The sequence below is a fragment of the Pleurodeles waltl genome, chromosome 8, assembly GCF_031143425.1.
Source record: "Pleurodeles waltl isolate 20211129_DDA chromosome 8, aPleWal1.hap1.20221129, whole genome shotgun sequence".
Classification (NCBI taxonomy): Eukaryota; Metazoa; Chordata; class Amphibia; order Caudata; family Salamandridae; genus Pleurodeles; species Pleurodeles waltl.
Window position 1 is genome coordinate 1,467,906,764 of NC_090447.1, and position 72,089 is coordinate 1,467,978,852.

Sequence of the window (72,089 nt, forward strand, 5' to 3'; positions counted from 1 at the left end):
ACAAGCAGATGAACTGGTCTTGTTTAAAAGATGGTTAGATGTGTGCACCCACATGCAGCAAACACTCACACAGGTAAAGGTCAAAGGGATAGCTTGTACACATTGTCAAGTTTGTTACCTACGAATAGGTAGGGTATTTATGAACGGTGGCGCGGTGACGATTGTATGTATCTGAACCAAAACATGAATTCCTGACAAGGGCCTGAAAAAAAAAAACAACAACAAAAAAACACCCGATCAGATAATGTACATATCTGGCACCGGCTATTTTAAATGAGGACGCGTGCAACGAAGATCTCTTTAAATGATGAAATTCTGCTTTGGTGAATAGGGGTGTGTGTGGTGGGGGGAAGTGGGGGCTCTTGTGCCTCACTTTGCACCGGAGGATGCAGTGTATCGTTCCTACCGTGCCCCCCCCCCCACACTAGGAAGGCACTTGTTATTCCACATAACATTTGCATTGTTTGGTAGCCTCTGAAAATGAAGCACAGTGCTTGCCTGAACCCCTGTTTATACATTCATACACCCCCGCCCCAAACCCCTCCTCCCCACTGAACGCCAGGCAGGCAGCCGCCAGCCAGCATGTGCCCGCTGCACATCAGAAGCAGCAACAGCATAAGGAGGTAATTTGCACAATCTATGCAAATGAAATTCATAAAATCTGTTGCTTTATCACAAGCCATTTATTTGTCCAAAATATGTCAGAGCTCGTTGGCAGGCGTCCCAGGCTATGGAAGTGAGAGCCTGCCCCGCCAGACACGACTGCGAGGCAGTAGGTGCGCCCCACTTCTGTGTTCATAGGTCTGGAGAGCAGCAGATACAGCCTATTCCCAGCTCCAAATGCAGACACCCTGTGTGGATTAATGGCAAGGAAATTCCATATTGACCAATGGGGTGATACTGCCCGGTGGTAAGGACTTGCACTTATTTTAATTGGCAAGTCGAGTAGCAGCACTTCTCAGTATAGGCGAAGCATTGTTAGGGCAGTCTACCTCCAATACTGTTATGAAAAGCGCCTCGAAAATATATGCGACCACTGCCCTTCTCAATGGTGTTTCCTTTATCAGTTTCAGAAATATGAAATTATGAATCGAGCTCCACGACAATTGAAACATTTAACCAGTTGGTACCAAAAATACGTCTGCAGCACAGTCATTAACCCACTGAGCTACCATAACATACTTTTTGGGAATATTACGCTTCCTGGGAGGGCGCCATGGGTCGTGTTGAGTTGTAAGGTACCTGCTTGCTCATTTCTTAGTGTGGCTTCCACATGGCGCACTTTAATGGGAATGGTAATAGTCCATCTGCCGTAGTTCTGGAAGTTACTTTGTGTTAATATTATTAATCATACTGTTACTCATTCTTTGCTGTGTTACTCACACTTTATTGTCCTTTGAGGTGCAAAAGCTGATAAAGTTATGTTTCCATTGGATGAAAGCAACAGTTAAACTGTTTCACCAGCGAGAAATGAGGGACATTTAAAATATGAAGGCCCGTATTTATACTCCGTTTGCGCCGAATTAGCGTCGTTTTTTTCGACGCAAATTCGGCGCAAAACTAACGCCATATTTATACTTTGGCGTTAGACGCGTCTAGCGCCAAAGTATGAAGAAAGAGCGTCATTTTTTAGCGTGAACGCCTTCCTTGCGTTAATGAGATGCAAGGAAGGTGTTCCCGTCTAAAAAAATGACGGCGACGCAAATGCGTCGTATTTATACTCCCGGGCAAAAATCACGCCCGGGAGGTGGCGGGTCAAAAAAACCCGCATTTGCGCCTGAATTTAACGCCTGGGTCAGGGTAGGCGTTAAGGGACCTGTGGGCTCAGAATGAGCCCACAGGTGCCCTCCCCTGCCCCCAGGGACCCCCCCTGCCACCCCTGCCCACCCCAGGAGGACACCCAAGGATGGAGGGACCCATCCCAGTGAAGTACAGGTAAGTTCAGGTAAGTATAATTTTTTTTATATTTTTTTTTTTTTTGTGGCATAGGGGGGCCTTATTTGTGCCCCCCTACATGCCACTATGCCCAATGACCATGCCCAGGGGACACAAGTCCCCTGGGCATGGCCATTGGGCAAGGGGGCATGACTCCTGTCTTTACTAAGACAGGAGTCATTTAAATGGCGTCTGGGCGTCGAAAAAATTGCGCAAATCGGGTTAAGACGATTTTTTAGCGTCAACCTGACTTGCGCCATTTTAAGACGCCCTAACGTCATTTTTTCCCAACGCCGGAGCTGCCTGGTCTACGTGTTTTTTTTCCACGCACACCAGGCAGCGCCGGTCTGATTGCGCCGTCTAACGCCATTCCATAAATACGGCGCCCGCATGGCGCTTGAGAATGGCGTTAGACGGCGCAAAATTTTTTGACGCTAAACTGCGTTAGCGCAGTTTAGCGTCAAAAAGTATAAATATGGGCCGAAATGTATCTGCTGATAAGAAAGAGACTTGCAGCACTGCACAAATCAGAATACTAGGCTGGTGTGTGAAGCGTAGCAGTTGTGGTACAGGCCTTGGCCCAATTTGTGGAACTGTTGTTAACCAGAGGGGTCCTTTCCCTACACAAATGTTCACCTCATCCAAAGTAGGTCTTCTATTACCTCCTATTGTACTGGTGAAGAAAATGATGGAACAACCACAGGCTCGCCATGGAGGTTTTTATTACTAGATGGCTCAGTTATGGCTCCATCCCTTCAGATTGGATGGTGATAGCCCTGGGGCTGCATGGGCCTGGCCAAGGCTGGCTATCTCTTGCTCCTTCTGTTTTTTAGACCTGTCTGCTGCCTTTGACACCATAAATCAGCACATTCTGCTGGCACACCTTAGGTCACACTCACTTAAGACACCTTGGATTCTAGGATGCAAATTTGTGAAGTTTCACTTGTTAAGTAGTCAGGAGCACATAGTAAAGAAAGGTGTGTTTACATCATTTCCTGTCAGTGTATACAATGTGCTTCCTATTGCCTTCCCACTGTTTAATATCTGACACCACATGGTGCTTAATTTGTAAATAAACATAAGTGCCAAGGCCCGTGTCAGGAGGCCACTGCAGCTTGCACCTCCCATTGTCCCTGCCAGCGCTGCCAGTCACAGCTCCAACACAATTACTAACCATCACACTTCCACAAGTATGACAATTCTGACTTACACAGGCCCTTAAGGCTATACGAATGGCTTGGGTGGTAGCAGTAGTCATTTAGGGCCTGATTCTAAGCTTGGCGGGCGGCGGGAGCCGCCCGCCAAGCGGGAACCGCCAGAAGACCGTACCGCGGTCAAAAGACCGCGGCGGTCATTCTGCGTTTCCCACTGGGCTGGCGGGCAACCGCCAAAAGTCCGCCAGCCAGCCCAGTGGGAAACACCCTTCCCACGAGGAAGCCGGCTCCGAATGGAGCCGGCGGAGTGGGAAGTTGCGACGGGTGCAGTTGCCTTAGCAACTACCTGGGTCTAGCTGGCATTTCCTCCACCTGTACTACATTTTAATCCTGAGAATAGTGTGGTATGCAAACATCACTCTGAATGGTTAAAGGGCATCACTGGAACAATGAGCTTATATTCAACAGAAAGAGTGGCATGTCCAGTTCACTCGGGTGGTGGTGGCACCCTTCATCGTCTCAAAGACATATGAAGCAAGCTTATTCCACATTAGCCTTCCAGATCTTCTGTCCACCTCATCTTTAAATAAAAGCATCATGTCTTCCTTATGAAAAAAAACTCTGCCTGGACTACTTGTTGAGCAGACTTTTCACAGTAACTGTTTGATATTCGTCTCCTTAAATGCAATGGTCCCCAATAATATGGCCGTTAAATGTAGCCCTCGCGTGTCCCTTCTCATCCCCTGCATACCAGATGTTGACTGGTTTGATCATCTTCTTCCAGGTGCAAATACCATGGAAGCCAGAGGTTAGTAATCCAAGCATCCAAGTTGTGGAAAGCCCTTTCACCACAAACTGATCATCGTGAAATTATGGCGGCCTTTTGTGAGACTTTAGAGTATTTTAAAGTATTTCCTTTTCACTTTTTTAGGGTTGAGCCTGCGTTGCATGTGCTCGCGCATGCGTATCGCACAAGACGCTTTAGGTATAAGAAAAGGGCTCGGAGCCCTGTTGACGTGTTGTCAGTGTTTTTCATTGGTTGGTGGGCTTGCCTATTAAAATCTGCTTGCTTTCATTAGTCGAAGGCATGCATACGTCATGCCTTTTCCGGTGGCTAGCCCTCCTCGAGCGCATCGACCAAGTACAGAAAACATGTGAGGCTCGCTGTTTTCTGTCGGCTCGTTGACTACTTTTCTTTATTTTACTAGCGAAATTTCACTTGGCAGAAGCCAAGCGCTTTACACAGTTAATTGCACTTTTTCGGGTTACGTACATAAATGCACTTTTGCCGAAAGGTGAAAACTCGGGTTAGGAGTTTACAACGCTGTCAGCTCTAACATGAGCAAACGCGAGACCCGTTGCATTGCAAATGCTTGTTCTTTCAAGCGTTTGCACTCTTAGGTCGCTTATTCATGATATCATTTGCATCCCGATTTACACACCCACGGAATATAGAATCTGAGATGGTATTATTGAGGCATTACTTGCTCTAGTGTGAGTAGATGTTTTACATTAAGGGACAAAATGTACTGTGACATGACATTGTCTTTTATATGCCACGACATTATGGTTTTCTATCAATGTTTACTTTTTCAAACACATATATATATTATTTTTTTCTGTCTCAAAGGAATGATGCATGCTTAATGTCTTTGAAGCTTTCCTGATGATGACTCCGTACAAATAACTGATATTGGGGTTGAAACATCAACATTACCAATACTATGAACTGTCTTTTTATTATATATTGACTTTGACAGCCATTGTTCTTTTTTTGTGCTGTGCTTTTGTTCTCTACCACGCTCTGCATGTTTGGGCTTCGCCTTCTCACTCTTCATGCATGTAGCAACTTCTGTAATTTGATTGTTGTCTTCACTGAAGTTGCATTGTAAGTGTGTATCTCTATTTAAATATTGTCTTTTCTTGTGGATCCATTGTGTGGTTTTTATACTATACAATTCAGTTCCTTTTTATTCTACAGAAAAGAGAATAGAACCTGTGTGGGACCCTCGGACGAAATGTACTTACTTGAAATGTTAAATTGATAAGAAACTGTACCCAAAGGAACCATTGTCTCACATGATACTTTTCTATTGTGGCAACCTGGACACTGGCACTGGGACAGTGTGGACACTGGCATTAGGGCAGAATGGAAACTGGCACCATGAAAGTGCAGGTGACTGAAGAGTTGCTTCCTATTATGAATGTAACAAACACACTCCAGGGCAAAAAAGCTCCAGACACTGCGGTTCGTAGAGTAGAGTAGAAATTGGGTGAGACCGGTGCCCCGGGACTGAGCTGGCATACATCACTGTATGACTGTGTGAGAACTCCTGCCTGCACACTCATTCACAACCATTCTGTTTGTTCAGCAGCAGTGTGCTAGGGAACACAATAGCTCCAATATGGGCCCTGGGGGGAGCTGGACGCAGTCCAGTCTTTCTGCGGGAGCTCTCAGGCCGGATGCAGACAGCCAAGGTAACGATAGGTTGCGGGCTGGGCGTGGGAGGGTCTTAGGGTGGGATATAAAAGGGGGTGAGGGTGGGGGATCGTCCTCTTCGGCGCTAGGAGGTCACGCTGCCCTGAAGTCAGGCCGATCCGGTAGGCAGGTAGGAGGGTGATTTTCATCCTTTCAAACTTCTAATCATGGCCACGCGCCATGATTTCGAAGCTATTCGGGCCGCACTTCACCCGCTCAGCGAGGCTGGCTGAAACAACCTGCTCAGGCCTGGTTTCTTAGACCAAGCCTGGGTAGGCATGACGTGTGCGCCTCGCGTGGCGTTGCTAGGGGTTGCTGCGGCGCCGGACGCTTGCATTTCCCCAAAGAAAGGAAACATTAAGAAGCCCAAGAAGGGGAGGGGATGCAGCGTGTCCACCCCCCCTCCATTTATTTCAGAGACTGGGCCCAAGGGGGGTCTGAAGGGCAGGCAGTGCAGGAAGGTGAGGATCTTGGGGAAGGGGGGTCATTTGATGCTGGTGCAGGCCCACTGGCATGGGGCCTCGATCAAGATGAGCCTGCATTGCAGGCAGATCAGGAGGAGACTGACTTTTTGGGGCTGGAGCAGCCCCTAGACCTCACACTGGCTGGGGCCCCAGCCAAGGAAAGTATAGCAGGAAAGGGGAGGGGGCTGGTGGGCAATAAAGGTAAGGGAAAAAAGGTTAGTGCTGGGGTGAAGGGCCCCGGGGGGGCGTTGACTGAGAAGGGTACAGCAGCTGCCCAAAAGGAAGGGGTGCAATTGGAGAATAGCAGCAGGCCCAAGGTGGTGACGGAGGCTCGACACCCCATCACTACTGATTGGGCATCAGTCGACATAGAGGCAAGGATTCAGGAGCAGAAGAGGTTGGTGGCGGACACAGAAATCAGGTGGGCCAAGCTATGCAGGGAGCGGCGGGGGAGGCGGAGGGGAAGTCCAGGAGGGCAAAGAGGAAATCAGCAAGGATTAGTGGGGATCAGGATGAGGTCTACCGCTCTGGGCGGACGATGTCTCTCGCAAAGGATGGAGACAGGCGCAGACCACGGCTGGACACGGCTATGACGGCTCAAGGGGTCCAAGGTAAAGGAGAATGGTGGGCACCATGGGGTGAACGGAGGGGCAACGCCAGTGCGGCACAGTATAAATCTATTGGTGTGGGTGAGGACTCGATATACTTGCAGCCTGATACCGGTGCGGTAGATGCAGGTGCTGAGGAAAAACGGGGAGCCAAGGCACTGTTGGGACAAAGTGAGGATGGAGGTGTAGTGGTAAGCGAAGAGAAGGTAGATGAGGAAAAAGGGGGGGCAGGTGATAAGAAGAGGCTCTCATTCATGGGTCTCGCTATGCTGTTGGGTGTCGCACGTTGCAGACAAGACGAAAGTGAGGATATGGAAACAAGAGTATGTGGATGTTTTCAAGCTCCTGCATAGGGATATTCAGGCAAAAGAAGCGTCTAAGGAGGAGGAGTGGGAACTAATGCAGAGGACCTGTGTTCCGATAACCATGAGCAAGGGGACATCTGCCTTTTTGATTTACACTAGTATCTACAATGGGAAATATCTCGACAGGGCCATTGCCATGTTTAAATACATGGATATTATTCGGAAAGCACAGCTGCACTTTGGAGGGTTCGCGTGGCTAAACTATAATGAGGAGTTCAGGGCCAGAGTTAGCATAAACCCGGAGAAGCCCTGGGGAGACGTGGACTCAGAATTATGGATGCAATGGATGGCATCCTCTCATTCGGCAGCTTCAACACACACAGCTAGTGGGCTGCCAGTAGTCTATAAGCCGTTTCAGCAGCGTCCTGCTCAGGGAGGAGCAGGTATGCCCCAAAGGGCACAGGTATCTGCCTCAGGAGCCCGTTGGAATTTCAACAAGGGGTTTTGCTTGAGGCACTCCTGTAAATTCAGGCATGAATGGGGGTAAACACTCAGTCATGCAATGCTTTTCCCTCACCAGCCCGGCAGAGCAGTGGCCATCTACCAGGGGCAAGAGGGGACAAGGAGCGCCTGGGCCAAAGGGCATCTACTCCAATTAGGTTACACACAGTACGAGCAAACTGAGTAAGGAGTGCTGGTCCGGGGGGGTGTCATAGACATAGGCAGGAGGGGGGGTGGTTTTCATTATGACTCTTGTTTCCTTTCCATGTTGTGTGAGTGGTACTGAGAATCATAAGGCAATAACCTTGTTGGTTGGGCACTCTTTTGTTCATTGGGCGGCAACATTTGCAGAGCGGCACGTCTATTGGCGATCTTTGGGACCCCGAGTAGCAGGCATGAGGTGCTGTGGTGGGGAAAGAGCGGCATGACCTGGGGCAATATGATTCCTTTTATTTCATCAATGATGCTGATGTGGGGATGTCTTGATGTCTTGGTGTTACACCTGGGAGAGAAAGAACTGGTCCGTCTTTCTGCGCTCACCCTACTGCAACACATGCAGTGTGACTTGGTTCTGATGAAACGCAACATGCATGGGACTTGCCTGGTCTGGACAGAACTTGTGCCATGGAGGAAATGGTGTGGAGCACAAAAACATGGGACTATCGAGAGGGCTCGGAGGAAGCTCAATAGAGCCATGCAAGTTTTCTGCTGGGCTCAGGGTATTAAAGTACTGACACACGAGGGGATAAAGGAAGAGGAGCAGGTGCTCTTCATGGATGACGGTGTGCATCTCTCGGAAATGGGGAACGCACATTATATGATGGAGTTGCGCTTCCTGCTGACCAGCTTATGGGGAGAAACTTTTTGGCGTGGTAACATGGATGGCATGGTATGATGTGTTGCAGCGGGTTCGCTGGTGGGGCAGCAAAACGCCAATTGGGTTTGTGCTGGGTGGCAGTAGATGGGGGAGGGTGGAGAGTCAGATGCGGGCTTGTCCACCCTTCCAGGGGGAAAAAGAAGCAGGTGAAGAATGACAGACTGGGGGAGGCCCAAGTCAGGCAGGGGATACTAAGGAAAAGGGATATGTGGGAATGGAAGTGGCAATTGGGTGAGCAAAGGGGAAGAGGTGGATTGAAGTGTGGATGTAAGAAGGGGAGTTACAAGGTTAAAGCTAAAGTGTATGTTCAAGTTATAGTTTTTCTGATGTGTTATTAATGAGCAAGCCTGTTCTAGTAAATGGCCTTTTACACTAAAAAAGGGTGTCGGAGTCTGTGTCCCGATGACAGAAAGTTTGCAATTTTCGTCGCCTCCTGGGCACAGATTGTTTAACAGATGAACAGCAAGTGAGAGGAGTCCAGTACATCGTGCACAGTCTGCCACCATTCGGATTTACACACAACGGACTGGGCAATAATTTGCGAATATCACATCATTAACAACGTCCTCGGCTTGTGCACAGGTTCTCATAACATGTCTCGTGAGAACAGCAGTTTTCACATGACTCGGGATTTGCGAATTAGTCGTGATTGGACCAATATATTTTGCGCATGTTTATGACGCCAAAAGAAGACCAAACTCTGTACAGCAGGGGCTCGCGCTTTGAAACAAAAGAGTTCAGAAAAATGAGTTCTTGAAATCCGGTATGAAAATACCGATAGCTACGACGACCTGAGCTCAGCGCAGGCCTTTAGACAGGGACACAAAAGCGTACACGGTACTTCAAAATATATAGATATCCCATCACCAAGGCCATGCAGCTAATTATACAAGAAAGCGTGTTGACAATCCCTCTCATCCCTTCGGTTCTCTGGGCTTCGTAGGGCGATTTGCTCTCCCAGCCTCATTGTAAGAAGAAATCATTTCAGGACAGCCTCAGGGCACAGCAGAACAAAATGCCTTTTTTCCCATTTTCTCCAAGCTCCTAACCTCGCCTGTGTTATTTTCCAGAAGAAATCGAATAAGATCAGTGGAGGGAGGGTTTTTGCAGGTGAGTGTGGGGGCTCAAATTGCGAATGCAAAAATCTACTTTGAGCTGCCTATTGCAAGCAACAGGCGGGTAAAGGAGGACACTTAAAGGTGCAGGTCTACGTGTCGCGAGGAGGACTCTGCACGTTTCTGCACGAGTAACAAATACACTGAATACGACTGACGTCAGACAGTTGCTTCTTATGGCCTACTCGATCCTTGATGGCAACAAGCTACTGTGTGCTAAGATAGTGCCCTGGGCATTGGCGGGGAGAAATTTGGTGCCCTTGCTGGTGGTAGTGAATTAGATGAAGCAGCAGGAGGTCCCTTTTGTGTCCACTGGTCGGTACCTGGATGATTAGAGACTGGCCCCTGAACACAAACATCCCTGGACCTCCCCCAGCTCACCTATATTACCAATAGCTTAGCTGTCTCACTCAGATGATGGTTTTGTTGCTGCGTCAGAGGGTGAAGGGAGGGCAAGGAAGGTGTTTAAAGGGGTGTTAAAAACATTAACTCCATGGTCTGATAATGAAGAACTAAAACCATTGCAAACTGGCAAATCAGACAGACACGAACAGGCAGGGACAAGGACAAGGCTGGAGCAAGATGAGAAGGGTGCTGCTGTTGGCATAACCTCAAGGAGCACAGCTGTATGCGCCCCTCAAAATATTAGCACCCTGGGCCCAGGTTGCCCATGCTATAAGCCAACCCTAGGTGGCACAGTATTGTCACAGAGGTATTGTAATGTAATTGCATTTATAAAACGCTTACTACCCGTGGAAAAGCATTGAAGCACCCTGCAGCGCGCTGCTCTGGGACCCAAGGTTCTTGATTATTTTTGGCTACTGACATTAGTCTTGTGCACTCAAGCAACCCAATTCCATACATTCACTCCAGTATTAATTTTAGCCGGGGTTGTGGGCTCAGACAAAAGGTTGGAGAATAGGAGAGATGTGGTATTGCTAGTTTGCAGGTGCAGGACTTTCAGTGAAGGAGAGGTTGTGATCTTTGAAGTTAGTTGCAGTAATTTGCAGATATGCAATAATAAAGATGTAATAGAAATACAAAAGAAATGAAGGCAAACATGCGTGTGACTTAGAGTAAGTTATGCTCCAAGGATATAAGCATGCAGAGGACAGCCATTTGGAAGAAAAAGAAAACAGCAATCAAAAGTTTAAGTAAAAGTTGCTCATATAGAACTATAGGAATACAGATTACTTTTTTGGGATAGCCTGCAATTTGAGGATGCAAGACTTTAGAACGACAGCATTATTGGCATGTAAGACAGTGCTACAGTAGATATTGTTTGTAGGCACTAGAATATGGTAAAAAGTCTGTCTGCTGCTAAGTTACTGCTTGACCACCCTCCAATCAGGTCAGGGGTTGGAATGGAAAAGTAAAGGCCGATAGCATATATGGAGGGATACCAAGAGCTGTGGGCTGCGCTCAGAGGAATCTGTAACCTGAAGATCATAGCATTGTGGGAAAAGATACGGGCAGATATAGAAAAGGAAATTCTGGGGCAGTTGTTTTCTGATGTTCATCCTCAAGTGCAGCTCACAGAATTAGTTAAAAAGCAAAGTTTGATCCATTTTGGATTTTTGAGACTGGAGGGTGGAGATCCTGTGGTTTCAAGGATAGCGACAGGGTTCTCTGTAGAATTTAAATGAAGACTTTGTTAGCAAGGGGCTGCTGATTAAACGTCCTGAAGCATAGTGATTTGGTAGAGAGTATGAGTGGGAGGTAAAACTGTATATTCTGTTGTGCAAGGTAAAGGGGCCCTTTCAGTGAAGCCCGTCTTTTTGTTTTCCTTGATCAAACCTTCAGTTGGGCTGATGACAGTCAAGAACAGAAAGTTCACATTTCTTTGTGCCTCTGTTGTGGTATCCACCCTACAAATCAGGGTGCTTCGAGCTAAAGTCTGCCAACCAGATCAACATTCAGTGTGGCATCTTGATTAGCGTCTAGTGTCCACCTCCAGACTTGCCAATGCTCCATTCTGACACTACCATTGGGCTGCATGCTCTTTTTGGATGTGGATATGCTATAGTAATCCAGCACTTAAAGTAGGCATTGCCTCATTCTAGCAATAGACTAGTACCAAAAACACCATTGCACCAGTCAAGTGAACATGAGGAAGCAAGTGGGTGTACCACACAAGCCTGACCTCTAGAGGGTAATTTTCTTACCAAAACAACTTTATTAAAAATGAATCTAAATTGCGCATACTACAGCATATTTCTTTCAACTATAATGGTTACAAAATAAGAAGATATGCAGGCAATTCTTAGAAGAAGCTGCCAAAATATAGTCATACCCTCCGTTCCTCCAACAGTAGCACTATTTACCCAAAGTAGACAATTAGGTAAGTGTGCATAAACAAATAGTATGTCAGACACACCCCTGCTGAATGCAGTGGGTGCCTTTGTGTAATGGGCATGAGGTCTGGCATCAGTTCCCTGGGGCCAAGTGAATATTTCAAATTGGGATCTTCATGGGCAGCAGCATTGTTGTCAGAAAGGAAAGATTTGAGCTGCTGACAATTCAACTCTGTTCTCCTGTCCCCATTACAGTATTAATGCTACTAAAGCCTGAGTCTTAGAGATTCCATGTGTATGATCTGAAAGAAAGAAAGAAAAGCTGTGCCTTTTCTGCAGGGGGCTGACCCAAATCTTGTGAAACAGATTTTCCTCAACCTTCTGTTCTATTAAAATCCACCAAAGGTCCTTTCAGTTCTTTTAAATGTGTCTCTTTTCAAACTAACCAAAGAGTGGGAGAAGGCAAAGATGCCTCAGCAAAAAATAGTCATTCTTTCAGGATCATGTTTGAGGATTCACACACTCTAAGGCCCTCATTTACAAGGGCATTGTGCCACCGGAACGTCACTTTTACTGATGTTCTGGTGGCGAAATGCCCTGCCCCATACTTACATACATCACTCTGCCAGAAACGGGAGTGAAGTGGGTGGTTCTGTGGGCATTCCACCGCAACAGCCATTAAATGTTGACGCTGCTGCAGAGTTACAAGGATTCGTTAACCTGAACAGCGCCGAAAACCAACGCCACCCCAGGTGCAGCACTCATAAGAAGATCAAAACACCATTAAGTATTATGTACAGGAAGGTGTCCCTTCCTGTACATAAACAATCATTAAATAATTACGATTTGCTACTCCTATGTTTGTTGCTTTGTGCAAAATCAGATCTATGCATGGAAGGCAGGACAAAGGCACTGAAGCAAAAAAGAAGTTTAGAAGGGGGACATACATCTAGCATCAAAACCACTTCACATACTTGCGAGGTTAAGTCTTGAAGTGGAAACTTAGATGTTCTATCATAAACTGCAGAATGAATAAAGAAACAGAAGAATGGTATGAAAGATGGCATTTGGCTGGTGGGAGGGACATAGCACACTAACACTACAACAATAAACATAACACCACACAGTTACACAACTTCACAACCAGGTGCACAGCTTAGTCAGTAAGATTCGCCGGTGGGGGTGATTAGGTGCGAATCTCAAAGTTTCTAACTGAAAAGCAATGGCCACCTGGTGGAGGAGTAGGATGATCAAAGTTCGGGATGGGATGTCTCCATGAGGAACAAGGTCACTACTGAGTTGCATTAGGTGGGCCGTCATCTGGAGTGCCACAGTGGGCAAAAATGATGGTTTAGAATGTTACCCTGAGTGATTGCCACTTGTTAGACTATTTGCAAGCATTCATCCCATCACCTCTCTTTTCCCTGTTTTACTTCAAAGGCAATTGTTTTCTTTTTTATTCTTGACAGAGGTCAAGAAAAAAACAACAGAAACATGGAAACCCCATCTCACAGCCCCCACACCCAACTGTCAAGCTAAGAATGCATTTATTTAGGGGGTGCTATACACCAAATTTACCCCCTGAAGCTGCACCCTTAATAAAAGCATGAGTAACCATCACAATACTTCACACTGTCATGACAATTTAGCACATCACAGCTCAAATTCACAACTTAACAGAGCAGCACAACTCCACAAAACAAATGACCACACAAATACAACATCAATCTTTAACAACATAACATATTTGAATAATACAACAAAACTCAACTACACAAAATAAAATCGACTCACGCATCAGCACATTACAGCACAATAAAACACACTAGGATAACAAAACACACAACAACCCCCAAACCAATGGAATAAGTCAACAACACCACTTCAAAAACAGCATGCAATTTACTCAAAATCCCACCAGCCACGCAATATGGAGCCGCAGTATCATGACAAATGCACAATTATACAACACAAAGTATCAAACTACAAACTCAGTAAAAAAGTGCAACCCCCACACCACAAAACAATTAAACACTTAACTCAAAACTGCGCCAGTGCTGTGCACAACTACAAACTAAATCCATTACCCACCCACTTTAACCCCCCCTGAGCTACATAAATTGAACACTTACTATCATATAACCCATTAAAATATATGCAGTGCAAATAATTTGCCAAGAAAAAATGTACATCGCGGGCTTTCATATATGAAGTATGCACTGCACTTTGAAGATACAAAGTGCACATAAAAGATTTTCTTGGGAGATCACAGTCTTAATAAACATTTGGACCTCCTTTAAGATTGATAAACATTCACTATGTGCCTCAAATGCAGTCCATATGCCATAGTTATATAACACAGGAGTGCAAGACATCTGGAATCTAAATTTGTCAATGGTTATTTCAGCCCTGGTTACCAATTTGTTGAACCTTTTCCACCACAATGGTACAAATGTAATGCTACACTCCATGTTGCATAGTAGTGAATGTGTTGCTTAGTCTGCCAGGGGCACATGCAGTCTAAACTTTATATTATAAATTTGTAAATAGCTGGATTAACATGTGCTTCAGTGTTGCATCCCATACCCTGTACTCTAGGTGGCCACACAGGGTACCTGCACCCAGTTAACTGAATTTAAAGAGTGGCAGGTAAGTCAACAGAAAACAGGCACTTTTATGCAGAACACATGCAGCTATGCTTAATGAGTAAGCTGTAATCACAGCAGAGGTCAAAATGCCAGGAGCTGTACCAATTCGTTTACACCTATGGAGCTGTTTATTATTTTAAAAGGGGGCTCCCTTTTATACCACAGATACTGCCTGTGCACATTTGGTGCTGCTGGGATCACTCAGGGGCATTCACTCATGTTCACGGGAGTGTGGCCCTATGCAAATAAGGAAACATTCTCTGTTCTTCTGCCTCTGCACTTGTGCCATATTATAGATTCGGGGCAGGGGCAAAGGGAACTGTTGGAAGTTCACTGGCTCAGTGCTACACAAAGGTAGTACATAGGGCACCGACAGAGCACCCCCACGGGAAAGGGAATTCCAGTACCAATTGTTGGAGGCTGGCCCTCTGTGTAGTGTACAAAATTGAGTACACTATGCAGAGGATCCGGGCAATCACACATTGGTTTCCAGAGGTAAAAATTAGACCACCTAATGCTCCAATTTTTAAGGTGGCTGGTAGAGCAGTTAGGCTAATCCAGGATATGTGCTAAGCATTTGCTGTACCCACAAATCCAATCATGCACCACTCACACTCAATGATTAACTCAAGACCAGAAATTGTACAAATACTTCAGACTTTTATATAGTTTTTTGGACCAAAATCTTTAGAATATGTTAAGTACTTTTCAAGTTATGACTGTTTGACATTTTAGCAAAGTTAGTCTTTCTGTGAGTAATTACACACTATTGTAATCGATACACAGTCACCTTTAAAAATGCATTAAAAATCACACAGTTGAGTTACCAGTCTCTTCTCTTGCAGGGTGGCCGGAGTAGTCGGTGGGCACACTGTGCCAGCTGGAGAGTTTCGGGTGGCTTCCGGTTCCGGCGGGAGCAGCGTTGGAGAGGTTCTTGGCACAGACACAGAGCCACCTGGAAGGGCCACTTGGAAAAGGAGATGGTTTGCAGGTTTAAAGATGGTGCCTTGGGGTTCCCTTAGGCTGTTGAGGTCGCAAGGGGCTGGGGACCCAGGGCACACAGCAGATCCCGCGATGCAAAGCCCAGGGCGGCCATGAGCAGGGCGAGTTGGAGGTCCAGGAGCTATATGCAATGGAGTCCTTTGGAGCTGGAGGTGAGTCTCTGTGAGGGCTGCTTACAGGACAATGGGTGCACTCTGGTTGGACGTCTGGGGTATTCCTGAAGTCGGTTGACTGGGGCTTCCTCCTGATCTTTTTTAAGCTCTGAGGGAGCTGGATTTCTGGTTGTCTGACGTCAGCTGACCAGTACCCAGGGTATTGGTGTAACTCGTCCACTAGAGGGCGCAGTGGCACCAAACTTGGCACACTTGTACGTCACGGGCGATTGTCGATGTATCATTGGGTCCAGCTGTGACTTCCGGTTTCAAGAGATAATGGCCGTTTGGTGAAGTGACCCTCACCAGTTTGTTGGTTCTTGCTTTGTTTTTGAGTGGTGTCTACACTCAGAAGGGAGATCTGGAGTGATTCTTGAAGCCTGGAGGTCTTGGGGTCTGTCCAGTGTCCAGCTCCTCCTCAGCTGTGATTTTCGGGTCCTGGGTGCAGCAGGCAGCATTTGGCGCCTTTTCTTGTGCAGCAGGTCCACAGTTCTCTTGCCTAGGATCTTCTTTGGTGCTGGTCTTCTTTGTCTTTTCAAATCCTTTTCAAATCTGATTTCTTGGTCTAGGGGAGCCCACTAAATACTGAATTTAGTGGGCGTTTTAGGGGGAACCTGGTAGTGTCCAATGGGACACTTACCCTTGGGTGGCTACACCCACTACAATGACCACTTCCTGTGGGAAGGGTCACTTCCCTAAACCTGATTGGCTATTTTTCTCCATTCCAAGATGGAGAAAAATGAAATGAAGGATCCACTTTGCCAGCAAACCCCTAGGGGTGGTGCATGCTCAGTGAGGCCACTCCTCCTACCCTTTGTGTGGTTTCCCGCCTTTGCTCCCTCCAAGAGTGAGGGTTTGAAAAGGGGGAGGCCATCTGCTGCTAGCAGGAGGCCTGAGGATCAAGTTTCAAGGGCGGTAGCCCTTTGAAGCTCACTGCCAGAGCAGTGCACATTCCTGAGGGAGGGGGGGGTCACCTCCTCCATCCAGGAAGGACATTGTTTCACAGACCAGAGAGACAGGTTTGTGTATTGGCTGTCTGGATGTGGCAGGCTTGCTGGAACCAGTCAGCAGCCACGCCAGGATAGTTAGCTTTTTCAGGGGGCACCTCTAAGGTGACCCACTGGTACTTTTTATGGGTTTATAATAGGTTTCGCAAGGACACAATGGGGGCATATTGCTCAAGCAATTATGCCCTCACATGTAGTATGGTGCACCCTGCCTTAGGGCTGGAAGGCCTGCTAGAGGGGTGACTTACCCATACCATATGCAGTGTATGGTGGACAGGGCACACAGGGAGTGTGCCATGTCGAGCTTTTATTTTAGGTTTACACCAGGACACTTAGCCTGCTTTGTTAGTGCTGGGTGCATCTGGATGCATAGCCCTTGAGGGTGGCACAATCAATGCTGCTGCCCTCAGGAGCTTAACCATAGTACTCCATGCCCTAAGTACCTAAGTACCTTTTACTAGGGACTTATAGGGGCAGCTAAAGGTGTATCCAATTACTTTTACCATGTTTTAGGGAACGAACACTGGCATTGGGAACCTGGTCAACCGGATCCCAGTGCACTCCAGTCCAAGTTGCATTCAGAAACCAGGCAAAAAGTGGGGGGTTACTGCAACAAGGAACCAGTCTCTCACACTCCTCAGATAGCCTTCTTTCAGTGGGTGCAGTCACTGACTACACCTGCCTATACTGGTCTCTCTGCACACCTTTGAAATGCAGGACGGGTTGCCACCTGCACAGTGAGAGGCAGGCTGATGGCTTCCGGGAGCTGGCCCACCTTCAACTAACGATCTGCCCCCCAGGCAGGCACAAATTCACTACTGCTGTGGGGACAATACAATTACTGTAATGCGGCACTTTGTCCCACTGTGAGTCAGCAGACCCTTTTAAAGGGGTTCTGAGCCCAGACTGGGACAGTGCACCCTGTATGTAATGCAGGGACAGATGTCCAAGGCAAAAAAACAGGGGATACACAGTACAAAAAAGCATTTTCTCCCATGTTTGTTTTATTGATTATTTCTATTACATTTCCTCCCACCATAGAATCACCTCAAGGGACTAAAGTGGGTTAAGAGAGAGATGGAGACCACAGACCAGTAGTGAAGGAATTCATGGATAAGACAGGTAGAATGAAAACATGGATTTGTGGATGGAAAGGTGTCCCACATAATGCTACTCTCTGTAGGATAGAGTAATAGATTGCTTTGGGTGGCCTGTCAAAATATCCATTGCAATCATGTTCCACCTAGATCTCCTATAAGAGAGACCAAATGCATATGCCATAACTCTGCTGCAATCGAGCTTCACCCAGAGGCATAGTGTATGGGATCATGCAGACATGCTGTAATTTCACTGCAACCATGCTCCACATTAGCTGTGCATGTAAACACATACTTGTGACCCAGCACCGTGTTTAACACGGGTCCGCTGCACATAAATCCAGGAACGTCTGCCATACCCCCATTGCAACTCTTCTTCATACAGACTCAGGCAAGACCCATTGCACAGAATGTCATAAACCCACTTCAACCCTATCCCCCACAGTAACCCATTGCACAGAAATCTGTGCCATCTTAATTCTACTGCAACCCTTCTTTCTCCCCAAGGACCATTTCCATGAAGGTTTGCCATAATTCTGCTGTAACCCATTTTCTTCACTGCACAGACATCCACACCATCAGCACAAACCAGCACCACAGCCACCTACTGTACAGAAATCAATGCAGGCATGCCAGACTGCCACTCGAACCTGGCTCCACATCTTCGTACAACAGCAGCCTATGCACATCTACCATACCATGTGGACGGGATCTGTGCCTCGGTGTAAGTTAATCTGATGTGTCCCCTTCTGAAAGGTCACCGCGGAGGCCTAGAGCTGGGTCTATTAAATGGGACAAATTACAGGGGTAATTTACTAAGATTTTGCATTGCTCAATACATCACAAAGCATTGTGTCAATTTAGTTACCATTATAAAGGCCGTCGTGTACAGGGTAAAATTGTGCAACATCAGGGGAGTGCCCACACTGCCTTTAGTCAACAACCCCAATGTGAAGTGTGTTGTATGGTGCAAATGCTGCAGTGATAAATCCATTAAGATTATATGACACACTTTTTGGCCATTTGCACTAACATAATGGAGTGATTTGACGAAGGTAACTGCACAAAGTGAAAGTCAACATTTGTTGGACTTTAAGCTTCTGTTTAATACAGCACATCAAAATTATAGCTGTTTATGACCCACAACACTTTAATTTCAAGCTGATTGTATTTTAACATTCAACACTATACCTATGCGGTTACATTTTTCAGCATACAAAGTGCTATCTTTAGAAAAGTCATCGCCACTTGAAGGTGCCCCACATGACAACGGGTCACTTGACAGTCAGGTGTTAATGTTATTCATGACCTTTGACCTGCACGCTAATGATAGTTGGTGTGCTGCTAAACGCTGGTAAAGCATAAGAAATATGGCAACCAGGATCACGCAGAGAACTGATTGCATGTTCTCCATCAAAAATATGACACTCTTGAACAGGGATACAAGAACATTGTACATGCACTGATAATGCATCAGCTAAGGAAAATGCTGATCACGTGACATTGACACTAGGAACCGAATGTGGTTTCTGTGTTAAAAAATGGAATACAAGTGTTTACGTACAAACAAAGGCTTGTTAAATAACATATCGTGAAAGAACTTGATACAGAGACACTTCTGCCCACATGCTGTTTTCTCAGGTCTCGTAAGCATCATTAAATATTGCACAGAAACAGTAAATGGTCCATGACTCGTGTTAATAAATAAAACTCTCTCGCAGATCATAAATATTGACCAAAGGTGTAACAATGGTCTAAATTTGAGAATATAATTAGTTTACTATTCATATTTACTAAACAACACTAAAAAGGCACCACAATAACAGGCAACAGGAATAGACACAAGAAAGCCCCCCCCATCCATTAGAGTTAATTCAGTGAGACAAAGTCAGAATAAAATACAGGGCAAACAACCAAGGCTCAAATATGAAAAACACACAGACTATGTACCAGCAGCCATTTTCGAGTTTCCTAATGTAAGTTAGATGTTGCTCATAATATTGCCAGGATCCGGAGGCGAGAGATGTATGGCGCATATAAATGGAGTCTCTTCTCCAGGCTGCTCCTGGGTGAGGGATGGGAAGCCGGCTGCTGGATGAGAACAGATATCGCTTGGGGAGCTCAGCAGCTGAAGGAGCTGTATTTTTTCGCGTTACCTCTTTGGCTCGAAGGGAGAGAAAGTATTGCTTTCTCAATAACATCTGGGCTCTTCTCTCAACATGCAACAAATATACTAGAAGGAGAGGGTGCATTTTTAAATTAGTCTTCAGGAGAAAAAAAAGCCCGTCAAGCAGAGTGGCTCGGGCAAGGGTTGTTGAGAACATGCAATTCTCTTTGTATTGATCACGTCTAGGGAGGAATCTCGTTTTTTTGTTGGGCTCTGCTGCAAAGAGCTGTCAAGTCTCTCCTTTACGCCACCAGTGTCCTCGCCCTTCAGAGAGCTGAGTTCTGCATGGAAAGTTTACCAAAGACGCATGTTGAGCGTAGAGAATGCAACATTGCCGCCATAGTAAATATGGTGGTTCTACAAGCTCCACTTGAGACCCAGACCTCAATTGGAGGTATGTAGTGTTGTCCCTGGCTTCCTGTGTTATCCCTCACACCACCCTCACCACCCATAGTCTCATGGATCAAAAAGGCAAGAACGAGATAGTTTCTAATTCCTGCCCTGCATGTAGCCCCCTGGTACCACCTCAAAGATTGTTGAAGGGCTCTTGGTTAGCAGGGAGTAAATCTTGAGATGTTGTCAGTAGTTGACTTCCACTGCCCCTGGCATTTCTGTGAATTGGCACCAGATAGCCACAATTCTCGAGGCAGTGTCTGGAACTATAGTGTGACAGGAAAACTCCTAGATGTCTCGTGGCCACCTGATCATCACAGCCTATCTGGCGGATAAGTAAACTGGCGAGTTGGCGCTACAAACACCGACGCGCAAACACACACACACGCATTTATATATTTTTCCCCACGTGTGTAAGGTGCACATGTGCTCATAGAGCTTGGGCACTATGGACACGTTGACAAACATTCAGACAGGTAAGTTGTGCACTGTTATTTCAAAGCATCTGATCAGAGGATGCATGCCATTGCGAGATTGGTGTTTTTCAATTATGCAGTCAATTAAAGTTATTCTGTTCCAAATGTGAATTTTTCTTTACCAAGTAAATACATTAGACCTCCCACTTCAAAAAAATCATTTCATTCAAGTAATAAACAGCATGATGTATGGTAAATTTTACACATTTATTTGATATTTTTCACTCTGAGTTCTCCAGCATTAACATCATTCTGCTCTTCATATCTCCTCGTTAGCATCTTTCACCATGTATTATTTATGCATTTATTTATTTATATTTTTTTGGAAAGCATCGTTTAGTCTTATAGCGCTAAGGGAATGGATAGAAGGAGGAAGCAAAAAAAAAACAACAACAACACACTACGTTGAGGATGCTAATGACAAGATCGTTCTTCCTTGTAGGTGGGTAAATGTTGTCAAAGACTTTAAGTGCAGAGACGCAGAGTTCAAGCAGTTGCTTTCTGATGCTGCATTGGCCGGCCTAGACATCTGACTAGTTAGGTGCTTGAGTGCAGTGTTGGAAAGGATGCCAAGAAACGTCACGCCACAAATGCCGCTGGGTGTGATGGCGAGGGTTATCCTAAATAGTGAATAAAGAGGCGAGATATCAAATATTTTGAATAACATAATTTGCAAGACTCAGGTGTGGTGGGAAAGCATTCCACAAGGAGTACAGCATAGACTGTGATTTCTCGCAGAATGCGCAGCTGAAATTGTCAAAGTGGATCATTTTCACCATAGTTCCAAGGGAGTTTCTTTCCAAGGATGCTGTACTAGACAGGGAACCTGATGGGAAGAGCTTGGGTAGTTCCAGTGTTATCCTAGAGCAGAGCTGTCAGACGCTGCCCACAAACTACTTCTCCAGTGATTCAAGATTTTAAAAAAGTCCAGGTGTAAATAATTACTATCCACAATAGTTTATTATTTTATTTGAATGTCCAAAAAACCTGGCATGGTCCTGGCCTTCCAGGACCAATGTTGAAGACCCTTGTCCAATAGAAAATGCAAACACTCACTGCCTGGATTCTGGAGATTGGAAGCAGTTAGACTCTAGAGTCCGAAGTCCTGAGCAGAGCAACAGGTAGTTGTCTTGAGTGCTATTGTGGACATAAGGTCACCAGGTATGGTATGGCCAGGTAAAGATTTCACCAAAAGGAAGCACATTGTTGCAGCAGTAAGGGTACTATATGGCATCGCTCTCAGTGGCAAGACATCTATATGGGGTGCTCTTTGAACATGGGCTCTCAAGTGCCTTCATCACTAGATGACCTCCATTGCTAGATTGGTTACAGCAGCAGAAGAAGATATGTTACAGGCTACAACAGAGGACAAAGCTACATTCTGGGTTACCATGCAAGATGAAACTACATTGTGGGCTACCATGGCGAACAGAGCTACATTGTGGGCAACAATGGATGACGAAGCTACATTGTGGGCTGCTGTGGAGAAATAAAATGCAGTGTGGGCTACCACAGAGGAAGAAGCTATGTTGTGGACCACCAATGACAAAGGAGCTACATCATGGGTTATCACAGAGAAAGACACTACATCACACGCTGGCATGGAAAAAGAAGTTACATTGTGAGCTAACACTGAGGAGAAAGCTACATCATGGGCTACCACAGAGGAAGAAGCTACTTCATGAACTACTGAAGAAAAAAGCTACATGGTGAGCTACCATGAAGCAAGATTCAGTCTTTATTTCCACCTCTGGAGGACAAGGACAAGTTACTGACAAGGGAAGTTACAACCAAGAAATCAAGCAAATCAGGTTTGTCACACTAAGTGCGTTTTGCTGCTCTGAACAGGAGCGAAGCAAAACCTTGTAGTGAAGTTATCTGATTATGTGAGCCATGTCCGGCTAAAGCTTCCAGTTTTTTCCCACTGGAGTAGTTTCAAAACCAAAAATGTATCACTGTAATGGAGTGACCTGGGCTACTACAAAATCTAAGTTTGTCTCAGTCATAACTTTTGTCACCAAAACCAACAGCAAACAAACACAAATGATGGACGGAATGCAGAACCAATCAAACATTTACCCCAGTCACAGATCTGGGTTTAATCCATCAATTATTTTGCTCACCATGCCACCCCATTTTGGACCTAGCCATATGCAAATCAGTCTTGACCCTGTTCCCCAGGGGAACAGTCCAGCCAGAACTGCCAGGCCAGGTCCTCCCTGGAACAGAAACAAGCATCCTGGGACCGGTTTCAGGGTATCACCCTTCATCAGCATGGCTAGCTTGAATACAGTGGCACAGAGAGCCCGGGACCCACGTCTTTGCATACCTGGCACACTTATGGCGACAAAAGCAAACAAACCAAAACCAACAATTTCAATGGGAGCTTACAACAAGCTAATCTGACTGTAAGGGACCCTTGCTGGACTCAGTCTTGGACCTTGCCCCACTGAAGAGTTTTACTTCCATTTCAAAACAAATTCCGACAATAAAAACTTTGATGGGGATAATCCTCTTCGTGTATCCCGACTCCAGTCCATCCTAGTTGACCTGAAATCATATCTAGGTCCAGGTCAACTGGGAACTGTTTTTTTCAATGGGTTTTTATTTTTCCAGACTCTTTTTGCTTTATAATGTTACACATTTTCATGTTCCCCTCATGCACTTTGAGTGATTTTAATGTCTTTTTGCTTGTAATATTTTTTCTCTAGTTTTCTAAATTGGTTTGGGAATTTTCGCGTCTGTTTTTTTCTTAACTTTAATATTGTTGATTCTGCTTGGAGTTAACAAGCATTACTCAGGGGATTGGCTACTGCTTGTACCATAACTACTGAAGTGTGAGCAGAATTTCTGTCACTTTTGTCAAGAACAGGATGTGTTCATTAGGTTAATAAGACCTCTCATCCTCGTTTTCCTAAATAATTATTGTACATTCTGACAGTGTGTCGCAGAAAGATTTTACCAAACACCCAAGAATCCACTTCTGTTTGGACAAAGGCATGAGGATGACTTGAAATGAGGATGCATTATCTGGTGTTTGGAGGATCTGGCTTTTATGCGCCCATGCATTTGTGTGCCACCTAACCTGTTATAAATTGAGCTGGACCCAAGCCAGGTGTTGAATGTATGCTGAATGCACCTTTGGAACTCAGGAAGCCAAGGTCTTCTTGGCCATTCTAGGCTGAGGAGAGTGCATTGCCCATGTTTATGATGGGAGCAGAGTCATCCTGCATGATGAAAAAGGTTCTCTCAGTGAACCAGCCTTATGACTGTTTTTATGACTTTATCTAAAGTGACTCAGAAAAGCTCTTCGACATACAATGAGCATTGTTTGGAAATTAGAGTCCAGTGGATGTTTCCTACCTGCCTACTGCTCAATTTAGTTGCCTCTTCATCCTTCAAGAGCCTCGTACATCCCAAATCTTTTGTATTGCCTGTGCCTCATGAGCAATATTTGGGGCTGAGACCATTTACGACTAGCTGAAGCATTATATCTGGATTGCATAAAAACTAATAAGGAAGAATTTGAACACCTACAGTGATGTGGCCCTTAACCAGTTGGAGAAAAGCCCTAAACCCTTTAATGACCATCCACTGTTTGCCCTATTGTGTTGTCAACTCTTCCCAGAACCCAGCCACTTCCAGGAGTGTCTAGAACCCTTCAGACAGCACAACAGATTTCACAGTCAATCAACTGTGCCCTAAGCACCTAGGCGGGATCCTGTGCAAACAAGCAAACACATCCGTAGTGAATCTACAGTGAGGCACCTCAGTGCCAGGCCTTTGGGTTCCTGCTTCACCTGTAGGCCCATTAGAGCCTCCAGCAAACTAGGAAATACTCTGTGTGAACTTGTATCCATGTATGCTGTGTGTAAGAAATTAGGTTATTGGTTGGGAATGTGGAAACTCCACTCAGGCAAAAACCACAATCCTGTCAGAGTGAACCTCAAAAATTACTTTGTAATCCCCTTGTAGCTTGGCACAAAGCAGTCAGGCTTAACTTAATGGAAATGTGCAAAGCATTTATACTGCTCATGAACAGCATAACAGTGAAAACACAACACAAGAAAAATCCCAAACCAATTTAGAAAAATAGAGTAACTTTTAATAAATAAAATGGTATCAGAATACCAAAAATCCAGTCAGTAGAACCAGAGATATCAATTTCGAACTTTTTAAGTGAAAATACCAGAAGGAGAAAGTGTCAACTGAGGTGATCTGCTCCCACTGGAGAGGGACAAATTTACTAGTTCAGGTCGACCATGATGTAGTGTGGGCTGGGTACAAGACTGAGTTCAGCTCTCTGGGAGTTGTACCTTTGTGTTCTTAATGGTGAGATGCGAGGTCCTGCATCACTGCGTTGGGTCCGGCAAAGCCGCCGGTCTGAATTGTGACGTGCTGCGATGCGAGGTCCTGGATAAGGATGCGGTGCTCTGTGTCGTTACCAATGAAGCCTACAACTGAGTCGTGAGGAGTATACTCGAACTGCAGCCAAGGGTCCAGAATTTGGAGAGGCACCTCTTGGCAATCAGGACTCACTCCAGCAGAGGCCAGGAGCAAGGCTCATGAAGGTTTAGGCATATCCATTTGATGCCTGTCAGTTGGGTAGTTGGGGAATGTTTAGGTAGATCTGTTTGGTGCAGGTCAGTTGGGCAGTTGCAAGGTGACCTCTAGAAACTTGTGTCCCTTAAGCTCAAACAGGAGGTCAGTCAACTGACCCATGGAGTCACTTCTGGGGAGATTGGGATCAAGGCATGCTGATTCAATCTTCCTTCTTCAAACAGCAAGTAAGTCTTCAAGCAGGAAGACAGTCCTTCTGGCAGCAGGACAATCCTCTTCTGAATCTTCCACAGGTTCAGGAGTGTTCTGATGAGTAGGTCTGAAGGTCCCCCTTTTTACCTGGTGCTAGCCTTTAGGTGGTGGAACTCATTGCCCTACCCACAAAACCTGTTCTGGTCAGTTCTTCTTCCTCCGCTGGGTTTGGTTCCCAGCTTTCTAGGGTGATAAAAGGCAAGGCATTTTCAAAATTGTAACTTAAAATCCACTTCACCATTAAAGAGGATTTTATATTACAATTCATTTGAGTGTAAGCAGCATATCTCTATCTGCTCCCAATCTGAAGTTTGCATTTACTAGCTGAAATAGGGAAACTCTTTGTTAGTCTATGGGAGTAAAAGGACGTGCAACAGTGAAAAATGACTTCAGCAGTTTTTCACTGTCAGGACATGTAAAACTTAAACACATAAGTTATACTTTTTAAATACCAAGCACTCTGTCCTATGAGCCTGTAGAGGCTACCTTAGTGATCACTTCTATGTACCTAAGAGGAAAGTTTTGGTCTGGCAAAAGGTTTATGTTGCCAGGTTGTAATAGTAGTTTATAACTACACTACAGGCTACTGCGGCAGGTCTAAGACATGTTTAAAGAGGCTATTTTAGTGGGCGACAAAATGAGTGCTGCAGCTTACTAGCAGCATATAATTTACAGGCTCTGGGTACATATAGTACAATTTTCAAGGGATTTGTATGTAAATTAAATGTACCAATCAGGTATATGCCAATTTTACTATGTTTTATGGCGAGATAAAAAAGCACTTTACCACTGGTTAGAAGCGAAAAAGTGCAGAGTCATACAGAGTGCACAAAAAAGTGGTTCAGCAACAGAAGCAAAACTCTGGGGGTGACCCTGCAAAAAGCACCAGGTCCAACACTTTAGAACACTTAAGTTTTCCATAACAGTATCCAAATGGTGTGGACTAAGGCCACCACTGAAATATGCCGATACCATCCAACCCATTGGTCAGCAGAACTGAGGGCCTCATTTATAAGGCCCTACCGGCACACTGCACCACCGGAGCATCATTTCTTTAATGTTCCAGTGGCGCAATGTGCCAGCCAATATTTACAAGGGCAAGCAAAGTCAGCTTGCGTGACTTTTCATGGCCTTTATAAATATGGCCCTCCTTCACGCATAACTCTGAGTGAAAGGAACATTCCATGGGTGCTGCTGTGGGTGTTCCCAAGCAACACCCATGGAATCTGACGCATTCCCAGATTTACAAGGCTGAGAATGCGTCAGACTCCTACTTCACATCAGGGATGGAGTTAAAATATTGCAGTGGGGAGAAATAACATTAATTCTCCCCATTTTTTTCTTTTTCCTTGTGTGCTGAATTCTGTACTACACATAGAAAGAGGAAAACGCCATTAATGATTGTTCATTTGCAGGAAGGTGCACCATGGCGCAAGGGTACCTGCGTTAGCGCTAGGCAGCAGTTTGTGCACCAGCTCAGAGCAAAAGTACAGGGATGCATAGTATTTCTGTAAATACGACGCATCCCTGCACTTTCAAAATGATGCGACGCAGCAAGCTGGCTTGCAGCACCATTCTGCATCATATCCTTGTAAATGAGGCCCTGAATATATTAGACCCAGAAAGGGCTATGGCACAGAATCCGCAGCTTGAACTCTACTGCATAGCAAAACTATGAGCGCTTTCTTTCTAGTGGTTGTGATAAGTGAATAATTTTGGTACAGCCTAGTGATTGGCTTGGTATTGACAGACCCCTATCAAATGAAAGCATAGGAGTCACCTTTGCCTCATTAACAACAAAGCTGCACCAACTTGCTTAAGTGTAGGCTTAGATGGATGCACCTTGGTGGTCTCCATAAGATCTATAGACTAGTGAATCCCAATGAAATCTGGAAAAGAGTATACTGAGTATGCATGGGTGCTTCTGTTTAAGTGACAGTTGTGGTTGCACTGTTTTAAGTTGTTGATTGTGATCAAGTAGTGAGTAAGTGCTTTTCTGCACATAGAACAAAGCATGCAGTTGCACATTTATCCAATACTAGAAAGTTGAATGGGTGGGCGGACGTGCCTCAGCCAGCTGGATCTCCCATCACATAGCAGAATGGAGGCACTTTGTGTAAGATATCAGTTTTGAATGGTTGTGTCCTTTACATTATGTTGTAGAGTTTCTGACCAGGATTCAATGTGACACACAGCATTTGTATACATTTGTTTTGTTGGCTGCCAGCAGAGACTGGTCCCTTATCTGTGTACCTATTGTATGATAATCAGACGGCCTGAAAATGAGATTCTCATCATCTACATATGTATTGAATTGCAGGCCAACTTGTGATTGCTTATCACAAAGTGGTTTAACATATATATAGAAAATCAGGACGATAACAGTGCTTGACGCTAGTGTCAGTCTTTGGCTGCCTTTGCAACAGCTGTCGGGGTGGCCTGTCAAAGTCATGCCATTGAGTACATGCATAAACCATGCTAAGAAAACATCAGTGGCTTAGAGGTGGGGGTTGGAATCCTTCAGATACTTCATTATTTCAGACTTTTACTGTAATTCTGTTCTACTCTTTATTGACTGGCCTGTTTGTCCAGACCATAATTCCCTACAGTAGCTGTTCTAATTTTTTCTCAGTAATTGCTTTTCTTCCTACATGTGCCCAGGGCCTGTAAATTAAATGTTACTAGTGGGTCTGTAGCAGTGATTGTGCTACCCACTCAAGTACCCTTTTAAATATTTCTCAGGTCTGCCCCTTTAGCCTGTATGTGCAGTTTTAAACTGCCTTTCAATCTGCCCGATAAAACCTTTTGCCACAACAAAACCATCCTTTTTAATTCATATAAGTCACCCCTAGGGCAGGCCCTGGACAGCCCGAAGGCCAGGATGCAGTGTATTGAAATGTTGGACATGTACTTTTAAGTTTTACATATCCTGTTAGTGAAAAACTCTTAAATTAGTTTTTCACTACTGAAAGGCCTACCTCTCCCATAAGAAAACATGGGAAATACTTTATTACATCTAATAAGATGTAACTGCCAAATGGGAACTGATAGCCAGCTCATGTTTGGTGCCTTTAGAATCATAATGAAAAATCCACTCTTATGGTAAAGTTGGATTTTAAATTACAATTTTGAAAATGCCACTTTCAGAGAGTTGGCATTTTCCTGCCTTACCCATTTGGACCCTAGAGCCTATCTGTGGGTATTCCTCCTAGACAAACACAATAGAGCGCTTACGCATACATGGAAGGGCCATCACTGGCAGGATGGGAGGGCAGAGCTGGGCACAGTCCTACTTACACTTGAATGGACTGTGCCCAGCCTCCACACAGAGGCTGCATAACCCCTGTAGTTAGTCTGGAGCCAGTAGAAGCAGGAGACCTGTGCACCTCAAAGGGAAACCTCTACAAGCTTCTCCCACTTCAAGGAAGGCACCAAGTATAAATATTGGACCTCAGACACCAACTCTTCAGTACACTTCTGGACCTGTGGACTCTGCCAGGAGGAAGGACTGCTGTACGTCTGAAAGGACTGCCACTCTGCTGGAATGCTGCTCTGAAGGACTGCTGTCCTGCTGTCCTGACCTGCCTTGCTGCCCTCTTGCCTATGTAAGAAGGACTGAACTTGCATGTTTAAATTGAGGACCACAGAGTGATTCCAAAGGCTTGTAGGCTGGCCTCCCAATCAGAAGTATCAAGGACATAACAGGCTTCCAACAATCTTGAACCCAGCTCCTGAACTCTGCCATCTATGAGTCTTGCCCTCCCAAGTGGTGCCATCCCAGTCCTGAACCCTTGGAAGTTGGCATGAAGGTGATCTGCCAGTCCACCTGTGGATCGAGCAGAACAGATGCATCTCCTCCATGGAGCAGGGCATCTCACTGAGAACTGGTGCATTGTCTTTGCTGCTCGATGCATCACCCTTGGAACAAACGCATCACCTCTGCTGTGTGGACTGCCCCAGCACAAGGACTTTGCATTGCCTTCACAACCCTTCAGAGCCAATGCATCTCCATGCAAGGACATCGCCTTGCCCACCGCAACCATCAGAACTGCCGCTGCATGAAGCATCTCTACACCAGGACATCATATCGCTCTTTGCAGTTCCCCAGAATCGCAGCTGTGTGATGCATTGCCTCACCCTTACCTCACAATGCCTCTGCTGAGCAACACATCTTCGACTCGCCTCTCTTTGCAACCAGGATTAAGGTACTGTGTTCAGCGGGTCTAAGTGGGTCCCTGTAGCTGGCCTGCACTTCATCATGGTCTGTCTGAACTTTTGACTTTGCCCCAGTCCAGTTTGACAAGATAACCACAGTTGTTGCTTTGTGCTTTTTGGTGCTATTTTCACCTAATGTTTAAAATTGTATATCTCCTTTTCTAATGATTGGATTTTTTGCTTTTTTGGCCTTGTGTTATTTATTAAAAGGCACTCTATTTTTCTAATTAGGTGTGGGATTTTTCTTGTGTTATGTTCTCACCTTATTGCCGTTTGAAGTGTTGCACAAATACTTTACAGATTGCCTCTAAGTTAAGCCTGACTGCTATTTGTCAAACTACCAGAGGGTTGAGCACAGATTAATTTGGGGTCTGCTTGTGACTTCATCCTGACATAGAGTGTGGTTGATGCTTGAGTATGGTTTCACCTGCAAATCAGTAATCCAATTTCTTACAAGTAGTTCAAGTGCCTTTCCATTTTCTTCTCTGTTCAAATTCTATAGCAGCCCTTCACAGTTGTGCTATGCCTGTCGCTGTAAAACAGAATTAACTTCCTTTATCTAGCAGGAGTTTTTCTCACTTAAAACAGATAATTCCATTGCAACACAGCCACATAGAAAGGGAGGGTGGGAGCATCAGGCAATACAAATGATTGTAAGTGGCATCTTATGGCCATGTTTCCCTGGCCCCAACCAAACAATGGACACTTGCGATGGCATTCTCATAGTGCTTGAGAGACAGTGTATCTCATTCATACAATTCACAGACTGACTCCTATACTCAGTTCAGTACGTGTCCTCCAAGCTACTGTATCTAATAACCGTGTTGTGTGTGTGGGCGAACAATGCAGGACAATAGGATGGCACCCACTTCACAATAGCATTTTTCACCTAATGAATGAGCTTGTACAATCCAAGGGGGCTGCCATGGAGGCCTTCTAGTTACAGTGCCCTCTATTTGTGGCTAGGTCCGGGTGGAATTTATATTACACCACCTTAATCTGTGCATTTCTGAGACTGTTGAATAAAGATTGTTGTACACAATCTTGCCATTATGCCATGCCACGTTATTGCCCTGCTGTCCTCTGCAACATTATAGCAAGTACAATCAGAACATGAACAGCTGTTATTTGCAGTAAATGTGTTTTTTGAACTATTGTTTAGCATAAAATTCGAACTGGCTTCAAAAATTGATGCAAGGGCACCATTCAAGCAAACATATAGTGAAAAATGACAGATTTACAATTTTCAAAATGTCACAGTAGTCGACATCATTTTTCACAAATTTCAATTGTGACCCAACATCAGCACTTCATTCCTGGAGTGGCAATAGATCACATTGTGAGCAATATGTGCACCATCACACCCAAGCCTGTTCTCCTCTGTACTCGCTCACTTATGCCCTCTAAAACAAGACTAGTATCTTCACTTAATTAAGTGAGTGGATACGTTTATATTCAGTTACAGCAGTCTTTCCAATAAAAACAATTTAATATTTCCTTTTCACTGCCACACATCACTTAATCTATCACCGCCACTAAAGCTCCCAGAGTGCCCCTCGGTTTGGTTAGATTATAAAGCTCTTGTGACGTCATTGACTGATACAGCCTTAAAAACAGATGTATAGGGTGTAATGTTTATTTCAATCTGTAAAAAACTATTCTGTAATTTTGTCATCAAATGCATAATTGGATGTGAACAGGTGCTAAAATCCATAAATAGGACAAGACCTAAGCATGCTTATTGTTCCTATATTTTTGTATTCGAGACTAACAATAATAGTTTCTTTAACAATGTATTTTGTAAATGTGACCACCCTACTAGCCCGATACAAGGCTTAGAAGAAATTTAACATTAGCATTATATGTTGATACATGGCCCGATGAAACGCAGAACTCAATGTGGTCCATAAATGTGGTCATCAAGGGACCTGAAGCAAACTGTGGGTCTCATTTACAAGCCCCTTGCGTTGCCACTGCGTCATTTTTTTTTTATGCAGTTGCGGCGCCAACAGTGCACTACACTGCTCCATTTTTACAAACTGGTGCATTGGGCCCAATACGTCGGTTTGTAAAGCCCTGCGTCACATTATATCTGCATCTGGTATAATGTACGTAGGGTAGACTCTCCCGCGGAAAAAGCCATGTAGAACTGATGCAGTGATATGTACAACTTTTCAATGCGTCACTCTATGACTTAACTGCTTCAATTTCACCTCCTGCGTAGACCAGGTGTAAGATTGAGGCCTTTTTCATATGGGACTCTCCTTGCATTGCTGGAGTTGCGCTAGTTGAACTACGCAACTCCAGCAATGCATCACTTTAGCGCCAATAGATGCATCACAATTTCAAATGCATCTGAGAAAACTTGCTCCATGGATCTCTGCATTGTAAATTCAGCACATAGATGGCATCATTAGAGGATGTACGGCAGGGGTAAGAAATCTGACGTATCAATGACGATGCGTCAGTTTCTCATAAATGAGGCCCTGTGTTTGTACAAGGGCAAAATAATTATGTAAACATATTTCACATCATTTTACCAGTGGAATAAGACATGGAGAAAACATAATTCCTCAAGTATTCAAATATGAAATATGCAACTAAATGTGAAACAAAAGTAGTATGTATAATTGTGAATGAAAATGTAGCAAAATAGTGCAAAGTCAGATTGCACAATTTTTACAAAGGTAATTTATCGACTAGAAGTTCTTCTTCCTCTAAATCTCGGTCACACACACATGATTTATAGGCAAAACATATGTTACTTACATTGAAGAATAATTTTTCTAAAACACATTTTCTCCATTTTGCACTGCATCAACAAGTTTAATTTGCTTTGCTTTTTTTGCACCAGTACAAGGTTTGTGTAAAACGTCCCATAAACAGAGCACAAATGACAATATCCGGGTGGGGCGGGGGCTGTGGGCGTGTTACTAATTGTTCACGTAACACGGTGCATGCGCTGTGTTGTGCGGGAGGGGAAACACAGCACGGAGCTATAGCTGCTAAGATTGTGCAAAGCCTTTGTAAATCAGGGCAGTAGAGCTCATGTTCCGAAAGTGCCTAATTAAATCATGACATTTCGCAGCTCTAACTGTGCCGTGCTGCTCTCCCATTGATGGCTCCGGGCTGTATGGGATGGGTGGTCCATGGTCACCCACGAACTATGCTATTTACTCGCGAGATGATGAAAACACAATACTGATGCCCTACCAATTTTCTTAGGAACACGGACAAAATCCCTCAGGGCATCGGCAGAAAAATATGTGTTTTCGAAATAAGTGTGAGCCTCGGGGATAAAGTGCAGAGGGCAGGAAGGTCAGACGACAGCTTAGCTTTCCACCATCAGCAGCCTGTGCTAGGCCAGGGTCGCGCGCTGCAAATTATTTTCTGCAGCTATTGTGTTGCTGTCCAAGGGGGGCAAAGGGTAATAAATCCGGACCACTTGATCATTTAACAAACCAACTGCAGGGGGCTTCTGCAGCAGCCCACTACCTAAACAAACCATGCCAATTATTCAGTACCCCCTGTAAGAGAAGGCTAGCCACGACTGGGGGGCATCGCAGACATACATTTGGCTCCAACACCTTTATAAGTCTACACAAACACCATATCCTGATTTCTTAAGCTGCATGATCCATGGATTAAATGAAGGATGCTTCTTTCTTGCATGTTATTTCACGTATTTAGATAGTCATGTATTTATGTTTGTTGTTTGGGGCAGTGCTAACCAGACAAAACAACACAACAAGACCAGTCATATGCCCACCCAGCTAGGTCTTCCAGTCTAGTGGTAGTATTAATAAATATTGATGTTCCCCTGCTCCAGTATTAAAAGCCCATCCAATGGCTGTAATGGGCACATCCAAGATAAGTGCTTAGCTTGTAAAAAGATAAGTGCCAGGGCCCTTGTCAGATGGCCACTGCAGGTTGCACCGCCCATTATCCCTGCCAGTGTTGTCAAGGACAGCACCAACACAACTACTAACCATCACACTCCTACAAATGTGACAATTCAGAGTATTCTAGGCCCCCAACTATAGAAGAATGGCTTGGGCAGCAATAAACAAGTGATGTTGTGCTTGTCACTAAATGATACAAACAGTGCCACATGTGGAAGACTGTCATAAGTGCCGGTGTTGGCAATTAAGTGCTTATGTCATGCACCAGAAACCACTGGCTCAAACTAAGCACTGTCCAAGACAATCTTGTTATAGGTTGACAAACAGGTACATTCTTAGAGATGGAGAAGTTAAAGATGTGTTCTGAGACATGGGGAGTTTTGATTTTAATATATGTTCTTGCATAACATTGATTAATTTGGTTTGCCCAGTGCACACCCACACGTCTTGGGCTGATTTGTATCTCAATATTTCGTCCATTATATTCTGGTAATCTTCCATTGAGTGCGTGAAGTTGCAGAACGCTTCCTTTGCAAGCATTGTAACGTTTCTGCTGGACTTAGACTTCTCTGCAGGGTCACCCCCAAACGTTTTTCCTCCACCTTACTGAACATTAGAAAGGGTGCAGGTGATATCTTTCTCTTTTGCCTTCTAGTGTCTACTTGGCATAGTGGAGACACTCATGTTTAAGCACAGCATTTCTGAGGCGTGACATGTAAATGCCAAGAATTCATATGTCTAGCCACCATGAGGAAGCTTGCGTGTCTCAATGGTGTAGTTATAATATGATTTTGGGATAAATTAGACTTGGGAAACCAAAAGAGTGATGACCATGAGCGTATAGTGCCATATTGGTGAAAAAAGTTGGGACAGCATGGTGGTAGTCTGATTATGAGAGGGTGAGAGGTCGCGTCAGGGCATGGGCTGGTAAGGAGACTTCCAGGTCCAGTCCAAGGAAATCTTAGATATTTCTGTGGCACACGGATTGCGGCATCTCTATTTGGGTATGCAAACTAATGGTCAATACCCTGGATACATTATGTCAGCATTCCATCATATGAGCAAGGCTCTTGTATGCACCAAAACCCTCTGTACCACCCCAGGTCCTGAGGAGACGTCACAAGATCAACAAGTCGAAACGCGTTGACATCTAGAAGAGCAAGAGAATCAGATTGAACAAACACTAAAAGACCTACAGAAGTGTCACACCTTGCAATGTGCGGGTTACCCTTGGCTAATTGTAATCTATCTCTTTGCCATTGAATATTGATAGTGAGGCATACCAACCAAGTTATAATTCTCCCACATGTACAGTTTCAGAGGAAATGGACAGGTTGCTATGAGCCCCACCTGTATTGAAAATAAAAAAAATATCTAGTACTTTAAGATACACATGCAAACTTGTTCACTTTGGTGTTAGGCACACACTTTGTTGTTGTTTTAATGGTTTGTTGCTAGCACCTGTTTGTACATTGTCTGATACATGGCAAATTATGTCAATAATTTACAGTGTGCTCCGACCTATTATCTAACAAAATGAAATAAACTGAATAATTGAAAAAGTTTTAAAGAACTTGTGCAAGTGCTCATTCTCGTGTACTGTTTTTCACAGAATTATTTTATTGATAGTGGTAGAGGTACCTCCCCTTGTTACTGCAACAACTGCAATGACACCACAACCAGCCGGATTACCTCACAATAATAGTGTGTTCTTTCTTGTGTGCTGAGTGTGTGGCCTACACTGACCTGCACTGCTCTCCTTTGTTCCTAGATTGGCTAATGTGCTGCTTGTTGCCTGTGCCTCAATCGTGCGACCACTTAAGGAGCAAAGGCTGTTGCACAGATTTACAGTCTTTTCTCAGGCAGGCCCAAAGCTTAACGCGCCTGCCATTTTCCAAGGCCCACTGCTCCCTCCGCTGGCGCCAGATGTTAAGTTACCTGTGAAGAGGAGTCAAACGAAATGATGTTATTAAAATCCACATGCTCTGCTTTTAATTGTTCCTTGGAAGCCCTCCTACACTGGAGTGACACGTTCAGTGTTAACGACACCAGGACTTTATAGTGTGTAACTAACAGAGAAATAAACGGGCCTGTCATCTTATAGGTGACCGGGGGCGGGAATGGCTTCTTCCTGCACCCTGCCTGGAGAGTGCCTGCTCTGCTAGTTTTTCAAGGGTGGAACTTTCTAGGATGCTTAGGATAATTGTGTCTAAGCTGTAGGAAAAGACACATATGGGAACAATTCTGCATCTGCATGTCCCCAGCAGGCAGAAATTTATATGTATTAATACTGCAACAGATAGTCCTATGTGCTCTATGAAGAATCTGATTCTGAAGAGTATATTTCCACGAAATATGTTACAGAAGTACCAAACAAGTAAATTCAACCAATAAACATCTGGTCCTAATGATAGATTTTTTAATTTTTTTAATTTTCAATCTCTTCAATGTATGGTGGACGTAAAACAACTATCTATCTGGTCTGAGTAAATAAGTGCAAAGGGTCAGTTGACTGACAGCATTTACAGAGTGCTGCCAACCATAGAGGTCTCTTTGCACCATTGTAGTCCACAATATTGAGCTGGGAATTTTGAGTTGCCACTTATCATAGCTAAAATATCACGGGCCATAATATTGAAGAAGTAAGTGTTAAAAAAAAAAAAACTGCAAACTTTGCACTTGTATAGCGCTCTACTCACCCGTTAGGGTCTCAAGGGCTGTGAGGGGCATTGTGGAGATTAAGCAAGCTATTGCACAGAGTTACAGAGTGGGACCCATTAATTAGATTAGGCACCAAGGCAAGAATTATCTGGTCCAAGGGAATTGAGCCCAAGACCCACTGAGGTGGGAATTGAACCCTGGTCCTGGACCAAATCTCTGCATCAGGGTCTGCCACTGTAACCATTGTGCCACACTTAAGTGTGTGTAGGGGAGTGAATATTTATTTTTCTTAACTACACATTTGATATTTATTGTCTAGGTACATTTATGTAGAAATAAGGCCATTACACCTATACTTTCCTATATACCTGCCTGCCTGACATTTTGTCAATCATATTGTGGTAAGTCGATTTTCCCTTCTCAATATTTGATACCTCTTGCACTGAGTTTAAATACCACCTTGCTAAACTGTTAGGTATTCAGCTTATTTTTGAAGCTTAAAAGCGAGGCTTGAGAGCCTGGTATCTTGAGGCAATGAATCCCAAATTGCAGGTCCTTATACTGAAATAGTGTCCTCCTGGAGTGGGTGACCAAAGTGAATTTTGGGGCCCTTAAGTGGGCCTTTGTGCTATGTGGATCTCATTAGGAAACATAGCGGCTGGTTTTAGAGGATGGATTGCTTGGTGTTAACTGGTATAGACAGCTGCAAGTAAAAAACACACAATGAGGAGAACAATTCCGATAGAAACAAGCAGGCAGTGCAGTACTGTGTAGGACGCACATACCTGGTCTCTTCTTTCCAAGAATGTTCCACACAAACACATTCTGCATCCATTTTTTCATCGAGTTCTTGGAAAGGCTTAAGTAAAGGGCATACCAGTGGACCAACCTGGAAATTACTGCAGCTCCAATAACCACTGATAAGGTTTATTCTATTGGAAGGGTCAGTTTAAGTGTGTTTAGTTGGTAATAACTGCAACATTAACCTGACATTTTCAAGTGATGCTTCAGCAGCAAACAACATTCCTAGGTTTTTTGTGTTTCAGCTGGTTCAAGGACTTGATCAAAGACAATGGATATTCTGAGGCAGAATAGGGAGGAGCAACCCTTGGTAACAAAGTTATTCAGCTCTGTTTAGGAGTGGTTTATCTGTATACCGAGTTCATGCATCTAGCTCTAGGTGTTCCCGATCAGCATCACACCTAGAATAGTTAAAAAGCCAAGTATTGGTCTGGGTTTCATCTGCACACACTACTTAAATAGAGTGAACAATGCACACAGATGTACGTTAAACAAGGCAGTGGAAAGAGCAGATGCCTGCAGGATTGCTGTCATATTTGAGCATTTTCATGACTGGATCCCCAGCTGGCAAGATTTCGATTTTAATATATGTTCTTGCATACAGTTGTTTAATTGGTTTTACCCACTGTACACCCACACGCCTAGGCTGATTTGTATCACAATATTTTGTCCATTATGTTCTGGTAATGTTTCATTGGGTGTGTGAAGTTGCAGAATGTTTCCTTTACAAACTTTGTAAGGTTTCTATTGGACTTTACCCTCTCTGCAGGGTCACTACCCAATATTTTTGTGTTCACCCTCCTTGTTTCTGAACCCGCTTTTATTGGCTTTCAGGATTCTGCCCACTTAACCACTGTTAACCAGTGCTGAAGTGCTTCTATAGTTTCCTTATAACATAGTAGAATTGGCTTCTACCAATTGGCACATTTAAATATTTGTAAGTTCCCCAGTAAAGTGGTACTACATATACCCAGCGCCTGTAAATTAAATGCTTTTAGTGAGCCAGAAGCACTGACTGTGCCACCCACTTAAGTAGCTTTTTAAACATGTCCCACGCCTATCAGTGCAGCCTTACTGAAAGGCCTACCTCTCCAATAGGATAATGCTGGATTACCTCATTACATTTAATGAGTGTTAACTTTCAATTGAGAAGAAGTAGGAATGTTGAGTTTGGTGTCTAAAGAATTGTAACCTAAAACCCTCTTTGATGGTAAAGTCAGATTTTAAGTCACAGTTATGAAATTGGCACTTTTAGAAAGTTTGCATTTTCTTGCCCCAACCATAGTTGTGGAGGTTCAATCTGGTATATCCTCAATTTGTCATTTTCTCTTTTTCTTATTGACACATTTCGGCCTTAGCATTATGGCCTCTTCAAGATGAAATGAGGAGAATGGACCTTACTCTTCTGCAGTGGGCACAAACGTACGCCCATGCACTGCTCACACACAATGGCACTGTCATCTAGGTAGTCAATCTAGGGCCAAGTCTTACTCCCCCTGCGGTGATTCTGCCTCTCCTCTAGTTCATCTGGGATCCACCTCTGACTACACCTGTCCCGACCTGGCCAGCTCCTGGCTCGCATGTGGGACAGACGAGTCAATCCTTTGTACTTCGGCACACTGTCCAATGGTCCATGAGGAGAGGCAGAATCACCGTGTGTCCCACTATAACAGCTTTATACCATATGTGTGTTTATGTGTATTGAAATGAATGTAGAACACATAAAAAAAGTATAGAAATAAGAGTGGTGATAATGTTTAAACCTGCTCCCTCTGCTGGAAGAGAGAGCTGAAGTGTAATGGATTGTAACAATATAAGAAAAAAATTAAGTATATCATCCAGTAATAATTCAAGTATTATTGTTGACAGATTGGTTCTATATATTTATCTTTTACAAGCCACCCCTAAAAGTTTTGCTTCATTGTTATAGGACCCAAGGCTTGAGAGTATTATTTGGGCAACCCCCCTATTTGTTAATTGTGCATGTGACTGGCAGGAATTGAGGTTGCTGCCTCAGTAGGGTTTCACTCCCCTCTACCAGTAACCCAGTTTCCTACAATTTTCATCAAATCTTTAATTTGCTTCACAATGTTTGCAATAAATGCAAAAGTTTAACAGACGGATACAATTCTGTAAACTTGTTTTGTGTAAAAACCTCAACAAAAGCTTTTAGTATAGAATTGTCTCGCAAAAACCTTTGACAATTTTTTTCTGGAAGTTAAGTTTTGCAAAGTTCAGAAACTTTGTAAATGTTGAGGATATTACAGGTAGAATTCTATTTCAGCTACCCCTGCCTAGCCGGGGTGTGAAGCGGTGTCGGGGGGCTCTCTGCTGGCAAAGATGTACCACTTACTAATGTCGACTTCTTTCTCAGGTGCAGCAACACCAATGACCCTCTAATATCCACTTTATATGGCCTCCAACCTGAATAAATTCCTTGACACAATTTCCTGCAAGAACGAACCACCTGGCTGTGGAGAAAGGTTGCAAGAGCAGCATTGAGACGCAGGAGAGGTAGACAGGCCCATAAATCCTTCAGGAGCAAACACGTTTCAAATAAAACCCATCTTCCCTGGCTGTAAATGACTTCAAGAAGACACATTGTGCGAAGGAACAGTCCTGTCAGACGGATTTTGAGCGATTTGCTCTTTTCACAAAAATTATATTCACTCGGTCTAAAATGACACCTCTGCAATTGACAAATGCCTCACTTTGAAAGTTAGTAAGACGGCAATAGAATGCACCACAACCATCGCTGAAACACACAGGGCATTATTGCAAATTGTGCATCGAAACATGGGCCAGATGTAGCAAAGGGTTTTATCCATTCTGTGTCTATGGGAAAATGTGTTTGTACATATGATCCCAAATTTGGTAATACCGCAGTCAGAATTCCCAAAATCTTGGTACCTGATATTACCACTCCATTAATAGGTTTCACCTTCGGAACAACCACCAAATTCAGGCTTCACTCAGACCTGTTAATGAGACCCATCCTCTTCTGGTAATATCTATTTCCAGCAGAAACTTTAAATTCCTCAGATTTTGACGGCATATATTAAAGGAAGGGGGAGGGGTCTTCCGGGTGTGGCCCAGGCATGTGCTAATATTAACAAAAGGTGTGTCTTCAAAGATCTAGCCATCACAATATGAACCTTATGCATAGATACTTTGTTACAGACAAAACCTGGCAGTAAGACATGGTTTTATTAATGTTTTCCTAACTGTTCACACAGTGACGCTAATTACTGTTTAGAAAAGAAAAGATGTTAGAAATGGGGTTTTTGGTTGGCAGTTAGGTTGCCCTCTGTCCAAGCAAGAGCCCTCACTCTAGTCAGGGTAAGTCACACACAATCCAAAATCAGCCTGTGCTCACCCTCCGGTAGCTTGGCACGAGCAGTCAGGCTTAACTTAGAAGGCAATGTGTAAAGCATTTGTGCAATAAATCATACAACACCATAGTATAACACCACAAAAATACACCACACAGTGTTTAGAAAAATATAGAATATTTATCTGGGTACTTGTAGGTCAAAACGATCAAAGTTGCAATACGAATTTGTAAGGATATCACTGAAAAGTGATATTAAGTGTCTTTAAGTCTTTTAAAAAGCAATAAAGTGTCTTTCAAGCACAGAGTACCTGGTTTCTGGTGGGAAATCTCCTCAGAGGGCCACAGGAGAAGAGATGCGTGGAAAAAGGGGTGTGTGTGTCGATTTCTCCTCAGCACACACAGACTTGCGTCGTTCTTTTCCACGCGGGGAAGTCGGGCGTCGTTTTCCGGCGCGCAGACAGTCTCTTTTTGTGGATCGCGGGGATTACCAGATGTCCCGGGTCTGTGCGTGGATTCTCCTGCTTATTTTCCGGCTGCGCGTCGTTCTGCGGGGCTGCGCGTCGAAGTTTCGATCTCACGGTAGGCGTCGCGTCGATTTCTCCTTGGAAGTCGGGCGGCGTTGTCCTTGCGAGGCCGTGCGTCGAAATTTTGGTCTCACGGCAGGCGTCGCGTCGATTTCTCCTTGGAAGTCGGGCGGCGTTGTCCTTGCGAGGCCGTGCGTCAAAGTTTCGCACTCACGGTAGGCGTTGCGTCGATTTCTCCTTGGAAGTCGGGCGGCTTTGTCCTTGCGAGGTTGTGCGTCGAAGTCTCGATCGTCCCGAGGGCGTCGCGTTGATCAGCGTCGGTGTGCAGCGTTTTTCTCGCCGCGAAACAAGCTGTGCGTCGAAATTTTCGGCGCACGGAGCGTCCACGTGAAAGGCAGAAGTCTTTTTGGTCCTGAGACTTCAAGGAACAGGAGGCAAGCTCTATCCAAGCCCTTGGAGAGCACTTTCACAGCCAGACAAGAGTTCAGCAAGGCAGCAGGGCAACAGCAAGACAGCAGTCCTTTGGAGAAAGCAGGCCGGTGAGTCCTTTGAGCAGCCAGGCAGTTCTTCTTGGCAGGATGTAGTTTCTGGTTCCGGTTTCTTCTCCAGCAAGTGTCTGATGAGGTAGGGCAGAGGCCCTGTTTTATACTAAGTTGTGCCTTTGAAGTGGGGGTGATTTCAAAGAGTCTCTAAGAAATGCACCAAGTTCCCTTTCAGCTCAATCCTGTCTGCCAGAGTCCCAGTAGGGGGTGTGGCAGTCCTTTGTGTGAGGGCAGGCCCTCCACCCTCCCAGCCCAGGAAGACCCATTCAAAATGCAGATGTATGCAAGTGAGGCTGAGTACCCTGTGTTTGGGGTGTGTCTGAGTGAATGCACAAGGAGCTGTCAACTAAACCTAGCCAGACGTGGATTGAAGGGCACAACAAGATTTTAGTGCAAAGAAATGCTCACTTTCTAAAAGTGGCATTTCTAGAATAGTAATATTAAATCCGACTTCACCAGTCAGCAGGATTTTGTATTACCATTCTGGCCATACTAAATATGACCTTCCTGCTCCTTTCAGATCAGCAGCTGCCACTTCAACAGTGTATGAGGGCAGCCCCAATGTTAGCCTATGAAGGGAGCAGGCCTCACAGTAGTGTAAAAACGAATTTAGGAGTTTTACACTACCAGGACATATAACTACACAGGTACATGTCCTGCCTTTTACCTACACAGCACCCTGCTCTAGGGGTTACCTAGGGCACACATTAGGGATGACTTATATGTAGAAAAAAGGGGAGTTCTAGGCTTGGCAAGTACTTTTAAATGCCAAGTCGAAGTGGCAGTGAAACTGCACACACAGGCCTTGCAATGGCAGGCCTGAGACAAGGTTAAGGGGCTACTGAGGTGGGTGGCACAACCAGTGCTGCAGGCCCACTAGTAGCATTTAATCTACATGCCCCAGGCACATGTAGTGCACTCTACTAGGGACTTACAGGTAAATTAAATAGTCAATCATGGATAAACCAATCAATAGTACAATTTACACAGAGAGCATATGCACTTTAGCACTGGTTAGCAGTGGTAAAGTGCTCAGAGGTCAAAAGCCAACAACAACAGGTCAGAAAAAAATAGGAGGAAGGAGGCAAAAAGTTTGGGGATGTCCCTGTCAAAAAGCCAGGTCCAACATGACCCCCCACCAGCCTAAAGCCAGGGGAGAACAATCACTATCCTGATGTACTTCCCTGTTTGAGGCGACAGAACAAGGACCCAGGCCCACAACAGCAGGGGCATGCTCCAGTTCTTCGCCTTCCTGACTCCCATTGGATCCCTCTGTCCATACTCTCAGGGCCCACTAAGCCCATCCATGGGGAACCTTTCTCCTTTCCTGCGGATCCCATCTGTGTAGCACCTAACCTTACTTTGCTCACAGATGTATCCCAGGAGCAGGATAGTACCACCATGACCAACATAGTGGTGTTGCCCACTCTACCCCTGGGGTGTGACACTTGTCCCCTCCCCAGGGATAACTCTGTCCACCCGGACAGCAAGCCACAGTGATTACTGACAGCTGCCAGGGATGAGAGCCAGGCCCCAGGCCTCTCAAAGCTCTCCAACCACTGTGGCTGTGGAGAGTGGGGGGCGGTAGCCCCAGGTGCTGGGCACCCTTTAACCACTCTCCCTTCCACCAGGTCAGGGATGACAGCCTGAACCTGGTCCTCCCCTCTGGGGCTTTGTACCCTCCCTCCTGGAGCGGTACCCCCAGGGTCCAACATGGTCAGGGTGCTTACAGAAGTCACCCTGTACCATTCCTCCACCAGTGCAGGGCTGTTAACCTGCCACTGGCCCTCCAACCTGGGGCCTGTACCTTCAGGTTGGACTAGGGCCCGGGGTGAGGCTTCCCTCCCCCTGCCCTCCCTTCTGGGGTCCAGCACCCTCCAACTAGGAGTGGCCTCCTCAGAAGACAACATGGTAGGGGCACTGTTATCAGTAGCCCCTCCCTCCAGGTCCGGGGGGACACCCTGAACCTGGTCTTCCAGCCCAGGGTCTGTACCCTCAGACTGGATCACTGCCTGGCAAACCAGGACTTCCTGGGAGGCACACCTACCCCCCACCAGGTCAGAGTTTAACCTCTGCACCTGCCCATTCAACTCAGAGTCACCACCCTGAAGTTGAACAATTGCCTGGCACACCAGGACTTCCTGGAGGGCACACTGACCCTCCACCAGGTCAGAGTTTAACCTCTGCACCTGACCATTCAACTCAGAGTCACCACCCTGTAGTTGAACAATTGCCTGGCGCACCAGGACTTTCTGGGAGGCACACCTACCTCCCACCAGGTCAGAGTTTAACCTCTGAGCCTGGTTCCCCAACCCAGGGTCACCACCCTGAGGTTGGGCAATTGCCTGGCACGCCAGGACTTTCTGGGGGGCACACCTACCCCCCACCAGGTCAGAGTTTAACCTCTGAACCTGGTCATCCAACCCAGAATCAACACCCTGAGGTTGGACAATTGCCTGGCACAGCAGGGCTTCTTGGGAGGCACACCTACCTCCCACCAGGTCAGAGTTTAACCTCTGAACCTGGGTATCCAACCCAGAGTCACCGCCCTGAGGTTGAACAATTGCCTGGCACGCCAGGACTTTCTGGGGGGCCCACCTACCCCCCACCAGGTCAGAGTTTAACCTCTGAACCCGGTTATCCAACCCAGAGTCAGCACTCTGAGGTTGAACAATTGCCTGGCACGCCAGGACTTTCTGGAGGGCACACTGACCCTCCACCAGGTCAGAGTTTAACCTCTGAACTGGGCCATTCAACTCAGAGTCACCACCCTGAAGTTGAACAATCGCCTGGCATGCCAGGACTTCCTGGAGGGCACACTGACCCTCCACCAGGTCAGAGTTTAACCTCTGAACCTGGTTCTCCAACCTAGGGTCACCATCCTGAGGTTGGACAACTGCCTGGTACACCAGGGCTTTCTGGGGGGCACACCTCCCCCCCACCAGGTCAGAGGTTAACCTCTGAACCGGGATATCCAACCCAGAGTCGCCACCCTGAGGTTGAACCATTGCCTGGCAGGCCAGGACTTTCAGGGAGGCACACCTACCTCCCACCAGGTCAGAGTTTAACCTCTGAGCCTGGTTCTCCAACCCAGGATCACCACCCTGAGGTTGAACCATTGCCTGGTATACCAGGACTTTCTGGGGGGCACACCTACCCCCCACCAGGTCAGAGTTTGACCTCTGAACCTGGTTAGCCAACCCAGAGTCACCACCCTGAGGTTGGGCAATTGCCTGGCACCCCAGGACTTTCTGGGAGGCACACCTACCTCCCACCAGGTCAGAGTTTAACCTCTGAACCTGGCCATCCAACCCAGAGTCGACACCCTGAGGTTGGACAACTGCCTGGCACGCCAGGACTTTCTGGGGGGCACACCTACCCCCCACCAGGTCAGAGTTTAACCTCTGAACCTGACCATCCAACCCAGAGTCAACACCCTGAGGTTGGACAATTGCCTGGCACAGCAGGACTTCTTGGGAGGCACACCTACCTCCCACCCGGTCAGAGTTTGACCTCTTCAACTGGTAAGCCAACCCAGAGTCACCACCCTGAGGTTGAATCTTTGCCTGGCATGCCAGGACTTCCTGGGGGGCACTCTCACCCCCCACAAGGGACACGCCGTCCCCAAGGGCCACACAAGAGTCTGGTTGGCGCAGGTCTCCCGACCTCTGCCCATCCGGCAGAGTCTGGGTTTCCCCCAAACCAGAAACGGTTTCACCTGGGTCATTCCTGGGGGGCTCTGCTCTCAGAGCTGACCCCTGACTTTCAAGATCCTCCACTGGGGTCGGCCACCCCCTCTCAACCCTATGTCTGGACTTCTGCACCCCCTCACTAGGAGTGGTACTGCCAGACACCAGAACTGTTGGGATGCTGTCTACAGTCATCCCCCCAAGTTCTTCTGACACTGCGGGGCTTCCCTCAAAAGGTAGCCCTACGGTACAGGTTAGGCTCTGAGACCTACCTGGGACACTACAATCCTCTCCCACCTCACTTGGTCGGGAACCACCTAGACCACTCCCTTCAGGAGCACCCCCAAATGCCTCTTCAGACTCTCTGGTACTCACCCAAAAGTCTGCCTCCACTGTAAGTTCCCTGGGGTCAGAGAACTCACACTCCACCTGGTGTTGGCGTAGCTCTGGAAAATAAGGACCAGACATATGCTCTCCAGCAATTATATCACTCTGCCCTTCACATGTATTAACCACAGTACCCTTCACCCAACCACCCAGTAACTCAACCTTGGAAAAGCACTCTACTTCACCCTCCTGAGACTGGTGAGACAGTATCTGTCTGTCCCTGACACTCAACCCAAACTCTTCTGGGATGTCTCTACACTCTATATCCAGGACGTCCACCAGGGGGGAACCCTTTTCTCTGTCACTCTCTGCTAGAGTCAGTAAAGTGTCCCTCCCCCCAGTAGGAATATGACTCCCTGTGCCAGTTCCCCAATCCTTCTCAGGGACCCTGTGCATAACGGGAACTACCTCATACCCTTGAACCGCCTGGGGTGTGTCAACTCTCTTCTTCAAGTTGGGTACCACATCTCTGGGCTTGTGCCCTTCTTCAGCAGTACTAGATGCAAGATTTTTGCTGCCACCATCTGAACTGGACTCAGCCCTTCCGGCCTCCAGTTTCAGCTCTTTACAGCTCAGCTCTTGAGCTGCAATCTTTTCTTCTTCCAGGGCTAAGAGACTTGCTGCCTCAGCCCTTTCAATAAACTCATCTAGCTCTTCCATCCACCGTGCTTGAGCCATGAGCCATTCTTTTTTCACTGGGTCTCTTTCCTCATCTGAGTCGTCCTCCTCCTCCTCTGAGGGGTACTTAGTCATTTGGTTTCTTGCTGCCTCTCTCTCTGCCCATCTGTCTTCCTCCCAGACTATGTAGGCATGTAGCATCTCTGCTTTAGTAGATCTCTTTGCTACAGGAAGGCCACATTCTCTGCAAAGCTTCCTTAGGTCAGCCTTAGTGAGGTGGTCAGTAGGCAAAAAGAATAAGTAGGTAAGTGATCCCATTCTGATAGGATCTTACCAGCAAAAACCAAAATCCAAAAGTCCAAAATATCAATAGTATATCCAGGAGGACATCAGAGACCAAAAGTCAAAAAAGAGATAAAAAATCAAGTTGACCTTCAACTGTGGGTAGGTAGTGAAATACTTAGCTACTGTATGTCACTGCACAAACACAAGTCCTATCCTCACCGCTGATCACCAATGTTAGAAATGGGGTTTTTGGTTGGCAGTTAGGTTGCCCTCTGTCCAAGCAAGAGCCCTCACTCTAGTCAGGGTAAGTCACACACAATCCAAAATCAGCCTGTGCTCACCCTCCTGTAGCTTGGCACGAGCAGTCAGGCTTAACTTAGAAGGCAATGTGTAAAGCATTTGTGCAATAAATCATACAACACCATAGTATAACACCACAAAAATACACCACACAGTGTTTAGAAAAATATAGAATATTTATCTGGGTACTTGTAGGTCAAAACGATCAAAGTTGCAATACGAATTTGTAAGGATATCACTGAAAAGTGATATTAAGTGTCTTTAAGTCTTTTAAAAAGCAATAAAGTGTCTTTCAAGCACAGAGTACCTGGTTTCTGGTGGGAAATCTCCTCAGAGGGCCACAGGAGAAGAGATGCGTGGAAAAAGGGGTGTGTGTGTCGATTTCTCCTCAGCACACACAGACTTGCGTCGTTCTTTTCCACGCGGGGAAGTCGGGCGTCGTTTTCCGGCGCGCAGACAGTCTCTTTTTGTGGATCGCGGGGATTACCAGATGTCCCGGGTCTGTGCGTGGATTCTCCTGCTTATTTTCCGGCTGCGCGTCGTTCTGCGGGGCTGCGCGTCGAAGTTTCGATCTCACGGTAGGCGTCGCGTCGATTTCTCCTTGGAAGTCGGGCGGCGTTGTCCTTGCGAGGCCGTGCGTCGAAATTTTGGTCTCACGGCAGGCGTCGCGTCGATTTCTCCTTGGAAGTCGGGCGGCGTTGTCCTTGCGAGGCCGTGCGTCAAAGTTTCGCACTCACGGTAGGCGTTGCGTCGATTTCTCCTTGGAAGTCGGGCGGCTTTGTCCTTGCGAGGTTGTGCGTCGAAGTCTCGATCGTCCCGAGGGCGTCGCGTTGATCAGCGTCGGTGTGCGGCGTTTTTCTCGCCGCGAAACAAGCTGTGCGTCGAAATTTTCGGCGCACGGAGCGTCCACGTGAAAGGCAGAAGTCTTTTTGGTCCTGAGACTTCAAGGAACAGGAGGCAAGCTCTATCCAAGCCCTTGGAGAGCACTTTCACAGCCAGACAAGAGTTCAGCAAGGCAGCAGGGCAACAGCAAGACAGCAGTCCTTTGGAGAAAGCAGGCAGGTGAGTCCTTTGAGCAGCCAGGCAGTTCTTCTTGGCAGGATGTAGTTTCTGGTTCCGGTTTCTTCTCCAGCAAGTGTCTGATGAGGTAGGGCAGAGGCCCTGTTTTATACTAAGTTGTGCCTTTGAAGTGGGGGTGATTTCAAAGAGTCTCTAAGAAATGCACCAAGTTCCCTTTCAGCTCAATCCTGTCTGCCAGAGTCCCAGTAGGGGGTGTTGCAGTCCTTTGTGTGAGGGCAGGCCCTCCACCCTCCCAGCCCAGGAAGACCCATTCAAAATGCAGATGTATGCAAGTGAGGCTGAGTACCCTGTGTTTGGGGTGTGTCTGAGTGAATGCACAAGGAGCTGTCAACTAAACCTAGCCAGACGTGGATTGAAGGGCACAACAAGATTTTAGTGCAAAGAAATGCTCACTTTCTAAAAGTGGCATTTCTAGAATAGTAATATTAAATCCGACTTCACCAGTCAGCAGGATTTTGTATTACCATTCTGGCCATACTAAATATGACCTTCCTGCTCCTTTCAGATCAGCAGCTGCCACTTCAACAGTGTATGAGGGCAGCCCCAATGTTAGCCTATGAAGGGAGCAGGCCTCACAGTAGTGTAAAAACGAATTTAGGAGTTTTACACTACCAGGACATATAACTACACAGGTACATGTCCTGCCTTTTACCTACACAGCACCCTGCTCTAGGGGTTACCTAGGGCACACATTAGGGATGACTTATATGTAGAAAAAAGGGGAGTTCTAGGCTTGGCAAGTACTTTTAAATGCCAAGTCGAAGTGGCAGTGAAACTGCACACACAGGCCTTGCAATGGCAGGCCTGAGACAAGGTTAAGGGGCTACTGAGGTGGGTGGCACAACCAGTGCTGCAGGCCCACTAGTAGCATTTAATCTACATGCCCCAGGCACATGTAGTGCACTCTACTAGGGACTTACAGGTAAATTAAATAGTCAATCATGGATAAACCAATCAATAGTACAATTTACACAGAGAGCATATGCACTTTAGCACTGGTTAGCAGTGGTAAAGTGCTCAGAGGTCAAAAGCCAACAACAACAGGTCAGAAAAAAATAGGAGGAAGGAGGCAAAAAGTTTGGGGATGTCCCTGTCAAAAAGCCAGGTCCAACAGTATTGTTATAAAACATGACATCAAAAAGATGCCCTGGAATCAACTATTAGGCAAGTTATATAGTATCCACTGATGAGCCTCATTCACAAGTAAGTCGAGGTGTGTAGACAACATCTACATGTGTCACAGAGTTGGTCATTTCTGGATTTACCTGAATTTCCCGCTTTTGCACCTGAAAATCTCTGACTCGTGTATATTTCAAGGGATGCACTTCATACCCTGTGCCTATGCTGTTTGCATAGTTCACCTGTGCAAGGCTGAGCCAAGTGTAAAGTGGGTTTTTAGCTTTTGGCCCTGATTTTTCTCTGCAGAAGTATGGGGTGTCAACATATTTTCTGCTCTTACCTCTGTTGGGGTATTTATCCATCTTTTTAGGGGGGATGCCCCCTGATGTGCTGTAGGGAGACCCTACGAGGGTGTACTTCTCTAGTGGTGCATCTCCTTCCCTGGCTAGGGATGTGTGACACGTTTATTACGCAAGCACAGTCTCAGGTCATTCCCAAATAGTTCTAAGTTTGCAGAGTTTTACGCCTTTCCCAAGCTTACGCAGTCGTTTTATCATGAGTGTATATGATGCTGGTATCTCACAAGCATTTTGTATGTGAGTATGTACCTTGCTTAGGTTTCCCACACAAATAATTCAAAACAAAGTAAGCTCACTTACTAAGTAGTTGCCAAAGAACATCTTTTCTGGAAATACCATCTAGAATGTACCTTTGTGTCCTTTGCATTTTTACAGAGGTGGAAGATACTGAAGCAGGCATGAAAAATAGTCTTAACTTTGCCCAGTATTACCTGTGAGCCAACAATATCCTTTCTCGCCCTTTTGCACTGTACTCAGGCCTGACTCTTGCTGAAAGGTTTTCCTGCAAAGATGCATGTCGCGGATAAGTTTGTTGGCTTCATATCAGTAATTGTTGGTTCTATGAATCAGGATTTCTGTTTTGAATGCAAAAATCTCATATTTTTTAATGTTTGCTGGTGTCATGCAGGAGGATAAAAACATTGTATATTGGGACATATATTGTGACCAATAAAAAATTATCTTAAACAACATTTAATATATCGTATATTATTAGTCAATGCTCTTTATTGTATCTGGCTCAGAAGGATGATTTACTACTGCACGGATTTGAATTTCTGGTCTGCAGGTTACAAACAAATGCCTACAACAGGTGCTCAACCAGGTGACCTAATCCCTGCCCAATTCGGAAGGAGGAGGAAGAGTGATGAAATAGGTAAGTACTAATTCTGTGAGTTTCCCACAAGCAGTCCAAAAGAACTTCTGTACCGTATTCTTTATCTGCAAAGGTGGGAGGGCCGAAGGAGTGTGGGCATGACAGGCCTTTTATTCAGTGCTTAATTTGTAAATAAAAACGTGCCGGTGCTCAAAGCCCTCCTCTTAGACATGCTGCTGCTGCAATGAAATGTGCGAACACGGAATACTGAGGCAGCCTAATCCGGAAGCCATCTCGGGCCTCTTTAATCTATTTACAACCCCTCCTGCCCCTTCAGCTCACTCTTGCAGCTTTTTGCTTTCTCCCATTGAGATGCTTTTTTGTTTTTCTCTTCCTCCCTCTTTCTCATAGGTCTCTTTTGCTCACAGTAAAATGCTTGAGGCAGAAAAATAAGCGACGGCCCTCAAAAATACGTGCTGGTGCTCAGCACCAGAAACAACAAGCACAAATTAAGCATTGCTTTTATTACATCGGCATTTCCCCAATGGGCTGGAACCCACGGAGGTCAGTTTTAAAAGTCAAGGGCTGCTCCCTGGGGCTCTGTCACTTTCCACAGCTCCTTGAGGTTAACTGCAGCAGGCATGGGGAGGCTTTAAGAGAGAGAATGAGGGAGCGGTAAGCTAGGGAGAAACGGAGCAGAGATGGAGGAGAGAGAGAAAACAGAGTGAGTGAGGCTGCAGCAGGCATGGGGAGGCTTTAAGAGAGAGAATGAGGGAGCGGTAAGCTAGGGAGAAACGGAGCAGAGATGGAGGAGAGAGAGAAAACAGAGTGAGTGAGGCTCTTTCTTCTTTGAATGACCCTCTCCTTACGCTCAATCCCCTGCATGCCTTGTCTGTCTGAGTGCAGACAATTCTAAGTCATGTGCATGTTTGCCTTAATCTACGTTTTTGTATGTCTGCACACTGCCCGCATCTCATCTCAAAGATCACACTCAGACCTTTTCTGAAAATATATATTCTCCTCTATCATCTATTAAAACTAATCGCAATAACCAGCAATAACCACTGAATTAACCACTAACCCTGAGTTCCGAAGCAGTGTGCTTCAATGCAGCATCAGGGGTAGTAATCACTTTCTAAATGCAATAACAAAACAGTGGATGGATGAAAGAGCGAGATTGTGCAAGGAGAACAAGGAGGCGTGACTGGTTTGAGCATTTCTGCCTGGGCTGCTTCTGGTTCCCTAGTCCAGCCGCGGGAGGGGTGCTGGGTAATGTCCTTCCATCTGGGATGAACTAACTCGGGACCCTTGCAGCAGCTTATCTCTGTCTCGAGAGACACTGGCATTCTAGCTCGTTTAGTAATATCCTTCAGAAAAACTAAAAGTGCTTCAAGTTTCTTTAGACAAGAGAAGCAGCATCCTAAACTGAGGCCTAGATACCCTTGGGATTGGCCACACCAAGGTGACACGGGGGTGGGGTAAGTAAACACCCTCTAATATCCTCCCTGATGCAGGAGTTAAAAGCAGGCAGGTGGGATTTTAACTGCAAGGATCTTTGGGACAACATTATTTCTTTGATGAAGCACACCATGTTATTTTTTCTTTTACTTTAAAGAATTGCAAAGTTCAGATCAGCCTTAGACAAGTCCATGCAGCACCTGTATGAATTGGTGACATTAATGAAATCCACCAATGACTGAGTTTTGCAACAGGTATTGTGTTATTTTATATGGGACCCCTACTGTGGTCTCGTGTCAGTGAAATGTTCCAGCTCACCCTGGTGTGTGACAGGGTCAGGTGTCAAGATCTGAGCGAGCGAATTAAAGCTCGAACGAGGCTGATGCCTAATCCTGGGCTCTGGCTCAGCTCGAGGTCCTCTTGGAACCTAAAGCCCAAAACGAGCTGAGCTTTCACTTGGCTTCTGCCTTCCAGCTCCCCAGTTAACCTGTGTGACCTTAGGCAAATATTTTGGCCCATATTTATACTTTTTTTGCACCACATTTGCATCAGTTTTTTGACACAAAAGCTGTGCAAACTTACGAAATACAATTATGGCCCTTATTTATACCTTTTTAGCGCCGCATCTGCGCCGCTTTTTACAGTTGTATTTTGTAAGTTTGCGCCGCTTTTGCGTAAAAAAATGACGCAAATGCGGCGCTAAAAGTATAAATGTGCCCCTTTGTTTCACCAATCCCCCTTTTCTCTGTTACCTCTCAATTATTATATAATGCGACTTAATAACGTCATTGCTGCTGCATGTTAAAGAAACACACTTATTTCAATCCTTGAAAAGGACATATGATGTTTTACCTAATGTTCGTTGCATGATTTACAAACATGCCCCGGGCTTGGCTCGTGCAAGGGTTCTTAGAGCTCAGCCCGACCCTTGCCTCGGCTTTTGCTCGGCGCTTCCTGTTAAATTGGTGGATCGCCCACCACTACCTCTGACTTTTCGTAAAAAGGCTTCCCGTTTCATTACAGATAAAAACGGAAAAGAGAAATCACACAGAACGAACCTGGAAACTGGACAGTAAACAACACTCAGCCTGCTGCAACAACTCCGAGCAGTGGGCCAACTCTAGCACGTGCTCGTGGGACCCACGCAGCCGGGACTGCAGCTGACACTGGGCATTTTGTGCGGTGATGTTGGCCACACTGGACCCAGCTGGCCAGCGCGGCTTCTTCCATGCTCCTTACTATAGTTTCGAAATCCGCCCAAGATCACACACAGAGCTGGAGAGGGAGCATAACACCCGCGTCCCTACTGATATACAATTCTACAGTAAGCACCTAGTACACGCCTCCATCGCACATTTCACTATATCTATTGGAAGATTTAAGTGTGAGCTTTGAAATGTCCAAATATCTCACGCCCAGACAGTTCACTCGTAACACCATTGCTGTACAGAAAGCCCTAATCTCTGATGCTGTGCGTGCATGTGTGTGTGGAGCCCAGGTGGCTAGGTTGCGTCATATTTTCTGCCAAAGATTTCAATGTTTCATTTTCGTTTTTTAACACCAAGACATATGAGCGTGGGGAAAGGTGAAATTAAACATCTATTTAAATAACATTCTGTAGTGAAAACAGACAGGCGTGTGGTATACTGACAATTGTTTCCTCTAGATGGCAGTAGAGAGACACGACTCACTGTTTGAACACAAAAATGAAATTCACAAACGGACCTGCACGGAGTTTCTTACTTGCCTGAACAAAAGTAACAAGCATTGGCAATGGAACGTGTCTCGCGTTTACTCGTGTTAGAGCTGATAGCGTTGTAAACTCCTAACCCGGCTTTTCACCTATCGGCAAAAGTGCATTTATGTACGTAACCCGAAAAAGTGCAATTAACTATGTAAAGCGCTCGATTTCTGCCAAGCGAAATCACGCTAGTAAACTAGAGAAAAAGTAGTCCACGAGCCGGACAGAAAACAGCGAGCCTCGCAAGTTTTCTGTACTTGGTCGATGCGCTCGAGGAGGGCTAGCCACCGGAAAAGGCATGACGTAGGCATGCCTTCGACTAATGAAAGCAAGCAGATTTTATTAGGCAAGCCCACGAACCAATGAAAAACACTGACGTGATGTCGACTGGACTCCGAGCCCTTTTCTAAACCCTAAAGCGTCTCGCAGCGATACGCATGCGTGAGCGCATGCAACGCAGGCTCGACCCTAATAAAAAAGATACTGGAATCTTATGAAAAATACTAGAGCAGAGCTACAGGTTAACTAAGTATCGTATCCGTTCACAAGAATATAAAAGTGCACTGGCCGTCGCTGCTTCAGGGAGTTCCAGATTTCCCTTTTTTTAAACTTTTTTTTTTTAGGGGGATGTGTCTCTGAGTTGTGTGTGTGGGGGGGGCAGAAGGGGCGGAAACTCAGGCATTACTAGATGAGAGGCTCCTCAATAACCCTGGCATCGTCGAATATACTCACCACTCCCAGGTCGACAACACCCAATGATGATTTGACTGTTCATTCCAGCTGAAGATTCTCTAGTCATCACCAGTCAAGCACGCCTATTGCCCAGATGTCTATCGGATCACTGCCAGGCACAGATGGTGATACCTGGATGGGTGGGTGAGGGGGTGTAGGTTTAGTGTCTGACTCCGGCAGGAGCCTGCATTTGTCGATGAATTGAAGGAGGAGATAACCCTATTCTTTCAGACCAATTCGGGCATGGTCTGTACTGCGGTGTTCATGTCTGTGGGAGGCCCTGAAGGCAGTCCTCTGAGGCAAGATTATGCTCAATACAGCTCAGTGCAAGCAGGACCGAAAACAGAAGTCTTCAGAATTCGAGCAATAGCTCGCTCAGCTGGAGGCGAAGTGGTCCCTCTCCTAACACCTGTTGACAGTGGTCAGGGAAAGGCTCCGGGATGCTTTCATTGACTCAGTGCACCTGGCGTCACTCGCCTTCCAACATTGTCTATATGAATCCGCGACAAGGTGGGAAAAGTTATTTATTGGTTGGTGAACAGGACCAGGAGGCTCGGTTTGTGGTCTACATGCACAACCCCCTTCTCAGTCTGGTGGTAGATTCGCAGGGGGTAGCTAATGCTTTTGCCAGGTAGTATGCTGCCCTTTTTGCTGCTAAGGATGCTGGGAGGCTGGAGTAGGAGCGTCCCTCATGTTGTCAGATATCCCCTTGACAAGACTTTCTGAGGAGAGGGATGCTCTGAATACCTCGTTGGTGGAGGAAGAGCTGGGGTCTGCATGGGAGGGGCATCCCAACTGGGGAGATTACCAGGCCCAATGTCTTTCAGGTTGAATTCCTTAGGCGCTGTGCATACAACCTCATCCACCATATGTGATCCGTGGTCAAGCAGGCGCTTCAGGATGGTGTCCTTTCTCAGGGCTTGCGCGAGTCTATGATAGTGGTGTTGCACAGAGATGGCCACGTGCTGAGAGAGTGCGCATCACATAGAACTTTAACTCCAATCAATGCCTAGGTAAAACTCCTGGCTAACACACTTGCCACCAGATTGGCCGGATTGATCCATTCCTTAGTCCACTGGGACCAAAATGACTTAATGCCGCAAAGAGACACTAGACACTTCATTAGAAGACTGGAAGTCACTCTGGCACATGCCATGATACTGGAGGTCCCAAAAACCCTCGTCTTAACAGACTTTGAGAAAGCTTTTGACTCAGTTAGGTGGCCGTACTTGCATGCCCTCCTGGAGAAGACAAACTTTGGCCCTGTGTTCTGGTCCTATGATAGGCTACTTTAGTCTTCCCTGTGGGTGGTAGTCCAGGTTAACAGGGTATTGCACGTAGCACAAGGCAGGGATAACCATTATCTCCATTTATCTTTGCCCTGGTCATGGAGCCACTCGTGACCTGGGTCAGGATAGATACACATTACTGGGGGATCTGTTTGTGTGGGGTTCATGAAGACCACATAGTCATCTACACAGATTATGTACTGCTGTATTTGAGCAGGCCTGATCTCACTATCCCATGGGTCTCAAATATACAAGATGTCAGGGGATGCCTCAGGCCTCTATGCCAATTGGTGCAAATCTGCGATACTCCCCCAGCAGAATAAGGGGTGAGCCTGGGGTTCTGGTTCTTTTTTGACCTGCTGAACCCTAAGGTCCGGCTGGAATTGGAATTCCTGGACATTCCTCAAATTCTCTCAATCCTCTATGGCGCACAGATCCTGCAGTTTCTCCCTCAGGCTACGAGTACAACGCTTTGGCTGGAGTGCTGGCAGGGCCCTCTGAAAGAGACAGGTTGGCATGGGCAAATTACTATGATGATGCCTCTGTGGTGAGGAAGATGGCTGGCATCCATGTCCCAGCTGCAGGGGTTTAAATCCTGGGATCTCATCGCTATCTCTACGGTTGGACATGTATGTGGAGGGGTCCCACATGCAGTCCTTCAACCAGCTCAAGGCAGACTTGCAGGTGCACAACTCACAATTCTTTGAAAATTCACAACTAAGACAGGGACAGCATCCCCATGAACCTGCCTTACTGCAGATTTATGAGTTTAATCTTCTTGAAGCCAAATTGCTGATGGGTAAAGTGCAGGCTAAAGGATTTCACACACGTACCGTACATTAGTGATCAACTTTGCCAACTTACTGTGGGTCCTGAAGAAGCAGTAGGAGTGGGATGTCCAGACCCTCGTGGACGAGGATTGGGTGGAGGCAGCAATGGCTGCACAAACTCTTGTTACCTCTGCTCGCCTCCACCTGATCCACTTTAAGTATCTTCTCCATTCCTAGTATGCTCCTTTGCGGTTGTTCACAATGGGGAAAAACCCAGGTGGTGGGTGCTGGAGATGTGCAGACTCAATAGCTCTTTCTACCACCTGGTATGGGAATGCCTTGGGATTCAGAGGTACTGGATGAGGGTCAATGTCTAATTGGCTCTGGTCTTGTGCCTGATGCTAGAGTAGCTCTGTTGGGATTCATGTTGAACTCTGGGGAAAGCTGGGTAACTTGCAGACTAGCCTTCAAGGGCATGCTTCTGGTCAAACAGGACATTGCAAAACATTGGATGTCGCCCTCCCCTTTAGAAGAATGGTATGAAGGGATTGACAGGTGCACAGTGACTGAAGAGAAAGCGCACAAGGTAGGGTTTGCCCTCAGAAATGCAAGAAACTATGGCATGAGTGGTGGGCTTGTTTTCATTCCACACTTGGACTGTGATTATTCTCTCATGGTGAGCCAATGCATTATTCATCTGTAGTTCTTCTAATATGTCATACCATGATAATGCCTTTCGAAGTTTGTTGGCTGCTCTGCTTGTCTCCAAAAAAACATCAAAAATACATTTAAAAAAAAATGATATAAAGGCATAACATTGTCCTCTGTAGCTCCTGCGTGGCAGAGAGCACCAAAGTCTCAGCGGGGAAAGGTGGTATTCAACCCAAGATGTGGGGGACTCAGGGGCCCCTCATCACATTATGCAGGGGAGCCATATTATTATGCATTACCCCACTCACAGAATAACCCAAACCGCAGGGAGCTCATGACCAAGCGTGTGACCAATACCTGTTTATGGCGATGATTGAACAGGGCTGTCCAAGACACACCTAGAAAGTATTTCTCTTTTCAAAGCAGAGAGACTCACCGCAGAGTACCTAAGTTAGGTGTGTCTAGAACCACAGCCTTCATTTCTAAAGCCAGGTGACTTCCAAGATGGCAACTTTGGTGTGACCAGAATCAGTGACCTCTTCGTCTAAAGACATGGAATCCAGGCCAAAAGCTGAACACTGCGGTAGAACACTAACACGATTGTCAGCATTTCAAAGAAAACAGAATTTTGCTGTAGGAGTGACCTTTTGGGGGCTTTTTCTTCTAACTTGGCACCAAATTGGGGGTAGCCTAAGGTTTTTGCCTTCCCTTCCTTAGAGAATTGCTGGTCTTGACATGACGTGAGGAGAACCATGGGTGTGACCTCAAAAGGTTCACCTGTGGAAAGGGACTTCCAGGAGTATGTATCACAGGCAGTGGTTGTGAGGTAGGCACAAATAATCTTAGTAGTCAAAAAACAATAATAGTAGTGAAAACACAACCTCATAAACGTCCACAAACCTGATGCTTTAAATGAAGCATGCGTGTTGCGTGTTGGGTTCATCTGGAACGGAATGTAAGAGTCCATCCTCACTTGCTGCAGGCGTCTCCTACAAGTCCAAAGTAGGCAAAGTGAGGGCAGCATTGATGGTGCCCTGCTGCTGGCAAACTGGACCAGGAGAGTCAGCACATTTCATAGAGGCCAGCCCGGATCCAGGATCTGGCTCGATAATTCCTGGCAGATCTAGGATCCGGGTTTATTCCCCTCATTACCGGTAGTGGGTAGAGGTCATTCTCTGTATTCCCTGCTACTTCGTTTTATCATAATAGAGACAAGACTACAAGTCCCAGAATCCAAAGAAATATGAGCTAGTTTTAGGTTTTTGAAATGAGTAGAGGTGCATAAACTTAGGAAAGCATTTGTTTTTGTTTTAATATATGTATCTTTAAATAGATTTGTAGATTACGCCTGGGTAGTCCTGTGTTTCAGGGGTTCTCATTGCGATACTTCCCCGTCTAAAGAAGGTGCTAAAGTTTAGACCTATTTCTATTTCTAGGACTGGCCCTCTTTTTCATTCTGAAAGTCTGGACACCTTATGTGTAGACCTTTTAGGCATAGGCGGAAGTGATATAAGCTACTGCTGTCCAATGGTGCTCAGGATTATATAGGAGACATGAGATTTCAAAAAGTTGCCCTGCTCTTTCCCAAGTCAGATTTTCATTAGTGCAAAGAAAATCTGCACCAAGGCTTTCTCTCTTTTTATGCAGGATCCTACTGGATTCCTCTGCAAGCATATACTACTTCTTTGTGTCACCTGGCCAGCTGAGTGAGGCATGCCACCATTCTGAGCGGCCTTTTCAATTCCTAGAAATGTGTCCAACGTGCACGTTTCTCCCAGAAGCCAGTCAGCGGAGCCAATGGCAGAGCGTGCTTGGCATGCACCTTAAAAGTGTTTCATCTTCACTGCTAATTCATGCCAAGCAGGACTGTGGAGAGGAAAGCCTGTGAAGAACATGGCAGTAGAACCAAATTCCGGCCAGCCCAATCCATTAGACATATCTAGTACCAGCCAGCAGGGGGCGCACTGCTGGCAGTGGAATTATTTTTCTTGGACTGCACACCATAGGCACCTTTTTATGTGAAGTTTATTTGAGCAACTATTGGTTGCCTTCTAACTTCTCCTGTTGACATAAACACAGCATTTCATACAGTGGGACGCCCAAAATGCTCTTTGCATAATGTGGAAACAACTATCACAATGGCCATGGGAAGCTGTCCTTTGACACAGGAAGTGCTTACATAGGTTTCCTCCTGAGTCATCTCCCTGCCTCAAACTGGAGTAAGAATAAAGATAAGCTGCTAACGTACACAAAAATAATTTTCAATGTATTGATTTGGGGTCTTCTTAAAGTATTTTGAAATACATCACTGATAGTACTGTAAAGATAATGTAACTCCTTGTTTTGGACAGTTTAAAACAGATGAGTATGTTGTAGTTGTGATGCAATCAACAACAGCATAAATACACGTCTGGAGAAGGCATAGGTGTGGAATTAAACCGCAAGAACAAAGATTACGTTGAAGACTGAGCATTTCCTACAGTGAAGGAGCGCTCAAATTTCATTATTGCAAAAAGAACAAGTGATGGACGGAACGCTGAACGATGTCAAACATTCACCCCCAGTACAGAGATTTGGGCCTAAATCCATCATTTTTTCCCCTACCCATGCCATTCCAATTTGGACCCAGCCAAATGCAAATCAGTCTTGACCCTGTTCCCCTTGGGAACAGTCCAGCCCGAACTGCCAGGCCAGGTCCTCCTGGGACCGGTTTTGGTGTATCACCGCTCCTCAGCCAGGCTAGCTTGACTCCAGTGGCATGGGGAGCACAGGACCCACGTCTTGGCATACTCGTCCCACTCAGGGCAACAACTGCTAAAAAAAAAAAAAAAAAGTGATGGACAGATTACTGAACAATATCAAAGATTCACACTCAGTACAGAGATCTGGGTCTAAATCCATCCTTTTTTTGCTTCCCATGCAATTCCAGTTTGGACCCAACCATATACAAATCAGTCTTGACCCTGTTCCTCATGGGAACACTCCAGCTTGAGCTGCTAGGCCAGGTCTTCTCTGGACTGGAAACAAGCATCCTGGAACTGGTTTCGTGGTATCATCCCTCCTCAGCCAGGCTAGCCTGAATCCAGTGGAATGGGGAGCACAAGACCCACATCTGGGCATACCCATCCCACTTAGGACAACAACTGCAAAAAGAACAAGTGATGGACGGAATAATGAACAATGTCAAACATTCAATCCCTCGTACAGAGATCTGGGCCCAAATCCATTGTTTTTTTGCTACCCATGCAATTTCAGTTTGGACCCAACCATATACAAATCAGTTTTGACCCTGTTCCTCGTGAGAACAGTCCAGCCCAAACTGCCAGGCAAGGTCTTCCTTGGACTGGAAACAAGCATCCTGGGACCGGTTTCAGAGTATTTGCTTTCATCACCCTAAGTGCGCTGGGTATGCCCAGATGTTGGTCCCGGGCTCACTATGCCACTGGATTCAAGCTAGCGTGGCTGATGGAGGGTGATACCCTGAAACCGGTCCCAGGAGTGTTCCCATGAGGAACAGGGTCAAGACGGATTTGCATATAGCTGGGTCCAAACTGGGGTGGCATAGTGAGCAAAAGAATTGATGGATTTAACTCAGTTCTGTGACTGGGGGTGAATGTTTGATTGGTTCTGCATTCTGTCCATCTTTTGTATTTGTTCAATTTTAATTATGGGTGTAAAGTATGACCTATTTTCAGATTATTGGCATTCGCCTAGTTTTCAGCAGTTCTGATTTCCCTTCCCCTACACCCAATCATATTTTTTTCTATCACAGGTGTTAGCTGATGTTGAAAATAAATGTGTATTTTTCCACAAGTATCACAAGTACCAGGAAAAGGAGTGGTGACAGTTCATTCCGGGCATTTTACATGTAAGTATATAGCATGCTTAGCTTTCCTTCTTGGGTGACTCAGTTCTGGCAAGGCACGCACAAAATGTTAAAATGAGGAGTATGTGAAACCAAAGCACTGAGAATGTCCCCATCTCCAAGCAAAATCCCAGCTCACATAGAACTTCACAAGTTGTCATACCTTTTGTGAGAAATATATTAAAAACGAGTGGAAGTAGATGCTTTGCAACTTCTTTCACGCCTGCCCCAGTAATGCGAAGAAAAACAAAAACGTGTTGGATAGATTGCTTCAGATAATCTCTGCTGCTCGTAATTTCTCTCAGCTGCATTTGTCTAGACAATATTTTAAATTAACCCTTTCTGTTTACCTTGGTACCAGACAGAGGGACCAGCCATATGCAAATCAGCCTTGGTTCTGCGTCAATGTACCAGCTCAGATTTCCAGACCAATCCCCTCTGAACTGGAACATAAGCAACCCCAGACCAGGTAAAGCCAGTTTGGACAACATCAGTGAGGTACAGCTTGAGGCCAGATCACAGTGAAAGTGAAATACATCCCAGACATAGCTTTTTAGTGCTGCCAAGAGGCCTTTGTTGTGTGTGGCACATTACTTGCCATGACCTGGTAGCCAGCAGTAATTTACTATCTGGAGCTTTATGCTGTGTTTTTCAAATAAATATGAGACTACAACTCCCATCACGCAGAGCGAGCATTTGACTTACAATTGGGAAATAGTTTTTTTTTTTTATTATTCCATGTCTGGTGTTGGCATTTCATCCTGTCTATAGCTGAAAGATTGCCCATGTCATGCGTGATACATTATGCCAATCTTGGCTTCCTCACCAAAAGAAAGTTGCATTCTAATACTTGTAGGTTTGCTGCAAACATTCTAAGTGTGTCCTCACAAGTTGTGACATACAAAGGGCTTGTGTTAGCAATCAGTGAAGACTGGCCAAGAACAGTAGTCATGACATCGGGTTGCTTGACAGCTACACATTGCCCTTTTTTCGTTCGAGCGTGCAAGCGATTTGATCTGTTGTAAGTATTTTGGGCTTTTAACCACGCCCACTGCACGCCTATCACTTTCACTCATTCCTGGGCTTGCCTTTCAAAAACCCTTTGTTGTCATTGGTAAATGCTTTACATTCCTCCCTCCTTGAGGTAGTTTTGTTACTGCCTTGCAGACTTCCCCCGTTACAGGTATAATTGCTCGATTGCCGATACTTTTGGCTGCGAGTGAACTTCTTTTTCCTTTTGTGTCTCTCCTTTGTGTTCATGCTCATGGTGGTCATGGCGCTGTGAATCAGCTCACTTATGTCAACTGTTTTACTTTTGATTTTCAATTTAAGTGGCAGGTAAAGCCCAGTTAGGGATTTACAAGGCTAATAGCTCTAACTCGAGCAACTGCGAGACCCACTGCATTGCAAATGCGTGTTATCATTTGAACTTGCAGGTTTACTAAAACCATTGAAAATGCAGGATTACTGCATTCGATGAGCCGCCATGTGTAATATGGGGTGCATTGAGGTCTCTGCTGCATTGCAAGTGACACCGTGGACAAAACCTAAAAATGGGGAAGTGTGCCAGAGAGACAATGTGATACCCCAAGAGACCTCATGATGCCTTGTGTCACTTGTTCATCCTATATATGTTTGTTTATGTCTTTGCTTGGGGCATAGCAATCATCACTGCACCATAAGCAGGGGCACCAGGCCCACAGGTGTGAGGGACCACTTCACCCCAGTTATGGCTGGTGTGTACCTTTACTTGGTACAGGGCCCTTCCCCTTGCTTGCTTTAGGGGCCCTGGATCCCTGGTGGTACCAGCGGTCTTTGCTTTCTGCCAGCTGCAGGTTGATTGTGCCTGATTGCTCAGTTACAAGTAATATAATGTAAAGAACAAAAAAATTAAACAGCAAGATACTTGTTCACATCTTCCAAGGGTGCCCTTAAAGCCTCCTGATTGGTCCCTGCGGATGAGGGTAAAGGCTGACTCCAGAGGAGTAATTGTGCCCAAGATGCTTATTTCAAACGCTGTTTGACGCATAAACAACACCTTGTTGTTAATCATGATTTGAATAAAAGTGAGCAGTGCTAGGCAACCAAAGTCTTCTTGCAGCTAGATCAAGTATTATTAATGCTGGACACGGATTTAATAGCTTTTTAGAGTTTAAAAGGTAACAATTTGCAATGCATTTTGAATTGTGTCTGCTTCCATGAGGCCGCGGATTATTTAACCATCTGAGGTACAGGATGGTTTTTGGCCTTGAAATGCAGATTCTCAACTCCCACTTTTAAAGACTCAGGCAGTCCAGCGAGCGGGTCCTTCCCCAGCCCTTCACCCTCTCTATTGTAGAGAGTCTGCAGCCAAAGAAGCTGCCGTAAACCACAAATACACCACGGAGAACAATGGGGTACCACACCACATTGCTTATGTCAGCACACAGCCTCTGGCAATGAAGTGAAATGAATATTTATATAGCACGGCTTATTACCCTTGAGGGTCTCAAGGCGCTGTCTATGGGCACGGGGAGAATAAGGCCCTGATTTATACTTTCTTTGCGCTGCATTACCGTCATTTTTTGACGGGATAGCGGTGCAAACTTACAAAATACAATTGTAATTTGTAAGTTTGCGCCGCTTTTGTGTCAATAAATGACAGTATGCGGCACAAAAAAGGTATAAATCAGAGCCTAAGGCCCATATTTATACTTTTTTAGCGCCACATTTGCGCCGCATTTGCATCACAATTGTATTTTGTAAGTTTGCGCTGCTTTTGCATCAACACGCAGCGGAGAAAAAGTATAAATATGGGCCTAAGTGTTTTGCCGAGAATCACTGGACGTTTGCACAGACGTCAAGGCTCGAACGCGGTCTCCGGCTCCCGAGGTGGTGGCTTTAACCGCTGCGTTACATCCTTTCCTCCGCTACATTCTGACCACTGGATAAGTGCGTGCTGAGAAGATGAACATTAGCAGGAGAAAGTGCAACTAGGAAGCTGAGAAATAAAAATTGCGAAACTAGCTCTCTCTGGAGTGCAAGAGAGACTGATACATCTGAAACTCGCTGCACTTGTATCAGTGTCCCATGCCCCGTGCCTAGAGCTGCCAAGTTTCTCAAGTCCATGCGTGACTAGTAAGTAAAGTCACCTTTTTTCCCTTAGAATTCTGGGACTTGTAGTCCTGGGTTGACAGTGGGTTAAATACGTTTACAAGTCCCATTATTCTAAGAAATTACGGGAATAGTCTACTCTAACTCGTCATACATGGACCTGGGAACTCTGCAAGCCCACGCTGCCACTCACCCGCCTGTGCCTAGGGCAGGCCCTTTTTCAAAAGTCTAAAATGTGAAAGGTGGCGCAGATGGCAACCCGAAAGGATACGGTTAATGGCTACAGGGCTGAGCCTGGAAATATGCAGTTTTAAAATAAGTACATCTGTGTTGGCCAGTAACATGTCAGAAAATAATAAATGTGACTTTTTCGTGAAGCGAGCTCTTTTTTTTTTTTTACTCAGGATTACAGAAGTTGGTCAAGTGAGAAACCTGGATCTTAGAGGCTGGCAACAAAGCCCCCAGACCTTAACGGTTTGCTTATCACAAGCCTAATATTTTGCACAGGCAATGCTCTTCAATTGTTAAACTTACATTTACATAGAAGTCCCTTTAAACGCAGCAGGGGTTTTCTAAACTCAGAGCGCGTCTGGCCAGCAGGTAAGACCTTCATCCACAGTCTCTCTACTCTCTTCAGTTGTGTTTTCCGTACATTTCTCTTCTCCAGCTTTTTACCATGCACCATACTTCCTTTGTACTCGGTTTTCTTGTGCAGTCTTTTGTTAAATCACTTATAGCCTCTAGGGGGCAGCCTACACACACTTGATATAGGCTTCATGCGCAAATGGTCATGGTAAAAGTTCCCTTATCATAGAAGAAGCCAGGTTACGGTCTGAAGTGCCCACCTAGCGCCGGTTTTTCCTTTGCGCTCCACAGCGAGTCTTTTATGTGAGCAAAACAGAGGATTTAAAGCAGATTAAGAGGAAGTATGTTCATGAGACGCGAACTTGATCATGGCAAAAAGAACATTTTACAGCATACGGACTTGAAAGTTGACTCTGTAGTGAGGGCTTTAAAGTTTCCATCCGTCCTCTGTTAAATACTAAGGGCCATATTTATACTTTTTGACGCTAAACTGCGCTAACGCAGTTTAGCGTCAAAAAAATTAGCGCCGTCTAACGCCATTCTGAAACGCCATGCGGGCGCCGTATTTATAGAATGGCGTTAGCCGGCGTTAGGCGTGGAAAAAAAACACGTACACCAGGCAGCGCCGGCGTAGGGGAAAATGGCGTATGGGCGTCTCAAAATGGGGCAAGTCAGGTTGAGTCCAAAAAATCGCCTTAACCTGATTTGCGCCATTTTTTTACGACGCCCATCCCCCATTAACATGACTCCTGTCTTAGCAAAGACAGGAGTCATGCCCCCTTCCCCAATGGCCATGCCCAGGGGACTTCTGTCCCCTGGGCATGGTCATTGGGCATAGTGGCATGTAGGGGGGCACAAATCAGGCCCCCCTATGCCACAAAAAAAAAAATATATATACTTACCTGAACTTACCTTAATGTCCCTGGGGTGGGTCCCTCCATCCTTGGGTGTCCTCCTGGGGTGGGCAAGGGTGGCAGGGGGTGTCCCTGGGGGCAGGGGAGGGCACCTCTGGGCTCATTCTGAGCCCAAAGGTCCCTTAACGCCTGCCCTGACCCAGGCGTTAAATTCAGGCGCAAATGCGGTTTTTTTTTGCCCCGCCCACTCCCGGGCGTGATTTTTGCCCAGGAGTATAAATACCACGCACATGCCTGGGAGTCATTTTTTTAGACGGGAACGCCTACCTTGCATCTCATTAACGCAAGGAAGGTGTTCACGCCAAAAAATGACGCTAACTCCATGAACTTTGGCGCTAGACGCGTCTAACGCCAAAGTATAAATATGGAGTTAGTTTTGCGTCGAATTTGCGTCGAAAAAAACAACGCAATTTCGGCGCAAACGGAGTATAAATATGCCCCTAAGGCTCATATTCATACTTTTTTAGTGCCGCATTTTCGTCATTTTTTGACGCAAAAGCTGCACAAACTTACAAAATACATTTATATTTACAAAAGGCTGGACATGTACTTTTTAGGTTTCACATGTCCAGGTAGTGAAAAACTGTATTTTTCACTATTGCAAGGCCTATCTCTCCCATAGAATAGCATTGGGGTTGGCTTAAAACATCTTTTAACTATAACCTCCAAATAGGGTGAGATAGAAATATGGAGTTTGGTTTACCTGGACTCACAACTTAAGATCTCAACTTATGGTGAAGTCGGATTTTAAATTGTAAGTCTGAAAATGCAACTTTTAGAAAGTTGGCATTTTCTTACTTTAACCATTCTATGCCTCTGCCTCTCTTTGGATACGTGTCTGGGGTAGAAGACAGCTGGGCTTTGTGCATTACCACTAGACAGCCACAGGGAACTTGGGTGTGGTTTTAGTGTATTGATCGCCCATCACCAGGCTGACGGGTCCTCCTGGGCTCGGTGGCAGGGTAGAGCACAAAAAGCTCCTTCCCACCTGTGTAGTATCTGGAGCCGGGGAGGGCAGGGAAGGGGCCCTGGGGTCTTCAAAGGAAGATATATAAGTTTCCCCAACTTTCCAGAGCCTGACCACCAAAGTATAAATGCTGGACCCCAAACCCCAACAAGTTAGTTCACTTCAGGGTCCTGGGGAGACTCTGTCACTGTGAGGAGCTGTGCTACCAGGAGGGACTGCCGCCTGACCACTTGCTGGGCTGGCCTGCTGTACTCTGTCTATTGTGCTGGAAGGAGAGACTAGCACTTACCTTCTGCTCTGCTGTATTGAGTTGGCCTGCTGCACTCCACTGGTGCAGTCAGGGGAGACTGACAGCTGTTGTTTCACTGTGTTGGCATGCTTCACCCTGCTTGTGTTTTCAGGAGAGACTGCCCTGTTGCGTTGTGTTTGGTGCGTTGGCTTCATGCTGGCTGTCTCAGGGGCGAGGGAGGAATGATCCCCGCACGCCGCAATAACTGATCTCGCCAGGACCGCCTCAAATCCACCCTGATGAAGTGCCATAGCGCGGACAGAGAAAACCCCTGCCCGCCTAGCAACTTCTGCCTCAAGCCACCAGGCATATAATGTCAAGTACTCAAACGGCGCTGCAGCGCAGAGTGAAGGGGACCATTGCACAACCCAGCGACCGCTGCCTTGGGGCGATGGGTGTCTTTTGCCAAACTACCCTGAGGCCTGACATCCCTGGATGATGCTGCATTAACTCACCTTCTCTCAGGGAGCTGACCCCGCTGCTGCCTTCCATGGGACCCAGCGACAGGACCTGGAATGACTTGCTCTGACATTGCTGGTTCCTCTGTTCAGCAGAGACTACTCACACCACTCCCCCCCTTCTGGAAAGTGAGACCAACCTGCAGGGTTGCCTCGGAGACTCCCTGCTTCCACACCACAAGGACATGCATGCATGCAACAGCTGCATACCAGGGCCAGAGGCAGATATCAGAGGAGTCGCGGTGTAATCTGGCTAGCTGAGGCACTGGCAAGTTTTCTTTGCTTGCATCGGCCTTCATGACCAAGTTGGTGAGCACCTCGTACTCACCCCTGATTACTCTAACCACCGCAGAGGGGGCACACACATATTTTTCAGACACTGAGACGATCACCATTGTACTGGGGCAGTGTGAGGCCCATGCAATACACTCCCTCTCCTGCTCTAACACTCCAAGTTGCAAGAGCTACAAGTTTGGGCACCCTAGGATTCCAAACACTCCCTGGGCATCACAATGAGCTCTGCAGAATTATTTACTGACTCTGAAGAAAGAATTATTTACAGACTCTGGGGAGTCCCATAGAATTATTTAATGACATCTGTAACATCTAGTTGCATTAGCCCTGTGGATCCAATTCACTGCAACTGACTCTTGACTAATGTATTGTATTTTTGGTCTTAATTTAAACAGATAAATATCCTTTATTTTTCTAAACTGGTGTTGAGTCTCTTTGTGGTGTTTTTCACTGTGTTACTATAATTAAGTATTGCACAAATACCTTACACATTGCCTTCTAAGTTAAGCCTGACTGCTGTGTGCCAAGCCACCAGGAGGTGAGCACAGGTTAATTTAGGAGTGTAACTGACTTGCCCTGACAAGGGCTGCGGCCCCTACTTGGACAGGGTGCAAACCTTTGCCAACTAGAGACCCAATTTTTAACAGTGTCCATTAGCACAGCTGCCTTCCCCGATGGATGTAAACATGCTGAAGTCAGACCCCTCCTCAAGAAACCCTCCACAGACGCCAGCAAACTCATGAACTACTGCCCCATCTCAGGGCTCCCCTTCCCTGCCAAAGTCCTCAAAAAAGCCATCAACGGCCAACTCACCGAACACCTAGAGAGAAACAACCTCTTCTGAGAGAAACAAACTGCTGGAAACCTTCCAATCCGGTTTCCGTGCCAACCACAGAACTGAAATGCTCTGATTGCTGTCACCTACAACATCAGATACCTCCTCGGCTGGAGAAGAACTGAGCCCCTGATACTCCTCAGCCTCTCAGCAGTATTCAATACCACCCAACTCCTGAAGCAACTCTAGATGATACTGGACTCAGCTTCCAGACTCACCCTCCCCAAAGGGACCCACAACCCCCTCTATGCCAGCAACTCAGGAAGCTACAGTGGCTCCCCATCCAGAAAAGATAGCAATGACTAAGGACCCACATAAATCAACAACCGTCTGAACTTTCACCAACCCTCCAGACAGCTGCACTCCACCTCACTTACCCTCGCAGACATTTCCTACATCCACCGAAGCTGCATTGGAGAACGCTCCTTCTCCTACCTCACTGCCAAGTTCTGGAACAACCTTCCACTCCACTTCCGAACATCATCCACCCTCCAAGAATACAGAAAGGGACTCAAGACCTGTCTTTCTGACTTATCGCACTAAGAATCTAGTGCCTGGATACCCTTGCGGGTGATTAACCATGCTCTACAAATCCCAATCGACTGATTGGTCCATTTATTACATTTTAAATGTGGGATATGGGAAGAAATTGGGGTTGCCATATCTGAGGAATTTTTGGAAACTCTTTTTGCAAATGGTTTATTCCATTGGTTAACTCCAGAGTATACTGAGGCAGTGACATTGATCATACCGAGAGATTTATTTACTAAAGTTGTGTAGCGTTCAACAAAAACTGTTGAAATATGACTTTCCAGAGCCCCCAAAAATCCTTAATATGCCACTGTGCAACTAGAGAGAGAGGTTCAGACGTATAGATAGGTCGTATAGGGAGGTAGAGGGGAAAGGATGAGATATGGAAATAGGCAGAGGTCAGCTAGATAAAGAGAAAGTTTACTGTACCAGTGAGTTCATTGGATGCTTAGGCCCCGGGGCAATGGGCCACTCTTCCCATGCCCTAAAACGTCTGTGCCTTTATGAAGATGACCAATTATTTATGAAGCTTTATTGTTTTTATGCTAGCATATTCCTTGGGTGCTTGACAGAAACTTCTGATTAAGTAAATCAGATGTTTATGTGTAAAAAACATTTATGGATGTACTGTATCCATACACCGACTTGGAAAGGTCTTCTAAATTGCTAAATGGGCTAAGAAATGGATTAAAATTGCATATTTAAATGGGTTTTTTTGTGAGCGTCCCTTCCAAATTGCGATTCACATTGAAGTATGAGTGATTTATGACAATGACCAGTTGCTACCATTTAAAAGTTAGAGACTTCCAAGCTGGGTTACCAACTTACTCAGACAAGGATGTGGTCCACTTTGGATCCATTCCCTTTGCAAGTTGGGGTACCAGTTTCATGTGAAGTAGGCAGTGGTCCATGGGACCACTGCCAACTCTCACTGAAAGTTTTTTTTTTTTAAATCAATCACAGAGATAGTGGTCTGATGGGCACCTTTCTGCACAAAAACAACCCTCAGAGGCATATTCCTCTATGTGTGCTCCAGACTGCAGCACACATAGAAAGAGGGAGTAACAATGAGGAATACAAATATTTCTCCTCGCTACGCCAGTCCTGGGGAGGCATGTCTTTTTATCACATTCCCAGGTTTACTCCAGATTTGCGAAGCCATTTAAAGCCATCAAACTAGCTTTGTGTGGCTGCAAAAGTCTGACATAGAGGTTTGCCTTCACACATGTACCACGTTGCGTGGTGTAAGCATGACACAAAGTTCTCATGGATATGCCCCTAAATCTCTATACAATAGGCCCATAGATGTATAATCTGTTTTAGGCACTTTGAGACGGTTCCTCATTATGGATTGTGCCCCAATGTAAGAAAAAAGACATTTTAGGAAAGGTGACAAATATTGCATTTAAAAGCCCATTTCTTTAATAAGGTTGATTGAAACATGTTAGCATTGAGAGATAATAAAAGAGGTTTTTCTGGGTTTGCTGTAAAGACATCTAGAGGCACATTTACTAAACTTTTATGCAATGTAGGGCAGCAAGCAAAGCTGCTGCCCTGTATTTCGTGAGCTGGAGAGAGCAGAAATGCTCCATATTTACAAAGATAAGGAGGATTTTTGCTCTCTCCTTGTGGTGGCGCACTGTGTTCAGCCTAGCACCAGCCCACGCACCCTTGAACAAGGGTCAAGGGTGCCTGTGTTACAGGCAGGATTGTTTTTGTGCAAGAAGGTAGACGTTTATGTACAAAAACAATCCTTAGAGGCATTTTCCTCTTTCTATGTGTGCTTCAGTGGTGTAACAAAGGCCCTGGCAGCCCCCGCAGTGCGGGTACGGGAGGAACTCCAGTGGGCCCACTCAGCACAGCAGCCTGGCCTGTTTTTGCCTGATTGACTTCGAAGGGGAGCCTCTCCATGTACTTTGTAGGGGAAAGTTTCATTATGCCACTGTACAGAATGCAGTATTTGTTTAAAGAGGAAATAATGAGGAAAATTAAATATATTTGTCCCAGTTACACCTCACAATTTGTTGCATCCCCAGGTTTACAAGTCTTTGCAAAACTGGGAATGCGCCAAAATCCATGGATGGATGCATGTGAACGCCCGTGCTCCACTCCCGGAACGACTCTCAACTTCAAAAGTAACGTAACAAATCACATTGTGTTACGTTTCTTTTTAAAGCCACAAAAGACCATGCAATTTAGGCCTTATATGGCTTTGTAAATATTACTAAAGCCTTTGAGTTGTCTGTGAATCAACTTGTATGACGTAAGGACATCACTAATGCTTCATAAATATGGGCCGTGGTGCACAGGTTGTGGCAAATGGTAAAACCGAGGGCCAGATTTAGCAGTTTACCACGCAGCGCAGTGCAACAGCCTCAAATGCTGCTCTGCACTGCGTGAGGAGAGAGCAGGAGAGCGCCATTTTTACAGAATTGTGGCGTTTTCTTCTCCCTAACGGCAGCACAGAAATGTGCGGCTGTGCGCCACCAACACACCTTTGCACCATAGTGCAAGGGTGTCTCCGTGAGCATAGCATAGATTGTGTACTGGAAGGATAACCTTCAAGTACAAAATACTATGGGAGTTATTACAACTTTGGAGGAGGTGTTAATCCGTCCCAAAAGTGACTGTAAAGTGACGGATATACCACCAGCCGTATTACAAGTCCATTATATCCTATGGAACTAGTAATACGGCTGGTGGTATATCCGTCACATTTGGGACGGATTAACACCTCCTCCAAAGTTGTAATAACCCCCTATGTTTAGACTAACTTTAAACAGTTTTCCAGTTTGTATGTGTGCTGTACAGAGCAACACACATGCAAAGTCAGAAAATAAAGGAGAGAAAAAGCATTTCTCCCTCACAGCGCCTATCTGAATTAGGAGCTATTTTCTGATGCTAAACCCTGTCTACTCTTTTAAGTAAATAGGGCTTAGCGTCAGAAACTTTGAGTGGTTGCATGGAAACACCCATGCCTCACCCATGGGTTGACCCCTTGGTGCTAAGTAATGCAAAGCACAGCTATGCGCTGCTTTGAGCTACTTTCGAGTGAATTTCCAGTGCTAAACTAGTTTAGTGCTGGAAAGTAAATTATTAAAAAAAGATTTAGCATCATTTTGCATCACTCTTGTTACACAAACACTGCACTAAGACTTAGCAAATAGACCCTGGACTGCACAATTTGTGGCAAATTGTAAGACAGAAGACACAATAGCCCATGAACATTGGTCAGAATTCAAAGAATTTAAAATCATGCTTTTAGAGGCACTGGGTGATCTCCATTTGTAAAACTTGGTACAATTAGAAGGTAGAGGTGCTTTTAAAAACACACTGGGCCAGAAACATTTTTGAAAAAAAAACGTGATATATTTTTAAAACAAATTAAATTTGCGTTCTCCTACAAGGATGTTTTTGAATAGGTTGTGGGGATGATCTACACATTCCAGCCAATGGTACAATAACGAGTTTGCAACATTGAAAAGGAAGACAAGAAACCAT